The 72089-nt window shown below is 42.4% G+C and overlaps 1 protein-coding gene across 2 annotated transcripts; it reads right to left on the bottom strand.

The window, feature by feature from the left end:
• Nucleotides 1-16710: 16710 nt before the first annotated feature.
• Nucleotides 16711-70428, bottom strand: IQGAP1 (IQ motif containing GTPase activating protein 1). Of its 2 annotated transcripts, XM_058033469.1 has the most exons (38): nt 70348-70428; nt 68486-68585; nt 56480-56636; nt 56029-56106; nt 54311-54387; nt 52847-52914; nt 51949-52062; nt 51378-51556; nt 50629-50719; nt 49965-50128; nt 48176-48260; nt 46949-47112; nt 46418-46578; nt 45795-45919; nt 42460-42623; nt 39714-39804; nt 38580-38741; nt 38065-38207; nt 37544-37714; nt 36384-36467; nt 36214-36285; nt 36052-36121; nt 35079-35287; nt 33870-34025; nt 33490-33653; nt 32464-32688; nt 31098-31238; nt 30925-31009; nt 28533-28765; nt 27661-27793; nt 27179-27281; nt 25543-25678; nt 24130-24217; nt 23498-23710; nt 22286-22452; nt 20541-20663; nt 19555-19663; nt 16711-18072 (listed from the first exon to the last, which is right to left on the bottom strand). In XM_058033469.1, the coding sequence occupies exons 1-38, from the start codon at nt 70397-70399 to the stop codon at nt 17959-17961; spliced, it is 4971 nt and encodes a 1656-aa protein (XP_057889452.1). In that variant the 5' UTR covers nt 70400-70428; the 3' UTR covers nt 16711-17958. The 2 variants fall into 2 exon arrangements, with proteins under 2 accessions (XP_057889452.1, XP_057889453.1); XM_058033470.1 differs by lacking the exon at nt 16711-18072 and having other exon boundaries at nt 19562-19663; nt 20548-20663.
• Between the last annotated feature and the right edge of the window lie 1661 nt (nt 70429-72089).

Below are 72089 nucleotides of genomic sequence, written 5' to 3'. Positions count from 1 at the left end.
CACGGCGGGGAAGCACCTGAGGCAGCACCGCTCCTCCCCAATGCCCGCACTTTTTCCCTCCAACTCTTTTTACTTTTTTCACTCGGTTTTTTTTTTCACCACTTCCCTTCCTTCTTGCTCTCCTGCTTCCTTTCCTTTCCTTTCCTTTCCTTTCCTTTCCTTTCCTTTCCTTTCCTTTCCTTTCCTTTCCTTTCCTTTCCTTTCCTTTCCTTTCCTTTCCTTTCCTTTCCTTTCCTTTCCTTTCCTTTCCTTTCCTTTCCTTTCCCCTTCCCCTTCCCCTTCCCCTTCCCCTTCCCCTTCCCCTTCCCCTTCCCCTTTCTTGTATTTCTAATCTTGGTTTACCTTTCCACCTTTAGAATAAAAAAGCAGCAGTTCTGTGTCACGTACAGCAGTAGAAACTTTCAGGCTACCCGGGAGTAAAAAAAAAAACTCCAAAACGAAAATGATTTAAAGAAAACTATTTATTCCCTGGGAGCCTGAAATTTTCTACTGCTGCACGTGACACAGAGCTTTTATTCCTTCTTATAGATAGTTGATATTTTATATAAATTTATAGTTTATATTGATGCATTATATTAATAACTATATATATTATGCACCTTGTTCAAAAAATATACGGGAATTATTTTTTAAATTATTTACCATATCTACTGCTACAACTTATTTTTCCTTATATTTCTAATTTTTATATAAATCTTTAATGTGTTTATGATATATTTCTATGCTCGTATTTCTACCTTTATATTATTTGTATTTGTAATTTTTACACTAAAACCCCTGCTTTGGCAAAGAAAAAACAAAACCATCCATTATTTTAAACTACCTAAATTTTTTTTATATTTATATTTATCATAATATACAACACATGATAGATATAGATAGATAGATACATATATCACATCCATATTTATATCTATTTTATATCCATTTCCTATAATATATTTAATAAAATATATGCAGTATTACGTGTATTATATACTTTACAATTCATGTTATTTTACATTTACAATTTATTATTAATTTTTTATATATCTGCATATAGTTGCAATACATTTATATATTTGTATTTTTGTTTTGGTTGTATTTACATTTATATTCTCTATTCATATATCTATAAACATACACAATACTCTATTAAAATTAGAGTAACTTATTGTAACATATAATGACTTATGTTACATGTTAAATTTCAAAAATTGACCGAATATATAAAAATAAAATTGGCCCATTCCCATTGCTACACATCTATTTCTTTTGTTTCAATATAGTTAGAGTCATAATTGCATATTTAAAATCCAATTCCTAAATGAAATGACAGAACAAACAGCATCAAATTCCCACCAATATCTTCCAAAAACATCAAGATACCTCCAACAGCCAAACAAGTGTCAGCAAAAAAACAAAGAACACTCTTTTCAATAACAATTCTCATCACGACAGAAAAATGGAACCAAAATAAAAGAAAATCCTATAGAAACACACACAGCAAATTACAAAAAGTACTAAAAAAATGTCAAACTAATCTACTAAACTCAAGCCAGTGCCACTCACCCTGAACGACGTTACTAAAAACAAACAAAAAAAAAAAAACAAAATTCTACCTCTACACTAACTCAAAGAATAAACAATCCTCTGTAAAAATAACTTTAAAACCTGAACTAATTAACAAAATGGGAAAACATCTCAACCACTAAAAACTAAGAAATTAACTACCCAAATAAATAAATACCTTAAAAACCCACCATATAAATACCCATGTTCCCAAAAAAAACCCTGATAAACAATACGCAAATACATTAAAAGACAACAACAATAACAAAAAAGGAAAATAAAGAAACCAACAACAAGAATAACACCAAAAACCAGATAAATCTGCAACAAAAAAATTATTCCCCACTGAATAAACCCATAGTGCCTCAAGCTATCAAAATAAAAATACCACCTAGAAACAAACACAAAGACTAAAGACAAACGTAACCATAAACAATGTCCCCCAAATTACCCGTAACCATAAAACATACACTACAATCAAACAAACCAAACAAATAAAAGCCCTGGAAGACGATAAACACACATGCAATTATCGAGATTAAAAACCCGCTGCTATGAACGACACGACGCTACCCCAAGCACCCCAAAACAAACACTACAGACTCATGCTAATAAAAGCCACCGCAACAGAATTAAAATGCAAACCGCTGCTTCGCGCTACGACCCGTAAAAACCATTGCGCGCCCTTCTAAACATAACACCCCGCCAAAAAAATATATATCCGACTACAAAACCCAATCCGAAACGAACCTTTATCATCCCTACCGGCACCGAGAACCGTGCCGCTCAGGAAGAACACCATACCCCTTAGCGGACAGCCGCTGCAAACCGAACCCAGCGATGCCATCAACGCCTCCAAAGCGCCTCCGAGCCACGGCACCGCCGAACGTGGAGCGGCCGAACCCCGCGCTCGCTGCCGGCCCCGGACGGAGCGCGGCTCCCGGCAGGAAAGCGGCTCCTGCGGCGGCTGCTCCGGCACGCGGGGCCGGCGCCGTCCCGGGGAGCCCCGCCCGCTGCCCCTGCCCGGCGGGGCCGGCACCGGGCCCGGGGCTACCGGCGGCGCCCGAGCCCCGCGCCCGGAGCGGACGGAGCGGCCGGCACCGCCCGGGCCGGCGCAGCAGCGCCCCGCGCCGCCTCTGCCGCCCTTGGCCGGCCCGGCCCGGCTCCGCTTGGCTCCGCACGGCTCGCACCGGCGCGGCTCCGCCACTGCCGCCCTTGGCCGACCCGGCCGCGCCGAATCCCCCGTGCGCCCCGGCAGCTGCCCGGGCCGTGCCAGCAGCGCTCCTGAGCGGGAACGTTCCGGGCCGGGAACGTTCCGGGCCGGGCCGCGGCCACGAGGAGCGCCCTCCAATGCAGCGGCACAGCCCCATTGCAGCCCTGCAAACGCTGCCAGAGCTGCGGCTTCCCCCTACCCAACCCCGAAACTGATGCTGCAGGCGGGGCTCACCTCACTTCAACAAGGGCAAAGAAATGCCTTCTCCCCTCCAATTTCACCCCCTAGGAGAGCAGAAAAGAAGGGGCGCTCCCCAAATGGAAGCCTTCGACTGATGGGAAAGGGCGATTTCGACCTCCATGCAAACCCTTCAAAAGGAGGGACACCAGGGCTGCCCCCTCCATTTAAACCCGAGGGTGGTGCAAATGGGGTGGCTGCCTTCAAATCAAACCCATAATACCACAAGAATACTTTTCCCATTCCCCTTAGAATAGAACGCAGGGATTCCCTGTCACCCCCCGGATACCCCTAACAGCCTGGAAAAGGCAGCTTTTCCTGCCATCAACACCCTTAAAACCACAAGTCAAGAGGGATCCCCTCAGGTCAAACGCAGACAATAAAAGAAGAGGAGCTGCTTCCTTCTCCTTAATCCCTTTTGTCCTCACAAGCTCCATTTTTGTTCCTGGGGATCCAGGGAGGGACTGGCAAGATGAAATAGGAAAGGGGAAAGACAAAATTCCCCGCCCCAAACCCATACAGGCTCACCTGTTCGGCTGCTGCTCCTGGGCACAAAGATTCGTCCCTCAGCACCTCCTTTAAGCGATGCTCCACGTACCCAAGCACGGATCCAGGCGTTCTCCCCGACCCTGTGAGAAGCTCTCGCAGTCCTTCCATGAGACAGCGCCGGGAGCGGCCCATAAAGCCCTCCACTCAGCAGCTCCATGCAAAAGGGAGCTGAGGCAAAGCCTCCCCCTAAAACAGCCTCGCCCCGGCAGGAGCCGGCCCCTCATCATCCTCACACTCACACCTGGGCTGCTCCGAGACCCCGTCATCCTCACACTCACACCTGGGCTGCTCCAAGCCCCCATCATCCTCAAACTCACACCTGGGCTGCTCCAAGCCCCCATCATCCCCACACTCACACCTGGTGCTCATCTGACAACCCCATCAAATGCCTTTGCCATTTTCATTCAAATTGCCAGCCCCGCAGTCCACTTCCCAGCCCCACAGAGATTTCAGCCGCACCCCAAGAGGTGCCATCACAGGCGCAGGCAATATTCTAGCATCGACGGGGTTTTCAGGCGCGAGCTTGCCGCCCCCTTTCCCCACTCCACACATCCTGTTCTACTATTAGCGGCAATACCCAGCCCCTGCATCCACGTCACAGGCCTACAGTGATCTCGGCGCAAGAACAATACACTGCCTTTACCAGCCCTAAGGTTGCTGCCATGTGTTAAGCTGCAATGCCAGTCCCACAGTGATTAAGACCAGGCCCAGTGATTTCAGCTCTTGACCCACAAGCTTTATTTTACTGCCAGCTCTCTTCTTCCAGCTCCAGCTCTGTGTTTCTCCAGCTTCAAATGGCAGCATCTGGCTCTTGGCTCCAGCTGGGCAACAATTCAGCTCTGGCACGAGCCTCTGGAAGCCCACCCCACCATCCATATGCTAGCCCTGCAGTGATTTTAGCTCCCACCGAGCAGTCCCCAGTCACTTTGCACACCCCTGCATAAGTCGTCCTGGATGCCCACGGCCCCGTTCACAGGTCTAGTGCCTTTGCCATTTTCATTCAAATTGCCAGCCCCGCAGTCCACTTCCCAGCCTCACAGAGATTTCAGCCGCACCCCAAGAGGTGCCATCACAGGCGCAGGCAATATTCTAGCATCGACGGGGTTTTCAGGCGCGAGCTTGCCGCCCCCTTTCCCCACTCCACACATCCTGTTCTACTATTAGCGGCAATACCCAGCCCCTGCATCCACGTCACAGGCCTACAGTGATCTCGGCGCAAGAACAATACACTGCCTTTACCAGCCCTAAGGTTGCTGTCATGTGTTAAGCTGCAATGCCAGTCCCACAGTGATTAAGACCAGGCCCAGTGATTTCAGCTCTTGACCCACAAGCTTTATTTTACTGCCAGCTCTCTTCTTCCAGCTCCAGCTCTGTGTTTCTCCAGCTTCAAATGGCAGCATCTGGCTCTTGGCTCCAGCTGGGCAACAATTCAGCTCTGGCACGAGCCTCTGGAAGCCCACCCCACCATCCATATGCTAGCCCTGCAGTGATTTTAGCTCCCACCGAGCAGTCCCCAGTCACTTTGCACACCCCTGCATAAGTCGTCCTGGATGCCCACGGCCCCGTTCACAGGTCTAGTGCCTTTGCCATTTTCATTCAAATTGCCAGCCCCGCAGTCCACTTCCCAGCCCCACAGAGATTTCAGCCGCACCCCAAGAGGTGCCATCACAGGCGCAGGCAATATTCTAGCATCGACGGGGTTTTCAGGCGCGAGCTTGCCGCCCCCTTTCCCCACTCCACACATCCTGTTCTACTATTAGCGGCAATACCCAGCCCCTGCATCCACGTCACAGGCCTACAGTGATCTCGGCGCAAGAACAATACACTGCCTTTACCAGCCCTAAGGTTGCTGTCATGTGTTAAGCTGCAATGCCAGTCCCACAGTGATTAAGACCAGGCCCAGTGATTTCAGCTCTTGACCCACAAGCTTTATTTTACTGCCAGCTCTCTTCTTCCAGCTCCAGCTCTGTGTTTCTCCAGCTTCAAATGGCAGCATCTGGCTCTTGGCTCCAGCTGGGCAACAATTCAGCTCTGGCACGAGCCTCTGGAAGCCCACCCCACCATCCATATGCTAGCCCTGCAGTGATTTTAGCTCCCACCGAGCAGTCCCCAGTCACTTTGCACACCCCTGCATAAGTCGTCCTGGATGCCCACGGCCCCGTTCACAGGTCTAGTGCCTTTGCCATTTTCATTCAAATTGCCAGCCCCGCAGTCCACTTCCCAGCCCCACAGAGATTTCAGCCGCACCCCAAGAGGTGCCATCACAGGCGCAGGCAATATTCTAGCATCGACGGGGTTTTCAGGCGCGAGCTTGCCGCCCCCTTTCCCCACTCCACACATCCTGTTCTACTATTAGTGGCAATACCCAGCCCCTGCATCCATGTCCCAGGCCTACAGTGACCTCGGCGCAAGAACAATACACTGCCTTTACCAGCCCTAAGGTTGCTGTCATGTGTTAAGCTGCAATGCCAGTCCCACAGTGATTAAGACCAGGCCCAGTGATTTCAGCTCTTGACCCACAAGCTTTATTTTACTGCCAGCTCTCTTCTTCCAGCTCCAGCTCTGTGTTTCTCCAGCTTCAAATGGCAGCATCTGGCTCGTGGCTCCAGCTGGGCAACAATTCAGCTCTGGCACGAGCCTCTGGAAGCCCACCCCACCATCCATATGCTAGCCCTGCAGTGATTTTAGCTCCCACCGAGCAGTCCCCAGTCACTTTGCACACCCCTGCATAAGTCGTCCTGGATGCCCACGGCCCCGTTCACAGGTCTAGTGCCTTTGCCATTTTCATTCAAATTGCCAGCCCCGCAGTCCACTTCCCAGCCCCACAGAGATTTCAGCCGCACCCCAAGAGGTGCCATCACAGGCGCAGGCAATATTCTAGCATCGACGGGGTTTTCAGGCGCGAGCTTGCCGCCCCCTTTCCCCACTCCACACATCCTGTTCTACTATTAGCGGCAATACCCAGCCCCTGCATCCACGTCACAGGCCTACAGTGACCTCGGTGCAAGAACAATACACTGCCTTTACCAGCCCTAAGGTTGCTGTCATGTGTTAAGCTGCAATGCCAGTCCCACAGTGATTAAGACCAGGCCCAGTGATTTCAGCTCTTGACCCACAAGCTTTATTTTACTGCCAGCTCTCTTCTTCCAGCTCCAGCTCTGTGTTTCTCCAGCTTCAAATGGCAGCATCTGGCTCGTGGCTCCAGCTGGGCAACAATTCAGCTCTGGCACGAGCCTCTGGAAGCCCACCCCACCATCCATATGCTAGCCCTGCAGTGATTTTAGCTCCCACCGAGCAGTCCCCAGTCACTTTGCACACCCCTGCATAAGTCGTCCTGGATGCCCACGGCCCCGTTCACAGGTCTAGTGCCTTTGCCATTTTCATTCAAATTGCCAGCCCCGCAGTCCACTTCCCAGCCCCACAGAGATTTCAGCCGCACCCCAAGAGGTGCCATCACAGGCGCAGGCAATATTCTAGCATCGACGGGGTTTTCAGGCGCGAGCTTGCCGCCCCCTTTCCCCACTCCACACATCCTGTTCTACTATTAGCGGCAATACCCAGCCCCTGCATCCATGTCACAGGCCTACAGTGACCTTGGCGCAAGAACAATACACTGCCTTTACCAGCCCTAAGGTTGCTGTCATGTGTTAAGCTGCAATGCCAGTCCCACAGTGATTAAGACCAGGCCCAGTGATTTCAGCTCTTGACCCACAAGCTTTATTTTACTGCCAGCTCTCTTCTTCCAGCTCCAGCTCTGTGTTTCTCCAGCTTCAAATGGCAGCATCTGGCTCTTGGCTCCAGCTGGGCAACAATTCAGCTCTGGCACGAGCCTCTGGAAGCCCACCCCACCATCCATATGCTAGCCCTGCAGTGATTTTAGCTCCCACCGAGCAGTCCCCAGTCACTTTGCACACCCCTGCATAAGTCGTCCTGGATGCCCACGGCCCCGTTCACAGGTCTAGTGCCTTTGCCATTTTCATTCAAATTGCCAGCCCCGCAGTCCACTTCCCAGCCCCACAGAGATTTCAGCCGCACCCCAAGAGGTGCCATCACAGGCACAGGCAATATTCTAGCATCGACGGGGTTTTCAGGCGCGAGCTTGCCGCCCCCTTTCCCCACTCCACACATCCTGTTCTACTATTAGCGGCAATACCCAGCCCCTGCATCCACGTCACAGGCCTACAGTGACCTCGGCGCAAGAACAATACACTGCCTTTACCAGCCCTAAGGTTGCTGTCATGTGTTAAGCTGCAATGCCAGTCCCACAGTGATTAAGACCAGGCCCAGTGATTTCAGCTCTTGACCCACAAGCTTTATTTTACTGCCAGCTCTCTTCTTCCAGCTCCAGCTCTGTGTTTCTCCAGCTTCAAATGGCAGCATCTGGCTCGTGGCTCCAGCTGGGCAACAATTCAGCTCTGGCACGAGCCTCTGGAAGCCCACCCCACCATCCATATGCTAGCCCTGCAGTGATTTTAGCTCCCACCGAGCAGTCCCCAGTCACTTTGCACACCCCTGCATAAGTCGTCCTGGATGCCCACGGCCCCGTTCACAGGTCTAGTGCCTTTGCCATTTTCATTCAAATTGCCAGCCCCGCAGTCCACTTCCCAGCCCCACAGAGATTTCAGCCGCACCCCAAGAGGTGCCATCACAGGCACAGGCAATATTCTAGCATCGACGGGGTTTTCAGGCGCGAGCTTGCCGCCCCCTTTCCCCACTCCACACATCCTGTTCTACTATTAGCGGCAATACCCAGCCCCTGCATCCATGTCCCAGGCCTACAGTGACCTCGGCGCAAGAACAATACACTGCCTTTACCAGCCCTAAGGTTGCTGTCATGTGTTAAGCTGCAATGCCAGTCCCACAGTGATTAAGACCAGGCCCAGTGATTTCAGCTCTTGACCCACAAGCTTTATTTTACTGCCAGCTCTCTTCTTCCAGCTCCAGCTCTGTGTTTCTCCAGCTTCAAATGGCAGCATCTGGCTCGTGGCTCCAGCTGGGCAACAATTCAGCTCTGGCACGAGCCTCTGGAAGCCCACCCCACCATCCATATGCTAGCCCTGCAGTGATTTTAGCTCCCACCGAGCAGTCCCCAGTCACTTTGCACACCCCTGCATAAGTCGTCCTGGATGCCCACGGCCCCGTTCACAGGTCTAGTGCCTTTGCCATTTTCATTCAAATTGCCAGCCCCGCAGTCCACTTCCCAGCCCCACAGAGATTTCAGCCGCACCCCAAGAGGTGCCATCACAGGCGCAGGCAATATTCTAGCATCGACGGGGTTTTCAGGCGCGAGCTTGCCGCCCCCTTTCCCTACTCCACACATCCTGTTCTACTATTAGTGGCAATACCCAGCCCCTGCATCCATGTCACAGGCCTACAGTGGCCTCGGCGCAAAAACAATACACTGCCTTTACCAGCCCTAAGGTTGCTGTCATGTGTTAAGCTGCAATGCCAGTCCCACAGTGATTAAGACCAGGCCCAGTGATTTCAGCTCTTGACCCACAAGCTTTATTTTATCGTCTTTGTGCCAGCCCTATAGTTCCCGCGTTGTGTGCAGACCCGATCCCAGTCCCACAATGATAAGACCAGACCCAGTGATTCCAGCCCTTTCAGTTCTTGACCCACAAGCTTTATTTTACTGCCAGCTCTCTTCTTCCAGCTCTGTATCCCATTCCACGTTTAGTCCTGAGATCCACAGTGTGTATCCCTTGTAGCAATGACTGTTTCTGCAGCACTGCAGTCCCCACCCCGTCCCCAGTGATTTCAACTCCAGTCCCACAAGCTTTATTTAACTGCCAGCTCTTCTCTTGCACTTCCTGCTCAACATCTTCACAGTAGTGCCACACGATACTACTTGTGCTTCTCAGGACAGGATCTTTGTTTTAGCTCAGGTTCTTGAGCTCAGATCACAGCCCTCACAGCAATTTCAATTCCAACCATGCAGTTCACCTCCCCACTCCACAATCCCTATCCCAGCCCCACAGAGGTTTTACATCAAACCCTACCATATTTCTGTCTCCTCCAGCTCTGCTGCCTCAGCTCCAGCTCCTCAGCTTCCTACTGGCTGCAGCTAAAAGCTGCTCATGCTTCTCACTGCACCTTGGGGCTGTTGATAAGGCCACAAATCAGTTACTGCCATCATTACAATTTCAGTATCTCTAGAAGCTGTCCCATCCACCCACCCAGCCCTAAGTGGCAACCCTAAGTGGCATCCCAACTCTGGGGACACTGGAAGCCTGAAGCTCAACATCCACCCTCCCCCTCACCCTGGCTCTCAGCCCAGCACCTGCACAAAGGCCCCCTCACCTCCCCTCAGGCAGCTCCAGGGGCTGGGAACAGCCACTGGACTCCTGCCCCCCCATCCCAAAAGGCACTCTTGGGCTGGTTCTTGAGCCCTAGAACCCTCTGAGCCCCCACACCCTCAGCCCCTCGTTGGTACCATAGGGCAGGGGCTGGGAACCCCCAGGCATAACCTGCAGGCCCTGTGCTGCAGCTCCATGCCTTCCTCCCATGGCATTTATCTAGCCTCAGCATTTCCACCCCTCCACATTGTTTTGGGCCTGACTCATGCCAAAATCATTATTCCACACCCTGGGGTTTCATGTCCCCACTGCTCTCACAACTGGTGTTTCAGCCCCAGTCCCACAACCCTTACCGAATTAACATGAGATAGCTAGTAAAGAAAACAAATCAAACCAAAAAGATGTATTAAAACGGGCAATACTAAAATAACACAATTAAGAAAAAAAACATTACAAGTAAAAAGAAAATAAAGTAATAAAAATACAAAAAGCAAGCTTTATTCCTCGTATTCTGAACATTTCTTTAAATCCAGAAACCGCAAAGCAGCTACTTCCCAGCCCCCAGTGACAGCAGGCGGCGCCCCCCCCCCACCGCGCCACTCCAGGCCCCACACCAGCCGCCGGCTACCCGAGCCACGCAGGGCGCGGCAGAAAGAACTGGACACGGCCGGCCCCAGATACTGCCGCAGGCGTCGCGCCCGTGCTCACCGGCGCTCCCTGGATCAGCTGCCGCGGGGGTCCCGTCCTGGCGCAGCGCCGCTCCTCGGACCTCGCATCCGCAGCTCCCGTCGCTCACACCTTCACCGCCCAACTGACGCCGCTGCCGCCCCAACGCCCGCTATTTATGCCCCACGGGCGGACAGCCAGCCAATCACAACCCGAAGCAGCGCCTGCCGGCTCCACCAATCCCAGCCCGCCCATTCCCGCCGCGCTCGGATCCGCGACTCCCCGCGGTCCCCTCAAGCGCTGCTCCCGCCGCCGCCATTGCTGTGGCCGCGTCCGCCCGCTCCCCGCCGCCTGCCCGTTTCCGTGGACCAGAACCTGATCCCGACCAGGACCTGAACTGGAAGCTCCCGGCCGCCCTTCCCGTCCGCAACAGCGCCTGCCGAGGCAGCGGCAGCGGGGACGCTGCTCCGCCGGCTCCCAAAGCGGCGGTGGCGGGAGCGGCGCCTCAGGCGTACGGTCGAGCGGGGCCAGTCTGAGGCGGCGAGCCGCGACTGAGGGGGTTGAGATTGGCGGGACCGCTTCCGGTTTGAAAGGGCGGCTGTGATTGGACAGGGCGGACGGAGAAAGGCGGGCCGTGATTGGCAGGCTTAGGAGCCGTCAGGCTGCGGCCCGTGGGAGCGTGGGGCGGAGCTCGGGCTGCCCGAAGGGCTCGCAGGCGGGGGCGGCGGCGGCGGGGGTGGCGGCGGCGGCGGCGGCGGCGGCGGCGCTCCCGCTCGCGAAACCCCCGTCCCCTTCTCCGGCCCTCTCTCGTGCCCAGGTCCCGGCGAAAGGACCCCCGCAGAGCCCCTACCGGAGCGCCCCATCGGCACTCGGGGCAGGAGGCGGAGAGGAGTGTAGCCCGGGAGGGGTTCCGGGTCGTCTTTGCGACAGCAGGGCGGACTAGGGAGCGGCGGCGATTTGGTGAGGAGAGGGCTCGGGAGCGGGGAGGGCGTGCAGCGCCCGCTGCGGGCTCTGGGTGCCTCTTCTACCGCAGTGCTTCCGCTTCTGCGGGGACTTGGCCTGCCCCGACTGGCCGAGATCAGCACCCTGGCCAAAGTTAAGTGCCCGCGTCCCCCTGCCCGCCCTCCGCCTGCTGCGGGCCCGCTGCTCACCCTCGTCGTCGGATGTTATAGATGATAAAACAATACTGGCTTTCACATTCATAGATTAGCTTTTTGCATTACAAGTATTTTGATGTGGTAAAACTTATTCTTACTTTGAACTGCTTTGTATAGTGTAATATGCCAGTTTATGTATGCACTGTATATTTCATATGAATAGTAGCGTGATAAATATATGGTAGGCTTTAGCAAAATGTTAAAATAGAAACTAAAATACTTCTATGTAACTAACTCAGAAAATGGTGTAAAGCAATTATTCTGCTTCTTATAACTGCAGACTGCCCCTACCAAGTGATAAGATAATAGTGACACAAAGAGCTTAAGCATCCAGGAAGGATTTATCGACTCTTACCAGTGTTATCAGGGAGTGTGAAGCAACAGGATAAAACTACAGGAAGAAATAAAATATGTAGACCTAATTTACAGAACGTTCTGCAGACAAGTCAGAGGTTAAAACCAAACAAGAGAGTTCCTGGAACATCAAAAAGTCAAAGGAATGTTTGAATAATGTGTAAGTTAATGAATATGCCTGTAACCTCAGCAATGTAACAGTATATAGTGAACATGTTTTTAAGCTACCTCTGTGCTCTTTGGCTGTGTGCTAAAAGCATCCCAGTGCTGGATTATTTTGTCCTTTTATCCTTTATTAAAATTTTAAAAATTATAAAGAGTGAACTCTGTTTATCACATCAGTGAAGCTTAAGCTGATCTGCATCCAGGTGTTTTGGGACCTGCTGGGGCAGGCCATCGAGGTAAGTGTGGGGCTACTGCAGTGGAGGCCAAGTATTTCAACACAATAGCATAATCAGCAACATTAATTAATTTTGTGTTCTTCATGCAAGCCTCAGCCTTAAGAACTCTACCAGCCTCTAATAGGATTAATAATACGCATAGTAAGTGTTACTAGTATTAATATTTAGGTAAGGATTGTTAGTGTTAACACTGGCAGTCAGTGTGTTAGCTGGTGTTTACTGTGAAGCTCTGCTCTCCCACAGTATGACAAGGTCCTGAAGCTGTCCTCAGGTGCACAGTTAGGTGAGCACTGCTGTCCTTACCACGATCCCCCAATGGAGCCATGCTCCAGAGACGGGCAGCAATGAATCTGCAGATGCCTTCCCAAGGTGACAGAGCTCGCCCTCCTTCCCATCTGCAGTCAGGGGATGTGAAGGCAACCATTGCTGTCCTCGGCTTCATCATCTCCAGTGCAGCCAAGCACAGTATAGACAATGAGTCTCTGTCAAGTGAGCTGCAGCAGCTGGGACTGCCCAAAGGCAGGAGAAGCTCTCAGGGTGGCACCATCAGCCAGACCTGCTGGGATGTTGCTTAGTTCCCAGCCCTGCCTTCTTCACACCCAGATGGAGGGCAGGCTGCCTGCTGTGCTGTCCTCCATCACCTCCCTTCTGTACCATCAGTCCCTGGGGGCTCCTCAGGTGCTTTGGTGAGGTTTGGCAGCTGCAGGTCTGGTGTGAGCAGAGGGATTCTTCTCTTGTCTCCCCTCATGAGCAAAGCATGCCAGCCAGCTGTGCTGTTTTACATGTCACTGACCCACAAAATTGCAGGAGACTGAGGACTCGTAACAGGTGCAGGATAGGTTCAAAAGGAACTTGGGACAAAACCTCTGCCTTTGTCAGTCCAAAGGGACAACAGAGCTCACATCTGCTCACAATAATCCTCTGGAGAGTGGAGCAATGTTTGTATGGAAAGATGACTGGAGGTAAAATCAGTGGAAACCGAATTACATTTCTATCCTAACAGGAGCTATAATGGGACAGAAATTTTAGGGTAAAATACAGGTGCTGTTCCCAGGATGGAGCTGGGTTGGCATGCTCCACAATGACTCCCCATACAACCATAAGGACCTGCTAAGGGGGGTGGAGTGGAGTGGGGCACCACAACCAGGCTCTGCCAAAATCTTTGCAGGGGCAGCAACTCCATGGTACTTTGAAGCTTATTAACTGCATAACAAGGGCTATTTGGCATATGTAGGAACACTTTCCAACCTAGCATCTGAAGACCAATTTAGAGGAGGCGCCTCTAAGTCGAAAGCCAGCCAGACCTTATGTTCTCAGCACCATTCATTTAGAAGAAATCCTGTGACATTTGCAAATTTAAGAGGTGACACCCCCATCAGACCATGGCTCCTGGGTGCAAACAATAGCTCTTTTCAACAGCAAGGAAATCTGCATGCCCTAGTGTCTCAAGGTCACTTCACCTGAGAGTCCAGAGACCCAAATCCAGCCAGAGTCCTAGCTCCCAGAAAACTTCTGCTACAAGAAATTCTTCAAAGTGTGCAATTCTAGGAGTGGAAATCCTACAGGAAACACGAGGCTTCAGGCTCCAAATGGGATCTCTTTTCCACACAATGGAAAACTCAGCAAGCCCTTCTGGCAAGACCAGTTCACAGGAGGCCCACAATTCTCAAGGGCCAGGCTTGAGAGATCCGACTCCATGGAAGCTTTAATCTGAGAAAAATCCTGTGATGTTGGTACTTTTAAAAGGCAGAATGGCACATTTAGACCTTGGCTGATGCTTTGGAGAGTGATTCTTTTACACAGTAAATAATGATTTCATTCCAATGTCTGTAGGTCACTTTGGAAACAGCCTCTGAAACCCAAGACCAAGAAGAGCCATACTTCATGGCAGCTGCCATCTGGGAGGAATCCTATGACATTTGTGATTCAAGAAATTGAACCCAAAATTTCAACAGCTGATATGCAGATGCTGTTTTCCTGAGATAAGAAATACTTCAAACCTAACATTCTGGAGGAGTTCAGAATACACACCCGGGACTGCCACGGTCCCCAGAGTGCTACCTCCTGGCAGATTGTCTCTATGGTAAACCCTGTCACACTAGAAATGTTAGGAAGCAGAATCCAAACTACAGCACAAGCACCTGTAAGGAAAAGGTACCTCTGTTCATGAGATAGAATAACTTCCACCCCAATGTTTCAGAGTAAGTTGACATGAGGCCACCTACACCTCTACTTCCTAGAACTGCTGGTGTCAGAGGAATACTGCGATGTTTGCAGTTCTACAACTGGAAGGAAAACTGGCACTGGATTAGGGGGCGGCAGTACCGCTCTCTGACCACATTGCGGCAGCTGTGCCGCTGAGCTCAGGCCGGGGCTGCGACGAACATTGGGAGCAGGCAGAGAACTGAGGCAAAAGTTGCCAGAGAACCCTTTCTGTTCCCTTCAGCCCCTGCAGCTGTTCTCATGCTTTCTGGGCACTTGATTGGTTCATTCCTAGATAAAACTTATGTCTTTATTTTCAAAACTGTTACCCATCTCTAGTCCGAGTTTCCTACATTGCTGTATACAAATGAGTGGATAGAGAGAGGGTTTCTTTCCAAATGAATTTAGAGATAAATTCCTTTTCTTTGCCACTACCTATAAAATGAAAAGCTTGACAGGTTTTAGTATTCTACACCCACCCCTCCCTGTGAGATTTCTGGCAGTTTTGGGTCCCTCTGGGGGATGGCATCCAGCATGATCTCTCCTCATTCACCAGCCACCTGCTCCTCCACCACAGTATGGTTCCTTCTCCCAGGGACCTTGAGGTGCCTCAAATGACATGAGAGTCCCGAGTCTTCACCCGCTTTTCCTCACCCCTTAAGAAGGCACAGAATGAGTCAAACTGACCTGAACAGCAGCGTGGCACTTTAGTCGAGCCCTTTCCACATGTACATCCCCCCAGAAAGGGACTGCTCCACCAAGAAAGGAGGGCAGCCCCCAGAAGGGTTAAAGTTCCTCCCCAGCCTCGCTGTCACAGGCGAGAGGCAGAAATAGGGAGTGACAGAAGAGAGGACACAGGAAGAAAAGGAAGAATGGGGTACAGGATGAAATTGACCACACACCCCCCAAAAACCAAAGCAACAACAAAAACAACAAAAACTAACAAACAAAAAAACACATCAAAAAAAACAAACAAAAACCTCTAACAGAAAAAAGCCAAACAAAACACCCCTGGGATGGGTAGCATGACAGAGACAGATTAAAAAGGAGCAGGGACAGCAAATGGAACACAAGGATTCTGTGAGGAACAACGGCACAAGGAGACCACAGAGCCACAGAGAATAGAAAGGAACTCAAGTGAGGCATGGAGGAGGACAGAGAAAAAGACAGAGTGCTACACACATGGCAAGGACAGGGTTACAGAGACAAAGAGGGAAACAAGGACTGAGAGAGGAAGTGACCATGACACGGCAGGTGAGTGGGGGGAAGGCGGGCAAGGCGCAGCAGAGGAATGGAGAAAGAGCAGCATGGCCAGCAGGTCAGAGGCTTACCAAGAGAAGGGTACAATGAGGGAGAAGGGCTGGGCTGCAGCTGCAGACACGTACAGGACAAAAGGACAGTGAGAGGGACAAAGAAATACAGTCACATCCAGGACAAAGGAAAAAGGAGAGGAAGAAAGGAGAAATAAAGAGGGCAGGGAGGGAGAGAGACAAAAAGTAGAGGAGAGAGATTGAGTAATATTTACTAAATAAATATTGAATATTTGTTTCTTGAAAGAAAAACAAGAACAAGAGAGACTGAAGTAGTGAAAGGGAATGGGAGGGGGAAGCACACAGGACAAGAAATGAACACCAAAGACACACTGGACAGAGAGAAGGGATGGAAAGTTGGATATAAGGCTGAAAAAAAACAGGAACAAACCCCAGGACTTCAATTGGAGAGTGTGGATGATGAATGTGTCAATAAACCATGAACAGAACTGGTTACTGTCACAGTTCAGCCTGGAACTCATTAATTATCATCTGTCTCTCGGCAGGGCCATAAACTCCCTGATAAAACAGGAGGGAAAAGCTAAATGGTTGATGTGCTCCATCTTTCTTGGGCTTGGTAAGCAGTTTTTGTTATTGGGTTGGACCACACATACACCAAACACACTAGAGTATGTTTAAATACAGTATAAACACCAGCAAGTTTAATTATTTCCTTCCAAGAGAACTACAGAAAAGTTATACTCAGTGGCATGGACATTCCAAATACTAGGAGTGTCTTTCATGAGAAAAAAAAAGACATAAGCTGAAAGAACTTGCCTCGGAATAGATCAAAAAGTTCATTTAAACTCTGTACAGTAACCTGAATAAGCAGGCCAACTTGAAATTTGCAGGAGATGTGTCTGTTAAAAAAACACTGAAGGAAAAAACTGGGGAAACAGCTGAAGCAAATGAATTTAAAGGTCAATTATATTTTGTAAGAGTCTCTGCATTTTATTGGATATAACAGAACAACCACCACCACTGTGAAAAAGCACAGACGAACCCCCCATGAAATAATAAAAGATAAAGGAATTTGAGTGTAGCTAGAAAAAAATTAACTTTTTAAAAGCTAATCTATTTGAGACAGGCTCTACCTACAGACTTGTCCAAGGAAGAAAACTAACATTTATTGCATCAGACACAGATATATATATAACATTGCTCTAAACTGGGGAAAAAAAAGTGAATTTTACATTTCAAATGCTTTGCAAGCAACATTAAAAGTTAACGTGTCACAAGAAATTGTTTCAGCTACCCTCCCCTTCCACAAAAATCTTTTCATCTATAAGCCCTAGTAAATACATTCCATGGTCCCTCCATTAGGGGTGCACCTGTAAATTACTACAGTGTGATAAACAGAAGCAAATGGAGAAAAATGAGACACTTAAGCTGCTATATGTGGCTGTAGTACATCATCACAAATAGCTCAATAACTTTTTATGCTTACTGATTACCTGACCACAGTAGTTCTAATCTTGGCAACTGGCAACTGCCACCTCTACCAATGCAAGCTTGCAAACAAACGGATAACCTGAATCTTAACCATGTTTTCCATTGGTCATCTTTGCTTGAGAATAACTGGAGTCCAAATACCACCTGCAACCCTTTTTTAGTTCTCAGGAAGAGGCTAATAGACCTCCATATAGTGCCAGCTTTCTCTTTGCACAGGCAAAAAGAACTCAAGCCTCATAAAGCACACAGTAAGCAAACTAAGCATTCAGATGGCCTAAGTATACTCGAATATTAGTTGAATGGCCAAACCCATGTAAAAATACATTCTAAAATAACCTCTTTAAAGGGGATCTTCAAAGTTGGAAGACTATAAATAAACAAGAAACCAACTCCCTGCAGACTCAATCAGGGTTGTCAATTCCCAAGAGGTTCTTAGTCCTCCTTCATTATACATTTGACACAATTAGTACACGGTGCGAATATACTGATACATCACCACATTATTAAAAGTTGCATGTGCAGGTTTCTATCCATCTCCCCTTTCACAGACTTACTGGCAGAGGTCAGTTACTTCCCATAAAATTTCTTATTCAGAAGAAAGATCAGAAGATTGACGTTCACTTTTGCTCTGTCGAACAACTTCATGACAGCAACACCTTCATACTGCAGCTGCAAGAGATCCTGCAAAGAGAGTATCTTAATGAGTGAAGAATTGTCAAGAGCTGACAGAGAATATATAAGACCCTCTAGTACAGTAGATCTTAAGGAATATCAACAAAAAAAGTACACAGCATAACATAGAAAAGCAAGAGACTTATTAAAGAGCCACTTTTACTGTGAAAAAAATAGTCATTCTAAGACATTAAAGGTCTTGATTATTTTAAGCAATGGGTTTAAAAAAATTACAAAAGAGAACAGAAATAGAAGACCAGCCATCTCCAGCCTTGTCATTTGCACAGTAGCCATAAACATTTAGAACATTTAGGTTTCCTATGTGCCTAATTCTATCATGTACCCATGAAGCATTACAACATTCCACAGTGTCCCTTTCTGAAAGCTTTAGTGGCCACAGATCTCAGGGAAGTGGCTTACAGCGCTTCAATCTACGGCGCAAAAAGAAACGGCATCTCAGTCAGTATGCATATGATGTCGATTCAACCTCTCAGGTGTTTACGTGGGCGGTATTTCTAGTTATACTTTGCTTTGTCAGCAATGCACCTGCACTGATTTTATCTCACTGATTAAATTCTTTCCGCAATCCCACTCCTGCAAGTAACACAGTGGGTAGGTGTGGGCATATGGGTGGACGTGTGTGATGTTGTATCCCTTGTGCTGTCCTCTGACAACATCTGCTTTATCTGCAAGGCAGCGCTACAAAGGCATAGTGGTATAGTAAACCATGTGACCTTGGTGACCTTGGGTAGCCCCACAAACCAACAAGTTAATGACCAGCTCTGACAGATTAGGACCGGAACTTACTAGGGGAGCCCTCAAAGCAAACAAAAGGTGTGAGGCAGCTGTCCATCCCAGCAGCCAAGCTGGCATGGACTAACTGCAATGCACGGTGCTACTGCACAGAATCTGTTTTGAAAGGCCTGAAGCTTCCACAACTAACAAACCTAAAGAAGACCAAGATGCACAGGGAGTGGGGAAAGAAAGGGACAGAGACACCAGGTGTGAAAATACTGGCATGAGAAAAAGAACAGGGAACCGTGAAGTTGGCATGCCTGTTCTGGTGGCCTAAGTAGAGGCTGACACCTAAGGAGGACACTTAAGAACCGGAAACAAATGGGTAAGTGTAGAGTAGCAGAAAGAATACCAATACACAATGACTGGCTGAAGCCATCACACACAAGCCTAGGTGCCACAGACTCCAAAGCTCTCCGCTGTAGCAGCAAATTGTTGAAAATGCAAGTTTTTGTTTTGTGTGTGTATGTGTATACATAATTAAGAACACAGACCGACAACAGGCTTTCATTAGCAAATAAACAAAAAGCAGTTTGGATCCCCTGTATGTGTTGCATCTGTGTCATCTGCAATAAATGGGTTATTTTTGAGAGCATTATTCAGACCATTTAGGCAAAAAATGTGTCACTGCTATTTTGACAGAGAAGAGACTGGCATGGGAACTTACACGAGACTATTAAACAGGACAGTTCTTACCTGATAATGTAACATAAACGTTTCCATCTGTACACCCATGAATTTTGCTTTAACCTCAAAATCTCCCACTTCTTCTGTTGGACTGATTTCAAAAATCACGTTTTTAAACCTATGAAGTTGAGAAATGACAAATCACAGGGAGGGAATATATGAGATGAAACCTGAAGACAAATTTTTAAAAATTCTCTTCTTAACTCTTTATTCTATTAGCCCCATTTGAAATGAGCCCATACAAGCCAAAGAGACTCAATACAACAATGAACAGAAGCCTAACAGATTCTATGTCCGGTAAATCCTATCTTCACAGAAGCATAGCAGGAAACAGGGTCATTTAATTTAGTTTGCAAAATCTAAGCAGTCTACTTTAGTGCCACATATTTATGCCTCATTTAGTGCACCGAGTACAAAGTATGACTCAGAGGTGAAAAAATTCTAGTAACAGCCAGCTTCTCTATATTCCACACAAGACATGCCAGCTTCTCAAGGCTAGCAAACTACAGCTGGAAAAACTCAAGCTAGCATAAAGCTGACTTTTCAGCAATGGAAGCTGTTAGGCATAATAACAATTCACCCAAGGAGGTACCCTCCCATAACTGTGGAGGTGACAGAGAAGCGGTTGGGGGAAAGACGATGTCATGTTTAAATCACATTACACTTCTCAATCAAAGAATTGCTTTGCTCCAACCAGAAAAAGAGAACTGAAGAGTGATCACTATGCAAGGTGTCTTGGCCCTAGGGATGCCAGCCTAGGTCATCAAAGCAACTTTTCCAGCTTCAATAACTAAGTCTACCAATAACACTAAAATTCAAATAACAAAATTGCGAGACAATGTCGCACAGCCTCAAAGAGATCTCAAAATTTCTGGTCCTCAACTATCAGCACCTAGACTAGTTCTAAGAAAAAGACAGGAATTCAGCATATCTATTTTCCTTTTCCTCCAAAAAGGTTATTTAGCTGTAAAGAGTTTTAAATAATAGATACTCACTGGTTACCTTGCAGGTCCTCAATCTCTAAAAGCACTCCCTTCTCATGAAGTCGAGCTGCTGTGTATTTCAGAGAAATCTTTTTACTGTTTTTGCCTTTCATCTCTCGAGGTTTCTTGGAGACTCTGGGGAAAAAAGACAAACCAAACAAATTAGAAGGTCACAAGTAAAGACACTGCAGTAAATTTTCAATTCTATTTGAAAGAGGGCATAGAATCAGTACAGCTAAAGAACTGAAACTAATGATAGATAATTATGTACTTCTACTAGTCAGTTTACCCACAAAGCACTGGTAGCCCAGATCAGATCCTTAATTTTCTACTATTTACCACTAACATTTAAGCAGAATAATAATAATACCAAAGTAAACAAAAACCAATCAAAAAAACAAAACCAAAAAAATCCTACCCAAAACCTAAGGATATGGTACTTCATAAAAAGCAATACCATCTCTCATTAGGCAAAATGGGGTCTAATGACAACTGACATGGAGAAAAGCTGAGACTACTCAGAAACTTGCTTGTATTTTCATTCTGCAAACAAAAAGGGTTCACATTCTCACATATGACTGGAGAAGACAACAACTTTTTTTCCCCCCCAGAAAATCTAATGTGTCTAGCACTGTAACAGCTGACTTCATTTGGCATAGAAATGGGGACAATTTGTGATCAAGGGTTTCTTTGTAGGTAACTATGTTATTTTCATTCTAATAAGGATAAAAGGACAGACTGACTGAGCAGCAAGTGCCTATGTGGACAACAACGTTTGTACCACTGGACTCTCTGCACTATCTTCTCCCAAAGGGAACAAAAAATCTTTCAGGATTGTCTTTTTGACACCATTCATGGCAAGGGCCTCACCCTGTATTTTCTTACTGCTGCTGAGACCCTTTTGCTAAGACTATTGCTGTGGGAAAGAGCTTGGACAAGGAGCTTTGAGCAGATAGCATCATGGTTCTTCTTAGCAACACATGCTTTCTTGTAAGAAGCTCCTCTAGGGCCGTGGAACCACCTGCTGCAGGTCATGAGGTTCAAGACCATCTAAGGAATCTGAAGGTGTGGAAGTCCATGAACCCTGATGAGACAGGTCCTCGGGGAACCAGTGGAAGAAGTGGCTAAGCCACTATCCACCATGTATGAGAAAATGTGGCATTCCAGTCAAGCTCATATCAACTGGAGAAGGAAAATAAGGAAGATACAATCTTCTGTGACTGGCAAGGTCCTCCTAGAAACTGTGCTAAGATACAAAAAAACAAGGAGGTAATTGGTGACAGCCAATATACCTTCACTCAGGTGCCCGGCCCATTTGGTGATCTGCTACAACAGGGTTAATATACCATTTCTGGATGAGGTTTTCAACTTCTTCTCCATTTCTGACTGACAATCATCTACCTGTATTTGTGGAAAAGCATTCAACAATGTTCCACACAACATCCTTGTGTCTAAACTGAAGAAAAAGGGATTTGATAGATGGACCACTTGACGGATAAGGATCAACTGGATGGTCACACTCAAAGAATTGCAGTCAACAGCTTCCTGTGAGGGTGGTAAGGCCCCGGGACAAGTTGCCTGGGAAGCTGTGGCTACCCCATCCCAGAACTGTTCCAGCCCAGGCTGGAGAGGCCTTGGAGCAACCCGGTCTAGTGCAAGGTGTCCCTGCCCATGGCAGGGCGGTGGGAACCAGATTGTCTTTAAAGGTCCCCTCAAAACCAAACCATTTTATTGTTCTACAGTTCCAAGATACTTACTTGCCCTTGCTGGCCAAGTTATCCAAGCAGGTCTTTATGTAACTTTTGTAATAATCTACTTGTTCTCCATAAAAAGTAGCTTTGGAGTTCAAGGCACTGTATGTCTGCTGCAGCTTCACTAGCTCCGCCTTTCTTCTCTGACGGTATCTACGCTGATTTCTGATATCCTACAGCACAAAGAAAGGCAGAGACTTAACAGTGATTTGAGCTCTCCAGGTGCTCAGTCCCAGAGCCACTGAGTACTTGAAACACACAATTTGATTTTGCTTCAATGCAAGGCTTGAGCACTCACTTGCACTTGCCCCAGTTTAAGTGTCACAGCTTTTTCTCTGTTATGACTATTTGTGGAACTAAGTAACTCTACAAAGTTGCACCTTCTGTGACTTTCTCAAACTTCAGTTCTGTTCTAGTTGCAATGACTAGAGTGGGCACTGAAAACCCATGAGATAAAAGCAGTAATTCTGCCAGCACTGGAAAGTATCTTACAAATTGAGCGCAACAACCATAGCAGCACACAGACTTCATTATTTTTCTTTGTCAGTCAGCGTTTAAGTATCACTTGCCTTAATATCTCAACAAGAAAACACTACATTCATTGACTGATACTTTAATTTGTGACACGTATAATCTATAGTACAATTAATTCTTATCAAATCCCTAAAGGTGATTATTTAGTTGGTTTACTTACGTAACATTTCCCAAATAGTTTTTCAGTAAACAATGTGATGTAAAATATATTGTCACTGTAGCAATATACAACAGTACTGGATCTCTTTTGTAAGTTTTTCATAGCAACTCTCCTCATAATTTAGGGATTATTTAACAGGCACATTTAAATCAAAATAACAATTAGGATGTCTTAGAGTTATGAGCAAAACTTCTTTGAGTGACTAAGCTTGTAGAGGCACTACTTGAATTAGTGAAATAGAGCAGAAAAACACATCACACGTCAGGACCTCCCTTCCAAGCTATTAAGTTTTTTCTTAAAGTATCTGAGAACCAGGCAACGCAGTCTTTGAGAGAACAGAAACACTGTATAAAAGTAAAGGACTTTCCACATGCCAAGAGCTGGAAATGCTGCAACAAAAGGCATGATTGTTCTCTATAAATTAGCTACTAAAAACTTTACTCTCCCTCTGAAAACTCATGCCAGTTTCACAAAGCTGGAAACTGGGAAAACTATCATTACTAGGAAACCATCAAATGGTATACCTTCGCAATGTCATTAATTAGTTCCTGGTATTTATTTTTGGCATTCACTGGCCCCAGTTCTGTCAACTTCTTTAGGCCTGCCTTGATTTTTTCTTTTTTTTCTTGGAGATTCAAGTTGCCATCTTCCTTTACAGAGACAGATTTTTTCATCTTATCAGGAGTTTTAGCATCACGAATGGCCCGTTTCTGCATAGCTCTATGATGCTCTGCTTCCTAGAAGAAAACAAAAACCTGCAAGTTCATAAGCAGATCAATTACAAGAAGACAAAAAGAAGCAGAGACAGATCTTGTCTGATCTCTGGCATAACACAGGATAAAGAGTTTTGCTTGGCGATTCCCATACTGATTCGAATGAACAGATTTTGATGAACACATTCTACATATGGGGACCAGGAGATGCCTATCTATCATCTAAAGTGGTCTTCTACATAAACAGTTTCTAGCAACTGCTGCAGGAGTAAGATTCACACGTACAATTTACTTCCACTGTACACCCTCCTGATTATCTTAACACTCTGCTCCATCATCAGTGGAGACAGTGTCACTGCAATACTTAAATGGAGAATCTCACATATATCTAGATAGATTATGATTTCCAAGTCTAAAACCAGCACAGACAAACAGCATCATACTTGCTCTGAGGTAGCTGAAGTTTCCAAAATTTCAGTCAGCGTCTCCCCTGGCTGGAAGCGGATTACATCAACAATTAAACGTTTTGTGCTGTAAAGAGATCAAGGATAATAGAAGAAAAAAAAATTAAATAGAAAGACCTTTAATACTTTTCTGTTCTGCAACAATACCAATGCTACTGATTTATTTAAAGTCAGATTATTACTGGATAAGTACTCAGGTAGGCATAGGCTAAACTAGACCAGAACCCTGACAAGCACTTTACGTTTTGGACAGTGCGTTATTGGAAACTGGTTCCTCGAAAGGTTCCTCTCTGTAATATGCACAATTTGCTTCCCAAAACTTCTTCAAACAGCAAGGAGGCTACCCCATATAATAGAAGGTAGTCCCAGTACTGCCAGGTGGACCACAGAAACTGCATTCAAGGTGAATGATAACACAGGTAGCAGCCACAGCCCATCTGTGCAACCAGAAAAGCTCTATAATATTATCCATCCATAAGCATGCTTCAGTGATCTATAACAGGTATCAAAAAACTCACAAGGATTATTTTCTTATGTGGATGAGAGACAGGTAGATCTCAAGTGCAGCCTGGCAACAGACAGGGTCATTTCCTTGATTTGAGCTGAGATTTAATCACAGTCAGTGTCCACTGTGAAGCACTTCTGTCCTTAAGCCACACAATAAAACCAAATAGCATCTCTGTAGTCCAGCTGGAATTATTTTTGGAATCACACAAACTGCATCGCATACGCACCTTCCTCATCATCCACAACTTAAACGACTACCAGTGCAGCTGGTAAATCTTTACTTTTGAAATCAATGTTACCTTTGTCTGGTGGGTAGGAAAATACTGATGTATCATTTAAGAAGTCCAGTAAAAGTTATTTTTGGAGACAAAATCTTCTCATGGGAGATGATTTGTCTGCCTACACCTAGTACATGCTGAGCAAAGATTTTTCAAACTGCCATCTGAGCAGGAATGCATAAGAGGAGGTAAGCATGCATTTGAACATCAGGTCACTGCTTTGTACATCTCAGCAATAGGGATTTGCTTAAAACCAGCCAAGAGTCACTGCTAGTTACAGGTTTTCCAGAATAAATATTCTGGCAATAATAAAATTATTATTGCGGAGAGAATTTAATTGGTGAGATAAAATAACAGCCCATTGCTATCTTTCCTTTAGGTTATAAGACCTATGCTTCTCAAAAAGACTATAAGTCTTCATCAATTAAAAGTCATGCCACAGCATGGAAAAGGACATGACTACAATCTCAGTGTATTTGGAGTAACAGACCCCCCACATTTCCTTAAATTATGCCTCAATTCTCTCATTTTCACATGCTGATTAACTGGTAAAATTCCAGTTGCTCCTTCTTTTAAGTAACATACCAGGCAGTTATCTCCTACTTACTTCAAAAGAATTGTTCTCGCATCCATCTCTGCATTCTCATCACCAGGAACGTCAAATTTATTAGTGAGTGTGAGAGAAACCTCAGTCTTTGCTAGCATTTCCCTGTTGGGGTCATTAACATTGCCAGAACCTTCCCCTGCCAAGCAGAGAGAGTTTATAGATTAAATCACATTCTTTACCTTCTTGACTGTTAGGACTTCGTAATTGTTCCCATAACAGACACAGAGAAATTAGACTGCTTCCTATACTGTCCAAAGGACACTTCAAAACCCAAACCAAGTTTTAAAGACATCATCTTGAATATATCAGACTTTCTTGAATATATCAGACTGTATCTTGAATATCAGATTTTTTCATAATAAATCTGAGAGAACACACCAGCCAGAAAAGCACCACAAAGTCACCACTTTGAATGCCTTAAAGATTTACATGCATTCCACACTCTATCTCAGTATCTCACTTAGAAGAGTGGCTGAACTGCCAAAAGCAGAAAACAAAAATGTGATGATGCCCATATGTCCATGTCCTCATCAAAATGCATGTTTCAAGGTAAGAGCAAAGAGCTTGTTAGCAACTGAGCCTATCATCATCTCTTGAACTAAGTAAGCTATCCCATCAAAAAGAAATTTTCTTCCTCTAACTGCACATGATCTTTCACCAGAACAATAGTTGGTAGCTTTCCCCCCATTTTTTAAAGGGTTGCAGAAAGATCTGACATATTAGTCACAGTGAAACAATGCACACAGGAGAAATGAAATGGGGAAGGAGGGAGAGTTCTAGCTAAACCCATGGTCTCTGCTTGTTCAGATAATGCCTCTTACAGTTCTTTGCCAGTGCTTGGAAGAAAATGTGCTTGCAATTATTCCTTTAGAAGATTCTAACCTTTCTGATCAAGCAACTTCAAGGTTAGTGTTTGCTGTCAGAGCATCTTCTCCAAAAACTGTGCCTGGTTTGCCTCCCTCCCCTCTGCTAGACTAGAAACTTCAAATAACTGCAACACAGAAACCAATGAGGGAGAAAACTTGTGCATCCTTCCAGTATGTGTTACATCCTGAAGCAGTAAACTGTGTCTCAGGTTTCCAGAACAGTTTCACAGATTAGCAGTGTTAGTTCCTTCTTCCCCCAGCCAGAAGGGAATAAAATTCTATTTTCCTTATGGAAAGTAACTCTAAAGGAGGGGAAAAATGTTACCTGTCTGTTGGGGAAGATCACCTGTCCACATGCCAAAGACTCTTAAAGGAACACATGCTATTTAATACATTTATTACTGCACTCTGCAAGGAATACCTACAGGTCTCCAGTAAGGACGGATCCTTGCAAACAAACTGGAACAGGGACACAAGCACAGAGAAATGGCTCCAGTGTAATGGAACAAAGAAAATATGTCAATATCCATCTGTCTTCTGGAAACTTCTAGAGTGGGATGAGGCGAGGTGGGTGGGGAGAAGAGAAAGAACCCCTGTTTTTTTTTAGGGCAGTAAATTATGTAGAGAAAATACACTGCAACAAATCTGCAGCTGCTTTTTAGAGCATGTCCTCCCGAAGGACCTGTGATGATTTCTTACTGTTTCTTTACTGCACTTTAAGTCATTGCAGGTAATATCACATATCACTTTAGCAGAATAAACTAGACCACCTATTAAAGACTCAATTGTAGGAACCTCTCCGAGATCATCCAGCAGCTCGTGAATTGGATCATTGTGCTCAGGAGCAATTGCATCTTGATGGTCTAAGAGCAACTAGATGAATAGAAAAAAAACAATAATGTTTTAGCAATATATCCTTTTCTAGACAGTAGAATTTCATTACTTTAGGCTGGTATCTTTTAGAAAAAAATCACTGAACTCCAAAGCAGCAATGTCAATATTCAGAGCTGCGTCAATATCACAACATTGACAAAATCGTGACAATAATGTGAAAATACTCAAATGCTTTCCAAAGAAACTTAGTGAAGCTGTACCTAAACTACTATATTCGATAAACCAACCACAAGCTCTCACAAACTACAATCATTACAACTTTCGGCCTTGTATTTGGTACCTTTGTGTTTCAGACAGAAGCAGCATTTTCTTCACAAACACTGCTTATAAGGAGCAACTGTGACTAATGCATACTTACAGTGTGTGTATTGATGATTTCACCGATAGAAATATAAATTACTGGTTTAGTGAGAGTCACCAAGTCTGAATATTCATCAATATTAAATTTATCCTGCAATTCGGGAACCTCACAGGCAGCCTGAAAAAAACGTCTTCAGAATAAAGAAGGAGAGAACACTCAGTATGACTCTGAGATATGTCAAGAGTATTACCTCCCTGTGACAAGTTCAAGCATAGACTCTCCCCTTTAAACTATGGTACACTATGGCATACTACAGTTTGCAGCTTTAGTTTAGCACATCAGAAGCAAACTAGTAAATTCAATCATTGATACTGGCCATGTTGACATTTGCTCATTTTCAAAATTGACAGAACTGCCTTCAGTGATCTCATTCTCCTGCCTCCACTGCATTATCATCCTTTGCCCCCAACTACCTCTGGTTACCCTTTTTCCAAAAGACAGGAGATATGACAATTCTTAAACAAAACCTTACTTCAACTACATGAATAGCTAAATGCCAACCTGCTTTATTCCTGATCACCACTAGATTTTCATATGCAACCAGGGTTCACACAGGACAGAAGAATGTATGTCCTGTCCAAAGTACTGTAATAAGCACGTGCAAAAGCAACCTTTATTTTGGACACTTGAAACTCTTGACTTTGCAATCTCATGAAAATAGAATCCATTGTTCATAAATCCCAGGTATATATTTTATCTCCCATTGTCTCTGATGCTTGTGGCAGTCTGGACTGAAATCTTTTACTTTAAATAGACTGTATATTTGACAGAGACAGAATTTTTCATATTCTAAATTTACTGTTTTCCCTTTTTACTTGCAATGTTACCCTTCTACAAACTTCCCAACTTAATTATCTACGTTCTTCTACCTGAATTTCTGGTATGACTGCAACAGGTATTCATTAATGATGCTTAGATGAGCATTGTCTCCCATGAACATCTTATTGGATGCAGCATGCTGTAACATCTTTGCAATGGAACCGAGGTTTCTGCGTTGATCTGTCGTCAGCTGACCTCCAGCTGAAAGGTCGATGATGTCGAATGCATCTGGTGCAACAATAGCTGGATTCATGTAGCGATAATAGAGTAAGTTGCCCACAATCTGGGAAAGAAAGAAGAAATGTATCAATAAACAAAAGTACAGGACCCAACCAAATTTTATTGAAACTACTCTGTGTTTAGATAAATTATTTTCTTGTGAGCTTCTTTCCAACACAAAGGTTCTGCTGTACAGAAGCACACACCATCCCAAAAGATCTACAGTGTTAAAAAAAAACAATATCATAAAGATGCAATAGGAAAGTCAACACAGAGGAAAGCCTGAGCACCATCAGTCACAGGACAATACAGCAGCAGATATTCCTATGCGTAAAGATTTAGAACTGCAACTTAAAAAAATGTACGGATAGGAGATACTATAAGTTACCAATGAACTACTGATATGAGCATGAGAGAGTCTGTCAGGAGAATTAAATGCAACTGAATTAGCCTAACAGAGGGCAGAATGACCACAATATAGAGGAATCTGATAATGAAGTTTCAGTGTGGAACAAGAGCCGATTTTTAAAGAAGCATAAAGCACTGGCTGCCATCTCTGACAAAGAAAAAATAGGGAAGAAGAATGGCACACAAGAAGGTAAATTGAGGAAATGATTTTCCATTTCTTGTCCAAAGCGCCCTTCTCGCTTTCAGAATAAAAGCCTTCTTCTATAACCCAGCAAGATATTCTGGCACAGATCCCTAGTTAGTGAGAAGCCATTTAATCCAGAAGTAAGAAAATTAGAAGTACAGAAAACAAATGGCATTGGATGTTTTGAAAATCCAATTTACCTAGTCAAATGTGAGCAAAGAACTACAAATAAAGATTATCACATTATCCATATGCTCACAATATTCTTCTACCCTGTGCTGGATATTTTGCCAAAAGTAATTCTAGCAAGGAAAGGTATTAACTCACCGTGCTGATTTAAAGCAAAAGCTCTCTCACCACATGCTCATTTGCAGAAGGCCAGGTCACTGAACCTTGGCTTCACCTGCTTTTCATGTGACTAAAATGCATGGAAGAGATTGGGGTCTGAACAAACAGGTGAAAACACAGAGAAAAAACCTAGCCATTGGTAAGTCCCAGAAATTAATAACTGGTTTCAGTCAGGCCATGTTTGGACAAGTGTTTTATGCAAGCCTCTGCTGTACTCTCACAAATTATGCTGTGGGATGTTAACAGTCTGCTGACCATTAACAGTCTGCTTACTGCCAGTAAAAAGAAAAAAACAACCATGAAAGAAATTGAATTAATGACATTTGAACTTGTGGGGCAAAAAGAACAGTATATTATATGAGAATCTTCAGTTGCTAAAAAAATATCTACAGGTAGGTATTGCACGCAACTGCAGTTTTGACTTTCACGTGGACAGTTACATTATTTTCATGAGGATTAACAAAACCTGCAGTTTTCCACCTAAATTTACAGATGGAAGAAATTAATTCACCTGCATAGAAAGAACCGATGTCTCAGAATGGGAAAGCACAGAACTAGAAGAGAGAAGAAAACAGCATTCAGATTGGTAATTATTTTGTAATGAAGCAGAGGTAGAAAAGCTTAAAGAGACGTTGTCAAGTATTCTAATAACCAAACTATATATTGTATTAAAAAGTAAAGCATTCATGGGCATAAAGTCAGAATTTCCCAGAAGCCACAAAAATCAACGAAATTTCAACAAAAACCCTGATGCTGTAGTCATCTAAGAGCAACTAATATTAGGATCCTTTTAGTTCTCCAAACCAACTGAAATGCAAAATACAAAACTGACCAGGCATCATGGGAAGCAATTCTACATATTGCCGTCAAAATATCCCAGTGTGTTCCAGATGGGGCATTAAGAATTTGGCACACAGACTTTTTAACTTGTCTCTTTAAGGAAGGAGCAGCAGGCAGTGATCACACTAGTTAACCCAAGGTTTATTTTCTAGGAGCAACAGTAAACCCCAGGTCAAGAAACCTAAAGGTCCAAATGCCCAAGATACTAAAAACAAAACAGAAGCATCAGGATACTTCCTTCTAAACAATGTATTACATCTCAAGCGATGTGTATGAAGATGACGTCAATAGCCTGATGTGAAATATTTTCTATCTGTAGAGGTAAATGAATAGGTTTACATGCGCTCCTCTCCAAACATACACCTAACAAGAGAGAAGAATGAGATGAACTCGCCACAGTCAATTCGGCTGGCAATTACTTACAAAGGTGTATAGATCCTCACCTTCAGAAGCTCATCCTCACCAGCATCAGGAAACTTCTCATGCAGGGAGTCTTTTAGGACCTTGGCAATGAAACGCATTCCATATCTGAGAGAAAGAAAAGGTCAAATAAGACTGCTGCAAGCATGAAGACACCAGCAACTTCACAGGGATAACAGTGGTGCATCAGACTCACGGGATTTTGTCCACTGAACTAATAATGGCAGATAGGAACTTGTCTGTCACTGTCCTCATGTTTCTGATTGAGGCATCCAGGCGCGTCCTCACCTCTTCATGACTTAGGGCTTGCTCAGGAGTAACATCATATGGCAGTTTGCTATTTGAAAAAGTCAGACATATAAAGGAGAGTATTACTCAGGCTAGTACACTTCAAGGACCTATAGCCTGAAACATATTCACTGCCAAAACCAGAAACTTATATTCACTTCGCTGCAAAAAATTATGCACTGCTTTTAATTAACCTGTTTGGCACCATCAGAACTGAAATTCTTTTGCTTTTACTTCCTTTACTTTCCCTTGTGCTGGCCACTGAGAGAAAGACCCAGCTAACTCAAAATTGAATCTTTTTTACAGCATGCACACCAGGCAAAAAAAGCACCACTCATTATACATAGTGGTACTTCAGACTGCGAATTCGTGAAAATGAAAGCTACACATTTGAGTATTAAGATGATGAAAACTTGGACACAAGCAGAGCAGCATCCATAAAATCAATATAACATGCTGCTGAAGGAATGGTTATCCTTTTTTCAATCAGCTGAAACTACTGCATAGTATTCCAGTGAACACAGACAAATGATAATTCATAAAGGTGTATCCTAAATCTCATGTATAGAGAAGAATCTGAATACACATAATCACTTCCATTTTTACCATATCCAGAATTTTGCATAAAGTGTGCATAAACTGCTTTAGATATGGAGGAAGTCATTCATCTGTATGGCTTTTGCTTTTTTTTTTTTTAATACATTAAAAAATCCCAATAACACAACAAAATCCTCAAGTCCTAGCAAATCACAACCACCAAAGAAAAAGAAACCAGAATGACACAAAATCACATAGCTGAATATAAATTTGTCATCAATGGCTGATATTAATTAGAAAGATGTTAGGACCAAGGAGAATTAAACGCAATGTGATGGTTCCTGCCAGCAAGAGCGGCTTTGTGTGCTTGAGAACAGTACGTGTTTGCACAGGCCAAGCATGACATGAACAGGGACTGACATGGAAGCAATTCCCAAATACATTTTCTTACAATACACTATTTTACGTTAGAGGGCATCTCATAGCTAACTATCAAGTTAACATAGGAAAATACCAAAGAGTACTTCTTTTTCCATAATTTAATGACATTCCTGTTCAATACTCTCAGCACCATAACCAGAGTAAGAACTTTAGAACTCTCAGATGAAAGCTGTCTTGACAAGACAGTTGGCAGATGCATGCAGCGCAGCCAAGGAGGCAAGTTTTGAATGACTAACTGAGCAATGCAAAGCAGCTAAGCAATGTTTAGAAAAATACAGTATTAACAGGTCCCATACCTGGCCTCTCCAGTTTGAGATTCCATCTGGTTAACCCAAGACTTGTAAATATCCACAGGATCAGTTTTGATATTAAGTGACTTGTCATCGATGATTTCCTTCACAACTGGTGCAAGGATCTGCCTCAGGGCATTTTGACCACGGGCACCACGATTGAAACTTACCACCATTTTAATAACAGTAGGATTCCCAGTCACAATTTCATGTATCTGGTCTACTTTTGATCTGAAGAAGAAAGAATCCATAAGAAATTTTAGGTATGCATAACTCTGTCACTGCCTATGCTTCCCTGGACTACTGTTCCAAGCATAACTTTGGGGGTGGGGTGGTGGGGGGAGACACACGTTTTTTAGAAATTGTTATTTGTTTCAAGGCATCTTCATGCTTAAAAAGCATTCCCAAAAATGCTTGAGGGTAGTTCCTTAAAAAGTTCATTGCATATTCTTCCTCACAGCAAGTTGTGCCACTCTGCATTGTTAAGTCATGTAACTCAAACTCACACTTTGAGTTACAGTCATGTAAGTCATGTTACACTGAGCACCTAAGGCCTAAGCAATCCAACAAAACACGTCTGAGGACAGCCAGAGTTTCTAACACTGACAGGAAATAGAAGTGCCAAACAACAGAGATTTCAGACTCCTCATTAGTTTTTGCAAATCCAGACAGCTTAGATTTAGCTCTCTTCCTGGCTCCTAAAGCCTGAGTTTGCACTTTGTTGGACATATTTATAATCAGACACTGGAGAATTGAGATTAGACTGAATTTTAGAATGACTTTGCATCAGATCAGAAGTAGCTGCCATGTTGTGAAATCTTGATTGAAGTAAAAAGCCTTCATCTTCTATTGACATACTTGATTCTTCTTTGATAGACTACATTAATAGATATGAAATGGGAAAAGGACAGTGAAGGGACAGATTAGCATTATCTGCATATAAGCACTAGATGTCACATGAAAAGGTGCCTCATTTTCAGGAACTGCCAAAACTGATTCAACAGCAAGAATGTGCCGTATGCTACCACATACTTGATCTCTTCCTGCAGTGCTGTTTGGAAAAGTCGCAACAACAGGTATTCCTCTCTTTGATTGGATGCATAGTTATACAGCGTGAAGATGACAGAATCCATGAATTTTGTGGATTTGTTTTGAGGCATCTGAAAAATCAGCTTGGCCAAGTAGGTTGGGTTAGTCTACAACAACAAGAAAAATTACTTAGTGTACATGTCCCCACTGGTGTTGCTAAAAAACTAAGGTGGCTCAAAACAGTTGCTGGCTGGACTTGATTTTAAAGGTCTTTTTCAACCTTACTTACTTCTATGACAACTACAGCGCACAAGCAAAGACTCTGCTAAGACATATCACCTTCTATGACAAAAGGTTACCGAGCAGTGTAAGAAGTTGCTTACCTGAAGTAGGTAGAACAAATGCTGATAGGCTTCCAACTTTTCTCTCTTTTCTTTGCTCAATGCTTTCAACCCTCCCCTTTGCTTGTTCAGCATCATCATGTCAGAGAGCTGTTCCTTGTTCTTCTTGGTAAGTTTTTTGCTATGAGAAACAACATCCTGGAAAGAAAGAAAAGGTACAGATTTCACTCTGAGAAGTTTCAAACAAGAAATACTGGAAAACAGTTGCATCTGAGAGCTTGTTCTCTTGAATGTGGAAATGCAGGGTCAAGAAATGCCTGGGGCTATAAAAGTGAAGCATTGTTTGCTATGGCAGCAGTTTCTCCAACTAGAAGTATATGTTCTGCTTCGTTCCTGACTTTGTGAATTGGTCTGAAACCCTAGATGGGCTAGTCACTCTTGGCAGCAACGATCAGAGCTGGTAGCATTCTGGAGACACTTGTAAATGTTTTCCTTTTTTAAACTGGGCTTACAGTTTACAAATACTGTTCTATATTCACCTAGCTCACTACCTCCACATACTCTGACAGCAATAGCACTTTTCACTGCAATCATCAGCCCAACCACTGCAGCTTCCTTCTAAGATAAATTTCACTACACCAATTGAGATTTTGCGCTCAGAGAAGCCTAGTGTAATGAATTCAGGACCACATGAAAAGTTGACCAATACTTCAGCTTGAAGAAAAGACAATGCTGTATCAGCAAGAGCCCCTTTTTTTTTTTCTTTTTTGGAAATGAATCACACCAGCCAAGCTTAGATAGAGGGCACTTCCTTTAACCAACAAGCAACCAAGCCTCACAAGCATGTCTCCTGCCTCCAGAATTACAAAATCACCCCCTTGGCTGACAAAATTACAAAATCACCCCCCCTTGGCTGAAAGCTTGTGGCATGTGACTTGTTTAACCCCAAAGGAGCAACAAAACAGTCTCAAAGCCATTCAATACAAAACCTGTTGCATTTGTTAGCTCAAGATAGTCTTGCTGCCTTTTTTAGCTTCAGGACTTGTTTCTTCTCCTCCTACAGTTTTCTTTCTAGGGATACATACTAAATCAGTGGAATTAACTAAGAACATACTGGGAGTAAAAACTAAGTCAGGGGAAATGTTTTCCACTGGGTCTGAGCAACCAACATCTAAGGCCAGGAGCTCTCCATGCCAACTACCACTGGGCTCAATTCTACGTGTAGCTGGTCTCCCAACACACATTTCTTACCTGCAATGTAATTTTGTTTTTCACTAGCAAACCAATTTTGATGTCCATGAGATTGAGGTCATTTTCCAGTTGCTGATTGGATCGGATCAAGGTTACAACTTCTTCACGGAGTTTCATTAGCTCAAGCTCCTCCTGAAAATCTTGGTCACTCTGATCAAGCAAGTGGACAAATTTCCGAACCACAGCCATAGGTGGATTTTCAGCATTAACTAAAAACAGGAAAGAAAATAGACAACGCTAGGGGATGGCAAACAGAAGTAAATACATGCCTTATCTATGTTTAAACAGCACATCAAGGAGCACCCAGAGTCAAATTAGTACCATCTTGTCTAACCAGCTTCATACATTTTAATTCTCCTGTTTTGAGAAAATTGTAAGAGAACTAAATCAAGAACAAAGTATTAGCATAGGGTAGTACACACTGTCAGAGCTAACTGCAAAGCTACAGTTCTATTTTTCAGCAGGGAAAAAAAAAATAGGCAGCTAGAATCAACTTCTCCTTCAGCCTCAAGAACTACCTACACCCTGCACTTCCCTATCAACTTCATCCCGACTGCTCCTCAAAACTGTCTTGATGTTATAGATCACACAGCCAATATCATAATGGTTGACAAGAAGCTTGATGTGATCCAGCAATGTGCACTTGCAGCACAGAAAGCCAACTGCATCCTGGGCTGCATCAAAAGCAGTGTGGTCAGGAGGTCAAGGCAGGTGATTCTCCTCCTCTACTCTACTCTAATGAGACCCCACCTGAAGTGTTCAGCTGTGTTCAGCTCTGGGGCCCCCAATATAGTAAGAAGGATATGGAGCTGCAGGGCCGAGTCCAGAGGAGGACTACCAAGATTATCATGGGCTAAAGCATCTCTCCAATGGAGACAGGCAGAGAGAATTGGGGAATCTCTTCTATGAATCTATGATCCCTCACAAACAGAGATTCAAGCCACAGCAGCTTTATTTTCTTGGCAATACTTACTGAGGGTTTTGTAGTCTTCTCGGGCTTTGTTTGCTCGAATAAATGCTTGAATTTTTATGACATCATTTATCTAGGATTTAAGAAACAAAAAAGCACTTGACATCATTCTGGAAAGAGTACCAAAGTCAGATACAGAATATATTTAACAAGATAGCCTCTTACGTGGTTTCTGAAATACTGCAGACGATCTCTGTAACGTCTTCTGGCTTGATACATCCTGGTCATTGATTGAATCTATTGAAGGGTAACCAAAACACTCAGATCCAAAACTTATCTATGAAGTTCACTACCCCAAAGGCTTACCAAAACAGCAAGCAGAAAACCTGCACTACCTTTACTACTTGGTCCTTTTGTGCACGTAGGTAATCCAAACGGGTTTGATATGCCTTCCTTTGCTTGTAGCCACGCCATTGAGACTGAAAACAAAACAAAACAGGCACATTCACTTTATTTTTCTAATTGAACAGAAGTAATTGCAAATCTGAGCTTCTTTGGGTTCCTCAGCTTCCAATTGCCCTTTTGGCTAAATGAAACATGAAGCAGACGTGCTTGTCTTATCAAGAGACACTGTGTCAAGCATTAACTATTCTCCAAATGTAATCATGAGAGACTTGAAATTACACCATGAAGAGTCTGGGCCTTCTGAAGCACAATTAGGGGTCAAGTATACAGTGAAACAGTCAAGTTGATAGAAACTGTTCTACATAAGGATCATGTGTTAGCTGCTGCTGCTGCTGAGAACAATGGTGTAACAGTTTAAGCTTTCCCAGCAGACCCACTGCCATTCACACTTGGGAAGAGAAGTCAGGCAAGGGGTTGGACTACACTTAAAGGGAGAGTGTGTTATTTTAATGAGCTGGGAGTGGGTGTGGAGGTTTTGTTAAATATACAGCAGAGTATCTGCTACTTAGGCAGAAACAATTGGATATATACTGCTGAAAAAATAAAATGGTAATAGAGTGCAAAGCAACTGTTGCATTTGCACATAATTCAGTTACAACATCACAGAATAATTTTTTTGTGGCTGTCCTGTAAATGCACCTGATTTCATGCTGAATTATCCAGCTATGCTCCAAATCCCTGGACAAATTTGAAGAAAAGCAAGAATACTAAAGACTATGTTGTTTCTCCTTAATTCATAATGAATCACAGCAGCAACGCATCTCATGGTACTATCACCATCAACACATAGAACACACTTCATATTTCCTCACTCTCGAAACGTATAAAAAAATAACTGTTAAAGCTTCCTCAAGTAACTTTTTCTCTCTCTAATTCTATGTGATTACTGGATCGATTATATATGACACCTAAAAGCAAAAAATACACCAAAACTCACTGGAGAAGGAAATGTTTTTAGATAAGTTACAATATGAGGCAAAGACAATTGTGTGCTGTAATTACTTGAATTGAACAAAAACTGTTAATAAGCTTGTGTACAGAAAACAACTGCAGAGTACAAGTTCCAAACAGAATTAAAGGGTATCACTACCTGAATGCAAGTGATTGCTGGGACTTGCTTCTTCAAAAAATTCATTCTTGAGTTGAATTCCTGGCGAACAAGATACCCTCGACAGCAAGCCTGAAGTTTCATAATCAGGTTCTCATTTGCAAGCCACAACTGTTCTCGGTTGTATGCTGCAGTGACTCCAGATATGGTGCTCTGATTTAATGTTATGACAGGAAGAGAAGCCAGAAAAAGAAAATGGAAATACAAAAAAAAAGGATGTTACATCAGCTTTCCATACTGTGCTTACAAGAAGCTCCAAAGCTGTGTTTCAGAAAACAGTGACATCACAGTCCTGTACTCTCTTAGTGACAGGATAAATTTTCATGAAATAGGACGAGGTGTGACACACACAATCTGATGATGCCTAGCAAATCAAATGAATTACTAAGCGAGTTAACATGACTATGGCATTGAAGCATTCTATCTCAGAGCTGCATTAAGGGTGGGAATGGTGAGAACGTCAACTTTCGAGAGAAGGAGCATGTGTTAATCTATTACTCTACCTGTATCTCTTCCCGTGACAGCTGAGTGTCATTTTGCACAAATTCTGCTGGTTCATCCCATCCTCCCTCTTTGGTCCGCAGGTTATGATAATAATGATAGCCTCCTCTCACCCAGTGTTTCACCCACTCGCTGCCATTGCCCCCTAAGAGCAGAAACTGCAATTAGAAGTCTCAAACACACTGACAAGTGTCTTACCTTTCACACATACAAATTTTACAACCAGGAAATTTCCTTTACAGATTATTCTTTCTCCAAACAAGGAAAGGAAAGTTTCTGAATCCCTAATGACCTCATATGAGAGCTACCTAAACACAACGCATTGTATAAGTGGAGAACATTATAATACTCATTTTTTATTTTTTTTTTTAAAAAAACACCTTATTTCACAGAGCATCCACAGCTGCTATCTACAACACAGGATTTTTTTCCCAGGGGCTTTTTTACCTCTAGTTCCAATTCCAATAAACAATAATCTTGCGTTTATTTCACTAATAGTTAGCCACTTAAGGTGTACCTGCCACCTTTTTCTTAACTTCTGACAATTCTTGCTGGTACGTCTCAGCACATTCTGGAGTGACTCCGTACAGCCCAACATCAGGTGAACGCAAGGCACTCAGGGTCTGGCTAATGTCACCACGATCTACTGCTTCATTAATGGCTAGAATTCCTAAGGAGACTTGGATAAAACCAGAAAGCAAGTTAGCGCAGGGTCTCAGTAGCTCACAGCAAGCACAGAATGGCAGAACAGAGCAAGGCAACATGAACACACCCTCATAGCTGGGCTGTATGTAAATTTTACAAATTTTAAGTGTACATAAACATGAAACATAAATAAAAAACCAACTCGAGGACTTGCAGTATAGAGGCCTCTTCAGTACAGAGTATCCAGCCATGCGTGAAACTGCACCTGACAGCATGTAATGGTGTGCCCAAAGTCCCAGTATGGTGCTGATTTATCACCAGAACTTTTCAACATACACAGTTACAGCTCTCCTCTGATGTCTGTTTCAGTTAACACAGTTTCTTCTGGCAGAGCCAGCCACAACTCAGCAACCAGAGCAATAATTACTTAATTGTTTCTGCAGACAGAAACAAAATTGTTATAATGACTGGGAAGCAACAACGGGTGGACCAGCCCACCTGCCAACTGCGTTAAGGAGCAAAGGTGAGTATCACTGACGGGCAGTATTCTTTGTATCCAAAAACCATGAGTGTTTGTCTGGTAATATCTAAGAGAACCAAGACAAGACAACAGTACCTCACACAAATAAAAGGTAATGCTCACCAGAAAGCATCATTTCAATAGTGCATGTGAACACTCTCACTTCTAACCAATCACCCACAGACACACACAGTTAGTCGCAAATGACAAACAATTTGAAAAAGATTGGTCCAACAAGGTAACGTAGTCTAATGGTCACGTGCAAAACTGGAAAAAAATACATATCCCCCCACAACAGAAGAAATTTAGTATTTGAAGAATCTGACATTCACTCCTCAAAAAACCACACCTGCACCAGAAGCCTGTAGGCTCTTCTGGTTTCCTTTGCCACATGTATATGACATTTCTAGCCCCCAACTTTTCCTTAAATAAGTGGTATTTGGCTGGTAGTGGGGATTAATTGCAATACTGTGCGATAATACTTACATCTCTGGGACTCCTCAGTGTCCTTGTTAGCCTTATGAATCCCATCCTGAATTTCATCTAGCCAAAGTACAGCTGTTTCATCCTGTGTGTCCTGAAGAGAATACAACAAGAAAAATATACAATATCAGGAGAAAAGTATCACTATTTTTGCCAAGTTAGATAACCTATATTCAGAAACAGCCAATAGAGTAGTTTTCCATAACAGAGGGAAAAATAAGTATTTCAGTCTTCCTAACTAACTCCAGCACAAGGATATAATGTGGATTTGTGACTGGCAAAAACTACTATGGCATTACCAAACCCAACACTTTCCCTGGACAAAAGAAATTCGCAGGAAACAGAACAAACAAGAAATTCTATCAATAAGAATCACTCTAATAAGATGAGCAAACACAAGGCCAGGGACTTAGTGCCAGCTAGTCCTAAAGCCATACTAGCTAAGAGTATATGATTTTCCAGGAAGTTAGTCCTTCAACAGAAGGACTACCGAGAGCTGCTGATGCACATATGTGTGCAGAAACTAATAAACCTTTGGGTAAGGTCACATCAGGCTGCTCATTTCCCTGCCCACAAAACTTCACAAACCTGTACAAACTAACAAAGCAAAAAGCATTGTATGTGTTGTGGATGGGTGTACACACACAGCAGTCAAAGCCATGTTTTAAATCTTTATTTTAACAGATGGCCTGTCAAGGAACAGTGATCACACAGTATCCTGTATTTTGGCTGGGAAATCTAGCCAAATGAGCTAATGTTACACGCAGAATTTTGAGAGGAGGAAAGGGACAAGTGTTTTGCAAGTCCCAAAATATACATAGAGAACAATGACCCAGCAGTTGCCAAGCATAAGCTTCTCTCCACCCACTGGTCCTTCCTGTAGGTAACTACCAAAAGAAATGCTAAGATGCAACTACCATCCTTCTGACAACTTTTCTCATACAAGCAGAACATAGGAAACCTTTAGTTCTGGAAGGGAATAATAATCACAGTGTACAAAAGAACCGCTATTTACAACATTCAAGTGCTTTAAGGCCAGACTTAAAATGAACATTTCCTCATGTGCTTTCCATATTTTAACCATTGTTTTGGCAGATCTGAAACTAACTGGCTAAATGATACTTCATTCAAGAGCTTAACATGATCTTCATAGCCAGATTTCATCTGAAAGCCAGACAGTCCCACAGGAGTACCAGCAACAGCAAAATTCCTGTCCAGGATGTGGGGGAGAATCATCACTGTAACTCTACTGTACTATGTATCCACAGAAGTCAAAACCATGTTGTGGCTTCTCTACAGTTTTACTGCTGCAAGGCTTTCTGCAAGATACACACAGTGTAACATACTATGGAGTCTACTGTTTTTTCCCCCTCTCACCTCTCTCATCAGCATGATATAGCACTCCCCAATCAAGTAAGCAACTGAACAACATCTTCAGGTGAACATTAATCCTTCTCAGCCCTGAGGTATAGAAATCACTAGTTCATAACAGTTGACTTCAGATTGTGGTTATTTTCCCCACATAGTTACTGTATAATATGATCTTTCTATTTCTGGAATTATTCCCATGCTGCTGGGAGAAGCCCTTTATTTATCTTATGTCTAAATAAGGTAATTTCATACCAACCCAGAAGTTACCAGCACAGTCTGGCACAAGTTTAAGTACAGGATAAAAAGATTTCATTGTTTCATTCTGACTCAGCGAGAGGAAATGCTTCAGCACAAAATGGATCCTGAGGAACATTAACCCTGTCAAGACCCTTGGGAAAGGTGCTCAATGATTTCCATCAGAATAGCATACAGTTTTCTATTGTCATCATACTGGTTTACCTTTAGTCAAAAACAAAATGTTCAACAGAATCTAGACCTTAGCCTCTGTAAAAAATTGTGCATTGCTACTTGAACAATGAGCTCCACAGCAGAAAATAGAAAACAAAACACTCTCAAGTCACGGAAAGCAGACATCTGCTACTTCTCTGTAAATAGATACGGGAAAAAAACCCAGTGTCCCCTCCCTACTACCCAAAAATCACTTGCATACACACACCTGCACTTGTCATCCTTTCTTATACCTTGATGAAAGATGTAAGACGAAACTTGCTCTTCCTCTCTTCATCTTCACCTTTCAATTAGTGAAAACTGCAACTATGTACAAGTAGGTAGAAGTCCTTGGCTAATGACAACTTCAGCTCAAAAAAGCCATAAGCAATGGAAGTGTCATCAGGTGAACAACAGCATATATATTTTGCTGGTAGCATGTATGTATGTTGTTTCACATCTTTTTTCTAATTTATCACTTTACAGATTTTTCCACTTCCAGAAACTTTCTTTTTTGCCATATATATAACTATACTTCAGAGTACATTTAACACAGAACATGAGAATAAAGTACTTAAGCTTGCAGAAAACTTGCAAGCAGAAGTTCAGTACTCCTGGAATGAACATGGTCTCCTCACAAAACCAGATAATGAATATCATTTTTTTCCACAAAAAAGATACGTACCTCACCTGGGACCTGAGTTTAGCTATAGCAAGCCACCATGTGCTCTTAATATCCTTACACCCATCTCCACAGTTCACAGATTGACACTGCTAACTGAAATCTCTTTCTGATTGGTTAAGATCAGTTGAAGGTATGCAGAATGGCCACTTCTCCATTGCCAATTTTGATTCCAGACTTTCAAGACCAGTAACATTACAGCAACACTAATGCAAAGGTCTTTCAAAAGGTGCATTTAACTGCACTCACCTGCGCTTTCTCTCTCTTGGCTCGAAGTAGTGTATCTTGGTAATGCTGTGCTACCTTTGGGGCTACACCCTCCAATTTTGCTGCAGGAGTCTGTAAGGCTTGAAGAGTCTTCTTGGTGTCCCCTTCATCCAGAGCTTCATTAATAAGACCAATTGCCAAAATCCCTAGGGAGGAATGCAAAGGGGGAGGAGAAGGACAAAGTTCCATTCTTGGTTAACAATAATCACAAGCATTGCTTCAGAACAAAAGTGCAGTTAGTCCTTCCTAAATCAAGTAACAGCTCAGAACCACATTATTTTTTCAACAGAAAACATTATTTACTAGCAAAGAAACCAAAGCTATTTCTCCTCTCCAAAGTAGTTGTAATTCTTGAGCGCTGCAATCAAAAAAATAAAGTTGCAAAGGAAAAAAAAAAAAAGCACCTCAGGGAGACCACATGCAGAGACAAAACTGAATCCTCAGACACCCAGGTCAGAGCTTCTAGAAAGCCCAAATGGTCAGAGTTCACAATATTCCAAGGTTATGGCTTGGAAAGAAATCTTCACATGAAACTAAGGCCCTGCATGGAATACCATTTAAAAATACAGTAACCTTGCATTTTAGAAAACTCTTTTATTAAGGACATATGTAGTATCAGCTGTATTATCAGAAAAGTGGATGCTATTCAAGTACAGTAAAATTTACTGTTCAGCAAAATAAAGACCTTACAGTTATCTAAATGCAAACAGAATCTACATCTATAGCAACTGATCCTGAAAATCATGAAATAACTCAGGTTGAGATGAATCCCAGAGTTCATCTGATTCAATTCTCTACTTAAAGAGGGATCCAGCCATGGTTTGGTTCAGTGCAGAACAAAGAACTCTGTTAGATAAAAGAAAGGAGATCAGTGTGGGAATCTCCAACTCTGCTTGTATTCAAAGATTGTGACTCTTCAACACAAGACTTATAAAACAGAAGTTGATTTAAAAAGTAGAACACCTTGGGGAAGAGATTACATTTGGATAGAGTAGATATCAAGGAAAAATATATGCTAAGGACATTGCAAGAACTGCAACATAAAACAATGGCATGGTTTCCATCAAAAACCAGATACAGTAACTTAAGAAAGCACACAGAAAAAAAAATACACTCATACACACACACATACATTTATATACAATCACAAAGCTTGAGGACCTTCTCTGACTAATTCAAGTTATTCATAGAGAGAAGATAAACGTATCTTTCTATAAGGGCATATACGAAGCAGACCAAAGAATTAGGAAATTTCCCAGGAGAACAATTTATGTCATTATAGGACTTTCTGCAGATTTTCTTACAGGACAAGGAGCGTTAAAAGAAACAGGATGTTGGGACTACACAGACTTTTAGAATTCCACTGTAACCTCTTACACAGAAAGGAAAAGATACTATAAAGATACTATAAAACTAGCCCCGGTGTGCGCACCCCCAATGCGCGCCCTGTTTGTGTGGTTTTAACAGATCTACTTAGGTGACCCAAACAGGAAACATAGTGTCTATTTGGAGATGCAGAAAACAAGTTAACCAAGACAGCAGGCTTTTAATTTACAAGTTAACCCTCTCTAGAGTATAAGCTTTGCAAAGTGAAACACACCAAGTACAGAAACAAGGAGTGGCAGAAGACACCGGCTTGTCTCAGTGTACAACATAAATTTTATCATCACCTCCACACTTGTGACAAATCTCTCCCGCTTTATGATGCAAAGCTCCAAGCCTTGCTGAGATACTAAATATTATAAAATTATAAATATTACAAATATAGCTTCAAAGTTAGAGTCAAACTCAGGAGGTTTTCAGTATTGGTCATAAACAAAAATTAAGAACCCTTAATGAAAACAAGAAAAAAACCTAAAAAAATTAAACCATACGAAACAGAACATCACAAGGATCTAATGAAGAATAAGTTTGTTTAACTGTACTATTTTCAAGGACTCCTCTATCTTCACTCTGGATTTTACGTCAACTAATACTGTCTTAGTGCAAGAAGAATTACTCCAGTTTTCTCTTCTGATAAAGTCTTCATAATTACACTCACACCCAGTCTTTTACCACTGTTACAAGACCATTATTAACATAAATACTACTGAGAAACAGAAAGTAAAAAACTTGAAGGGCTACAAGCACAGAATTATATTAACACTCATTCACCATTTTCAGCTTGCAACAGTAATTTTTTTCTTTCATGAGTATATAATTTTCAGTATTCACACTTGCTGCATAGAGTGGTTTGGGTTGGAAGGGACATTAAAGATCACCTAGCTCCAAGGCCCCTTGCCAGGGGCAAGGCACACCTTCCACTAGTCCAAGAAGACTACAGACCAGGCCACTCCATGTCTCATTGAACCTCGCACTGTATATGCATGTATATACTACACCTCTCCCTTTCTCTTCAATATAGGACTACTGACCAATGCCTGTAAGTGAGTGCAATGCACTAGTGGTGATTCCTCGAGCACACCTTTTATATGAATGCAAAGAAACAGGCTTCCATGCTCCAGGTCAACAAGCCGCCTAGGCAAACACTGAGCAGTGCGATTGTAGGGTGTAAGACACAAGGTACAGTTGAAGGATTAACTTCAGAAGCATGGCCACTGTGAGAGCTCAAATATCATTTTCCCTGCACCCAGGGAGCAGGAGTATCACCAGTGATCTGTGTTACACACTTGCAACTTCAGAGAGTTTTTTGCACATCTTCTGATTACAGAGCTAAATCACTGGCAACTAAACCAGGGAATGAAATACTGGGAAGGTAAAAAGACCAGTGCAGATTAAAAAAAAAAAAAAAAAGGAAGAATAGGAAAACCTGAACAGGGAAAAAGTAGCCATCAAATAAAAGGATAAGACTTTAAGAAAAATCTCTTCTACTGAATGCAGCAAATTAGGAAGAAAGATGGAGCACTCCAAGACAAGGCTACAACTAATTGAGAGATTTTGGTAATACTAGCCTAAAATTGGGGGATTGAAGCAAAATGAGAAGATTCTAGACTAATCCTAGACGTTGACAGCAGGCAATGCATTTCCAACCCAAAAAGGGTAGAAATTTACACTGGAAGTATTAATAAACAGCTTTGAAATACTGACATCAATACCACAAACACAACAGACTGCCTGATCTCTCCATCAACAAAAAGTCCTGCAATCAAGACTTTCAGATTACAGAACACCAAGTCTTGTTCACAACTAAGATCTTCCTAGATATCTAATGCATAACACAACTACAAGTCAATCAATAACTTTTTGGATTGACATCTAATTTTAGCACTCCTTATAAGCTACAATCAGTCTACCATGAATTGAACAGAAAAACCTACTTTCATGTTCTTCATGCACAACTTTATTCACATGATCAACACATGATTGGATATCATTCCATGTGATAAATTCATTTCCTTCTGCACTTCTTTCAGCTTTCAGCTTCACCAAATCATCAATGTATCTGTCAGAAAACAAAACCCAAATCCAGTAAACATGACATTGCAACAAGCTGCTCAGGGAGCACACAACCCTGCACTGAGAACTGCACACTAAGTCGGAGAGGTAACATGAGAGTTGAAACTGAAAATGGGGAGAAAGAGAAATGATTGTGTGTGTGAAGGATATCAGCACAAATGTGAAGTAGGTTCAATCAGACAAAACTGCCAAACAGAAAAAAGCACTGAAACGCTGAGTAAGAGTCCAGGACAAACAAAATGGGTGAGCTGGCATAAGTACTAGTGACAACCTGCACGATTTTAATGTGAAATCCACAAGACAGCACAGGAATCAGACCAATAAGAAACAGTATTCGCAAAAACAAGATTCAAGAGATAGCAGAGATTAAATCCGTACTGCAAGAAAGAATGTAGAAATCATGTAAAATTTAAGAGAAGGAACAGAAAATTCATGAAGCCACAGAGCACCATCAAGGATAGCTACAATTCCTTGAATTACTCACCTCTGTGAGTTCTCATCCTCAATGTTTGTAAGGCCTGTGACAGGACTGCTCAGTTGTTTCCACACTGTGTTCATATCCCCTGAATCCAAAGCCCTGTTAATCAGGGCCACAGAAGACAGCATCTCTACAGCAACAGCCAGTTCTGGATGGGTGAGGTGACCCTGCATACAAAGAGGACAACAAATTAATTCTATTCACTCTATACAAACTATTGCTGCACACAGAGAACAGTGGAGTAGCTGTCAGAACAGACATGTAACAAGGCAAAGAGACATCCTTTAAGACAACAAAGTAGAAAGGTGAGTATCATAAACAAAGCTCGATCACTAAGTAAGAGACTGAGGTAAAGTCTTACAAGGCCGATCAGATCAAGATCAAAGGATTAAACCACATCAGAACAGACTGAACACCAAAGCAGTTCTGGGAAGACTCAAGACAGGTTTGTTCCAGAGAACGCATTCAGGAAAACAGACAAGGTGGACCCAGTGACCCATGTCAACCTTCAGAAATAACAGAGAAGTTGATACTTACTTCAGGGCTCTGTTGCTGTAAGGTGGCCAGCTCCCTTTGGTAAAGATCTGCAGCAAATGTATAAACCTCTGGTAACTGGGCCTCTGGATTCATCATTTCTGCCACAGTCTTCTCAGCATCACCCATTCGAATTGCTGAATTAATTTTGGCTACTGCTGCCAGTTCTAGAAATTCAAAGAGCATAAAAAAATGAGGAAGGCAGACAGCTGAGACTCCCATAATACTTACTAGCACTTTCATTTTACTCAAATACTTAACTAGAGAAAGAATAATACCCAAACTGCAGGGAAAGAGCCAAACTCTCAGATCCATACACCCCCTACACTAGTTAGCTAGTCTTCCATTACTGAAGACCATTAAAACACACAATGTTCCTATTTAATACTAGTTCACCTTTTTGTCTGGTTATCAAGGGACTGTTTTACCATTTCACTATTCTGATAGTAAGAAGCCTCACTGCAAATTTTTGGATGGGTGAATCATACCGATTTTCTCTTCCTTTCTACCTCTATCCTGCTCAAGGCAGTAACACAGGCACTCCATATTGGGTACATGCTGGCTAACTTAAAACACCACAAGAAGGTAAACAAATGTGGACGTCCATGCCTAAAAAATAAGGCACTTCAAAGGTAGTTGCCTACTTAATTCAGCATTCGCTATTTTCCTCTTGTATTCTAAATCCTCTCTCCTCCAACCTCTGTTACTCTCCTTTTTACCTATCACAAAGTAAATTGCTCCTGGACAGTAAGAGAGCTCTGTGCAGTCTCAGAAGCATCTGTCAAAAACCAATCAGCAAATTATCGGCATTTTATTTGCTACCTGATATTTGGAAACAGTAATGGTTCTATAGCTCAGTGTGAATGATCAGCAGATAAAACTATCTTTCACATCTCTTGGAGCAATCCAGATTTTCTTCACAGATCCACAGCATAAAAATTCATAAAAGTAATCTATAAAAAGAGGTTATTTAAGATGGATGCAAAAATTCAATGTTTCTTAATTCAAAATAATGTTCTAATGCTGTTATCTCCAGCCACATTGTAAGAGTTGGATAAAAGACACTGCAAATAATTAGGGCAACCAACTCTCTTACATGTTCTTAGCAGCTGTAAAATACTTAAAGAACATTCACAATGACCATTCATAATAAACCCAAATACTGTGCTGCTTCATTTTCTTGATCAAATCCACAGTGACTTTGCTACAGAAATTTCTGCTGATCCTTACTTTGCTGGTACTGCTGCGCTGCCCTGTTAGCAGCATCCACTCCCAACTGCAACTCTTCCTTCTGGAGAGGACCTGTAAGGCCAGCCTAAAGAAAAAACAGAAACTGTAAGGGTGAAACAACGTCAAGTTAATTTCAATTGCCTCAATAAAAATACTCCACTTGAACTTAAACCAAAAAGAATAGACGTAAGGAAATACGAAATTACTCACCAGATTCTGAGTTCAGGTGCTGAAAGATTGTATGTGTACAATCTGATCTTTTTTATATCAGAACTGCAGTCCCATGGACATAGCAATAAAAGGCAAGATTGCTTCCAAAGTGATAACATACTTAAGACAAAAGGCACAACTTTGAGGGGAAAGGCTCTCTGTACATGAGCTGGTTGCTGGAGTGAGATTAGCAATTGTGCAGTTTGGCATGAAACAATCCATTAAGTAATGTTGCGTTTTACCTCTGAGCAACTACAGAGTTAGCAGAACATCAAAATGGAGAACACGCAGCATTGGCTTATACATACACGCTTCTTGAACTATTATGATATTACACAAATACAAATAGAAAATAAGTAGGAGGACTTTAATAACTTGGGTAGCATCACAGAATCATTGAAGCTGAAAAAGACACTAAGGAGCACTGAGTCCAACCATACACCTAATACTGCCAAATCCACCACTAAACCATGTCCCTAAGCACCATGCCTTAGTCTATGTCTATGATAGTATTCTCCACAGTGAAAGTAGTTCAAGCTTATCTGATAGGTGTTTATAAAACACACGTATTCACATTATTTAGGCACTGACAATAGCAAAATGAGGGAGGACACACCTTAATTTTAATAGTTCTATACACACACAAGTTAGCAGTTTAAGGTTTGGTCTATTATATGTACACCTACATACATACAAAAATTATACTGGCCTTTCACATGCAGAGATAAAGCCTAAATAATAGGCTTACTCAATGCTTCCATCTCTTAACACTGACTTTTTCTAGACAACACTAAACCGTAATGCAGGTATATACCAAGTGATTAGTACACAGTTGTATGGTGAAAGGCAGGGAAAAAAAAACTCACAAATCAGGGTAATCTATACTTTTCCATACTGTAGGAGTGACGGGGGTCACGCACAGTAGGGACAGACGGAGATGAGATCTCTTTGAAGCCAAGTCATATAACTTGTAGTTTATTGCAAAGGGCGTGAGCTGCCAGCCGCAGCTCGGAGCAGGCCCGAGAGAAAAGGGGCTTAAAGTGTAAGAGAGTCAACGGCAAAGGTTTAAGAGCGGAGAGCATGTAGAAAGGAGGGGGTGAAGAAGTGCAGAGGGAAGACAAAGAGACAAAGAAAGAAAAGGGCGCAAAGAAGAGCGCGAGAGCGAGCAAAGAGATAAGGGAGAAGAGAGATAAGAAAGCGCGAAAAGAGAGCGAAGCTCCCGTTACAATACAATAAATCATCTTCAGTGTTGAATATGCAGATTCTCATTAACCAATCTACTACAGCATGCATATCTTATAACATTTCCACACAACCTATAAGAATCACTACATTACTATACTACATTTACGTGTTAAACCTTAAATCTTATTCTTTGGGCCCCGTCTGCCAAGCTGCAGGGCCTACTTGCAGAGGGAATTGTTTCCTCCAGTGGGGATTACATTCAACTGGTCACAACTAAGGTATCTCAAAGGTTGCTTTCATTTCAATCTCACTTATAGTTTCTATATTCTCAAGCTCTTTTGCCGGGCAGTCATATTTAAAAGGCTTTCTTGTTTCACCCTCCCCAACACCATACCTCCTGTTTCTGTTGTCTATCACTCAAGAACTGCTTGAAATACCAATCGCAATTTTCTTGTAGCAATCCTCGAAGTCCCAGGGCTGGTGTCGCCAAAGCTTCATACAGTGCTAACGCATCTCCTCGTTCCAAAGCCAGGTCAATCTTTGATATGGCTGCATGTGCTAGCAACAGTAAAACAGAGTCTTGAGAAAGTGCCATGGTTTACACAACCTACCACTCAGAAAGAAATACTCTTAGACCTGATAGACAACAAGTTAGGTATGTAATCCAAAAGGAACACTTCCAGAATCAATTATAAAGTCAATTATGAATTATTAGCCTGAAAAACAGGCTATTAATTGGCATGCACTATTCAGAATGAAGAATTGAAGGGCTCAGCAACATGGACAATCCATTTCCAAAAGCAAGGGTTACAGAAGTCATAGTGAATTAGGCTTACAACTATGTACTAATAATGACTAAAAAAAACCAAACCAAAACAAAACCAAAACCAGTTAACAACAAGAAAACCACACAACTGAAGAAAACCAAAACACCCCATCACTAAAACAACCCACAAAAACAAGGGAACTTCCTTGAAATTTTGTCAGCATTACAGAAAAAGAGGAGGACAGGTATCATTTTGATTTAATTAAGACTATTAGTATAACATTACACTTACTGTTCACTTTATTGATGTTTCCCTGAATCTCAGCTTGAGTCAGAAGTTCTTCATACACATCTCTCTCTCTCTCTGAACTTTCTGAGGCAATCTGAGGATGAAATAAAAACTAATCAGGGTTTCTACAGCTTCCTTCTCCCTTACAGACCTTCTAACTGAAAAGGTCAGGAAGGGTAAATGTTGACCCATATAGATCTGAGATAGGCCATACATACACTACCTCTACACATGCAAAAAGAAGCCCTAGACATAAATACATTTGGAGTAACTATAGTCAAACTCTGATACAGACAGTTTAGAACCACATCTTATTTCAATCTAATGGCTCTACTGAACACACAGTAGAGCTCCAGAACACAGAAAGCTGTACACAGAGTTAGGCATCTATTATATACTATTCTAAAGCAACATGGACCACTTCCAGCATCAGTCAGTTTTGCTCATCATTTCATTGTCAGAAAAACATATCTGTGAAAACAGAAGGAGGCACTCTCAACAATAAAACATTGACAGGAATTCTGTATCTATGTGGCCCGTATTTCAGACAGTTAAAACAGACTAATGCAGTTAACTCTTGCCTGTTTTCTGCAAGAAGATAAGTTACTGGAGAACGTAACAGAATGCCAGGAGGAGTAAATCCACCTAAGACCACATATACATGACCTTAACACACATTCAGCAAATTCCCCACAGTTTACACTGCAATACAACATAGCAACGCAAATGGTTTGAAAGAAGAACTGAGCTACCCTATTTTTAGCATTGTCCATCTTGTCTTGCTTTGCTCTGTAGAGTGTGGCTTGGTAAGTGGATTCCAGTTGATCATCCAGATTTATTAGCATAGCATTAGGGTTCTTCATTGCTGTAAGAGTGTCAGCTGGAACCTGACGGTCAATTGCTTCATTAATGGCAATGACAGCAGCATGCACTGAAAAACAAGCCACAGTCTGCCACTTAGTCCCAAATAAAACAGCACTGTTAAAAATCAAGAAATCCAGAATCCCTTATTTGAAAAGAGCAGAAAAATCATCTGAAAATTAACTGGAAAGCAAAAGAATTATCAAAGTATATCTAATTTCATCATGGCTTTGTGTTTTGAAAAAAATAGCAGCCTAATTCCTAATTACAATATTTTAAGTAGTCAAACCATCATGCTCCAGAAAAAAGAAAAATACACAAGGGAAAGAATAAAAACATCTTCGCAGTTTTCGAAAAGGCCTATCAGAAAGACTGTACTAGCCTTAAAACCTGCAGCATTAAAACCAACACTTAAATGATCTGCTGATTTGAAAAAGCAAACAAAATGCCTTTTTTCCTTACATGCAGCTTCATCCACAGAAAGTTCATTTGCAAGAATTCCTCCAATCTTGCTGAAGGCAGGCATCTGAATGCCATACTTCTCCAGTTCAAGCCTCATATTACTGATTTCCTCCTCTGAAACATGTTAAATTAGTGTTACATGGCATTATCATTAACAATCCATTAGCAATGTTGTACTAACTGCTGCTAAAAAAAAAAAATAGGACAGCTACAACAGACGACAATTATTATTTAAATAATACTTTGATTGTAACTCAGTAAGTGAAACAAAATAAATGAAAATGCTAAGACATTTTGCACACTCTTCTAAAATCTACATTTCTCCCAGAAACTCATACGGGAGTATTCTATAGTTTTTCTTATTAGAAAACAATGCAAGAACTCTCATGAGGAGCTGGAAACCGACTCCATTCTGAGGTACCTCAACTGTGGTTGCTAACAGGTCAGGAAAACACACAGGCAGTAGTTTAAGATTTTCTTTTTCCCCACAAACAGGCTACATTGAGAGAAGCGAATGCAGTGCGTAAACACATGCGGTTGCTAAATATCATACAACTCTAAAAGACGGATGCTAAATATCATACAACTCTAAAAGATGGATGCAAGGCTTAAGCATCTTACCACAGTGACAAAAGTGTTCAGACATTGTTATTTGTAAAATAAATGTTTACAGTACAATAAATGAACCAATGACTGTCTAACTGCCTGTCTCGGAAGCCGGCAAATTAAGTTCTTTTTCTTAAATTACTGAAACTCCTCACAGCCATTAATTTATAATTTTATTTACATTAAGAATATCACAGCAACAATCCTTTAATTGACTTAAACAAGCGTTCAATAACTGATCTAGAAGGGTATGAGATGAAGGCAGCATACGAAAGTGCTGGGGTTTTTTTACCTGTGAAGTCTACCTTGCCATACAAATCCTGAATCTGAGGGGCAAGACCCAGTTTAAAAAGGTACAGGCTAGAAAATAAAAGAAGCAAATAATTAGAACTAGGCATTTTTCCTTGTGGTTCTGGCAACGATACAGTTTTAGGAGATACAGATTCAAGGAGAGGTAAGCCAATATAATAGCTCATAATCAACAAGAGAGTGAGCTGACTTTCTCTTCCCCCCTTAATGGAACGTAACTATGCCCACCACTATGAAGTCTTCAAAGAATAACAGAATGGTTGAGGCTAGAAGGGCACTCTCAAGTTTGTCTTGTTAAAGCTCCCTTTTCAAACCAGGTCACATAGGATCAAGTTCCCCAGGATCATTTCAGATGGCTTTTGAGGATCAAAACAGTGGAGACTTCACATTTCAGAGCAACCTGTGCCACTCTTTGGTCAATCTCACAGATAAATGAAGCAGAATCTCACAGATAAATTTGCTGATGTTAAGAGGGACTCTCCTATGGTTCAGACTATGCCATTTGCCTCTTATCACATCATGGGTCATCACTGAGAAGAGCCTGGCTTCTCCTTAGCATCCTCCCTTCAGATAGCTGCACACATTGTTGAGATTCCCATGGCACTATATGTTATATAAGCTGAATAGGCCCAACTGTCTCAGCCTGTCCTGACAGGAGAGATCCTCTAGTCCATTAAGCATCTTAGTGACCTTTCCTTAAACTCTCTCCAGTTGGTTTGTGTCTCTCTAATGCTGGAGAGCCCAGAACTGGACACAGGACTGCAGGTGTGGCATTTCTAATAGTGAAGTATCCACTAGGCTGATTTGGCTCACTAAAATAGGGTTAATGTATTCACCTGCGGCCTGATGAGAAATAGAATCGCTACAAAGGAGGGATGTTCCCATACAGCTGCAGAAACATGGGTCTGGAAAATAAAACCAACTCCTACTTTCTGCCTGTCATGCCAGCTCAACACAGATCACAGAATCACAGAAAGGCGTGGCTTGGAAAGGATCTCAAAGATCATCTACTTTCAACTCATCCCACTGCCACAGGGAGGGACACCTTCCACTATCCCAGGCTGCTAAAGTCCAACCAGGACTTGAACACTTCCAGGGATGGGACAGCCAAAGCTTCTCTGAGTAATCTGTGCCAGTGCCTTACTATCTTCTTGGTTAAACAATGCCTAACTCTGCCTAGCTCAGACAGCAGAGAGGGTGGGAACCAGAACACCAGAATAAAAAGGTAGTAATATCAACATACTTAACTGGCTTTTTTCTTTCAGAATCTGATCTGGCCCCTGCCGTAGGCAAAATATTGGCTTAATTAATCTTTGCTGACCTGATGAGATTGTTCTGCTAGAAGACTTGCCGTCATCCAGCCTTCAGTTCAGCTGTCTTTCCTGTCACGTTTCAGCTTTGCAGAAAGATTTCAGAAGCAACCAGATTTCTGTCTAGTATTCCTTACCTGAGTGCATGAATACAATAGATACAGCGTGGCATGTTCTTGCGATCATAGATATCTGTTGTTTCTGGGTAGAATATCTAGAGACAAAACAAAGGTAGCTGTCTGAATTATATTCAATCTATATAGCCAAATCACATCAGCTCAATTCTTCCACATTACACTAGAGAAACAGCTCATGGAACACAACTCTTCAAGCTTCTCTGCCCTGGACCAGTGTTTCTCCTAATGAAGTGTCAATGCTTCCTTTTGTTTCCAATACACAAATCAGAACTGTCCTTTTCCTGCCAAGTTCTACATATGTGAATGGGCAGAATCTTTCTTTTGTGTGTACACCAAGATACTGACTGGGTCATGAGGTATTAGCAAGGACCTCTGTGAAAGCCAAAGGATGAAAAAAGACTCACAGGAGAAGAGAGAAAACACAATTTCGTTTGGATTAAATGTGGTTAAAAAACAAGAGGAGAGACAATTTCAAAGGGAAACTGGAAACCCAGACCAGCACAGAGGTGCTCTGCATACTATATTTTCAGTTAGCTGGACCCAAAAGCTTTCAAACACAAAGCCTTCCAAGTTTAACAAATGACATTTCAGCTATTTCAGAAGTCCTGATTTATTGTAACATAATAAAGTATGTTATTTTCCAACTATTTGAAGGTTCCTTGCTGTTGCCTATGAGAACAAAATAGCACTGCTCTTTCTGTAAAGGCAAGAGCAACTGAATGACCCCTAATTCCACAGCATCAGTTCGCTGGCTCTTCTGCATGGTAAAATACTTAAAGCACCAGTATCTCATGTAAATGTACTGAACTCCAACCTAGTTTCCTCAACATCTTCTCACACATTTACTTCCACCCAAAGCCTAATGCATCTGAAAAATCTTACCTCATACCTGGCACTTGATGCCTCTCCGTCTAAATCCCTCATTTCTTTTCACCTAACCACCCTAACAGCATATTTCAGTATTTTCTAATACCAAATGTGTTTCTGTAAGATCATCATAGATCCCAGGAAAGCTCAACTAGTAAATCACAGGAAGTTATTTAAAAATCTTTGCCAAAACCAAAGTGTTCAATTTGCAAGTACATATGCAAAGAAAACATGCATCAACTTAAACTACACAATGCCAGTTTTGATGAGACTATGCATAACATGGCTACAAATAAACTTGACTATCAGCCCAATGCTACCACAGTTCCATACACTGTTAGGCAACTGTGTTTATTAGCACTGAAAAGTTTATCTGGCCATTTCTCTAGTCAAGTCAATCATTTATACTTGATTAAGCCACACCAGGAACATTTTCAACTTGTCGTGAAAATTTAACAGGAAAGTCTGAAGAAACAGAGAACATAGTATTTTCTGTTGTGCTGCTAAGTTTAGCATTGATTTCTAAAAAAACTTTCACAATCAAACTGTCGCCTGGATACTGCTCAAAACAAGGCAAGAACGACATATTGCAGATATTATTCAAGATAAGTAATATCAGGGATATGGTACACAGGGATAAATTATTTTGCTCCTAGTCATTCTCACACATGTAGCAGAATGAAATCTTTCAGCAAGTTCTAGGAGAGAGTTTCTATAGGGACACAAATCTAGAAATTTAAGAATTAACTAGTGTAAGTGTGCTGATTCTTTTTGTAACAGCAAATGTTTCCACAGAATGCAAAGCTTTTCTGAGATTATTTATTTATTCATATGTACAAGACAGAAGTTACCTTGGGGAGACCAATCTCAGACATGGCATTCAGCCACTGGATCACATTATCTGTGTGTCGGAAGTGGAGACCAGTTGCCTGAAATAAAAACCGGCAGAAACAAGAGGGAGGGCACTTAGAAAAAAAATATCACAGCTGTCAAGAACAGCAATGAGTTTCATTAACCCAGATAGTGAAAACAACATTTTTGCAGGAAAGAAGTCCGAAGTCTTCTATAAACACTCATATTGACCATTTACAAGAAATTATTTTACCTAAATGCAAGCTTAGATATAAAGGTAAGAGTCCACCCACCCCCTAATTTAATCATTGTTCTAGAATGAAGGCAGAGTTTCTCAGGTAAGACTAATACAAATTAACTTTACGCTTATTTTCTCACAGTATTTCCATGAGTACATATTCCCATTTTAGATGTCTATCTAAAGAAGTATCCATGGTCAACAGTACTCACCTTATACCTAGTCTGTTCCCTGTCATAGATTTTCTTCACAGAAACCACTTTAGGGGAGAAAAAATTTCCAAGTTTTGCCAGGTAGACTCCATTTCTCAATCCTTCTTCCAGCTCTGTTGTGGCAGGAAGCTCCTCATTCAAACAAGCCTCCATCCATCTGGAAGTGCAAAAACAACAAAATTGGTCATATTAATACATTTCTAATTTGTGAACAAAATCCCATGCCAAACAAGTCTCATGCTGCTGCTGCTGTCATACTCAAGCATACTATTCACTTAGCACTAGGGGTTGAAAACAGATATAACACTAAGACAGAGTGGCGTCATTAAAATGCTAGTCAGTAATACTTCAGAGAAAATATTAAGGAGAAGAGTTCAGAGTTAATCAGCCAGAGTTTCAAAAGCAATTAAGACACCATCTCATCTTCATGTTTCTGCTTCAGCCCACGACCTAGGTTGCACTGGTCTACAGATAGTGTGGCCATCCTGTCCTTTTAACTAACTTAACTTAAATCTTCCCCTTGTACCGGTTTATCTCACAAGCATTTCTTTACTCTCATTAAGTATTTGCTAGTTATTTCAGGACTTTGTGTCGCTTACTCAAGCTCTTTTAAATCTCACAGAGAGGTCCTACAATGTTCACAGAATCATAGAACGGTTTGAGTCAGAAAGGACCTCAAGGCCTTTTTCATTCCAACCCTCTGCTATAAGCAGGGACACCTTCCACTAGACAAAGTTGCTCAGACCATCCAAGACTGGTCCTGAACACTTACAGGGATAGGGCAAGCCACAATTTCCTGGGCAAACTGCTTCAGGTGCCTCAACATCCACACAGTAAAGAATTTTTCCCCTTATATCAAATCTAAACCTACCCTCTTTCAGTTCAACGATGATGTTCTTAAGTCTATCTTCCTATATGTCTTCTCCCATCCTACTATTACGTTTCAAGAACAGGGGAAAAAACATGGAACAGGCATTCTTCTCCTCATAACTCATTTTCCCTTATATTGCTGCCTTCCATCTCATCAAATGATATCACAGATCTCATGACAAAAATAAAGACTACAGCAAAACATTTTGAAAAAAATCACTGTTCTCAAAACAAAGGTGCATCTTGATATTTTTTCTGTACAAGCTACTGGAGGCTGTAACCTGCAAGCTCAGCTACAATTTCACCTGAAGATGACCTGCCACCTGACTGCTCTAGTCTCTAAAAAAGGGACCTGCACAACCACAGGCCATTTTCTAAAGTGTCTTACTCAAACCATGCCTCACTTGCAGCTGAACTCTAAAGCTCTTACAGGACTTGGGCCAAATAAGATCACAGAAAGGCGACTTTCAAGACAACAGGGGTCCAAAAGAGCAACAGTCCATACTACAAAACAGAGCTGACAGTATAACGTAAACAAAGTTAATAATTTGGCTTACAGAGATTATAAACCCACGTTACTGGCACTAATCTGAAACACAAGCAAGTAGTTGATCCTGCTGCAACCCAGTGCACTTTAAATCCCAAATGAGACACCATTGCACTGTGGACTGCAGCCTGAGCCCAGGAAAAAGGTGGGGCTTGCAACCTAAAGCAGGACCTGGAAAGTAGTGTTTACCAGGAAGAAAAGGTTTCTGGAAACACCTGGAAAATATCTATACATAAAATACAGAAAGAAACTCAGTTCTTCTTAAAACTACCGTTTTTCCCGGTTTTGCCGCTTTCCTCTCAAAACTTAGTTGCTCTTGAATATTAAGTTCTAGAAAAATGCACATACTAACTGAATATGTGATAAACATGACATAAGTTTAAAAATTCTGGACTATTATCAAAAAGATACTGTCACTTGCATGCCACAGACCATTAGAACCAAAGATTCCTGAGAGGACACAGAGCTACTCAGATGCTGATAGAGTCCAAATCATAGCAACAGTTTTCACAACACCTTCCCAACTACCTTACCTGGAAAACAAAAAAAAAAAACACCAAAAAACATCCACTTTCTTCAGACTAGAAGACCTAAAGTAAGTAGAAGGGATATGTGACCAAACAATTTAATTATTACCATATGGAAGGGCACAGAGGCAGTGAGTTTTGTCTGTCTCCATAACGAAAGATAAATGGCCCATAATTAGAACATAAGCTATCTCAATGTACTCATACCTGTTTCAACAGGTTCTTAGGTGGGTGTTATTATAACTACAAAACTAGAGCAATTTACATACAGTAATGTTCCTGCTTGGTGTAGCATTCCTTAACCATTTGCTAAGCCAGAGGACAAAGCTATGTTTTCAGAAAATATCATTCAATACCTTTTATATTTAAAAGCTTACATACTTGTATTAAAATTAAAACCTGTCATCCTTAAAAGGCAGAAATACATGTGGAACTTCCAGATGAACAATACAAATACATTTCTCAATGAGCAGGGAACCCAGGTGGTGGGCAACAACCTCTACTCCTTTTCGACATTAGGCATTTGAACAATATGCCATCAACAAGGTTTTGCAGAAACTTTCAATTATTTTCTGCTACTTCTGCTACTTGTTTCCACTATGCTCCCTCCCTCTCACCAGTACAGAAAACAATATTTAACCCAGAATTGTTTTTTCAATCAAGTTTCATCACATGACTGCATAGACAATACTGGACTTACAATTTTACTGAAGCTAGCTCTAATTAAAGTAGTGCACCTTTTCAATCAGTTAGTCATACTGTTACAAAATCCCCCTGCTAGAAAAAAATTCTTGAATGCCTACATGCAGCTACTACCATCAACTGCAATTTAGAGCCAGGCTCTCCTGACAACACATGACAATAAAAAGTTAACATCAGGTATTGTTGGGCAGCCAGTCTCTCAAGTAACATTGTCTTCAAGCTTTCAAAGGAAACTCAGCTTCATTACCAAGGACTGGAAAAAAACAACATCATCATCTCAACTAGCAACTTTTTTATTCTCCCACAATATGGCATTATTGAGAGTTATGACAAATTTACACAAATGTGTCCTTATGTTTGAAAAGTATCGTAGGTGCAATTCAACCAGATCTGGAGTTTAGGCACAGCAAAAACTTAACACTGATCATATGGCATACCTTTTGCTCTTTCATTTGTGAAAATGTTGAGTCTGGCTAAACCTGAGACAATTTAAATAGTGTGGAAAATAAATAAAAAGCCGCTCTTTTCCTCTCAGACTGATTATAGACAAGCCTATAACTAGCAAACCATCTCTCCGGAAACTGTTGCAAATTGAATAAACAAAAATACTAGAGTAGAAAATTTTAAAAATTGAAAAAGCCTCTAAAGAAGGCTGCTCATTTCATGACAGGACTACCATGCAGTATGTTCCAGCACAAAAAGAAAACAGAGCAAGACATACAAAATACAGAAGGCATCAATAGTTGAAAAAAGTGATTTTATCCACCAATGAGGAAAGCTCACTTCTTGGTCATCATTAAGTAACAATAATTTCCAAGTAAAACTAATTATTTGAAGGGGCCAGAAATATAAATAACATTTTCTAACCTTCAATTCTCCTACCACTCCAAAACACAGACCTAGCCAGGGACATTTTTCAACTCTGAGATGACTCAGTGGCCCAACACACCATCTAAGTCTGCACCTGGTGGTCAGTTCCACTGTGCAGGCCTCAAGAGTGACATTATATCACTTCCAGCAAATAAGAACTCTAAGAAGATAAAGTATGTAACCTTGACACATCATGCTGAAGAATAACTGGTACGATCTGTATCAGTACCAACACTGTTGGTTAAAGCTCAGTTCCACATCACATTCTGCTTACTGAATACCTCACCAGTTGCATTAGCAGGAAAGCTGCAAACAGAACCTCCATGTAAACTTCTGAGTCACTAGTTTGAGAGCACTGGCCACAGAGCTCCTGATCACAGGTGAGAATCATGTGAGTCTTCTCTTTGTAAGCATGTCAGTGCCACAGCAGCGCTTCCTTGCTTCCAGTGTTCCCCTACCAACCACGTTTCAGAAGGTCGTTGTCTTCTTCTTCAAGAGGCGTATGCTCCATTTCCCCCTGAATGAGGAAACGGAGGGAGACTGGAGGGGCACAGAGCTTAACTCTCTTTCCAGGGCTATATTTGACTGCTGGTGTCCGATCTTCATAACACTGTCTGTATACCATACCAATATATTTTAATTAGGAAAACAAGCCTACCTAAGCTTGTGCTTTACCAACAGAGTTAGACTGCCTTAAACGTCTCCTTCTCACAACCATGAAATAGGCAGGCTATTTGCCCAAAATCACATTCTTCAAAGACATTTTCAACACGTGATTTCCATGCACGTGCTCAGACTGTGAGTACAAATTCTTGAAATTAGGTCATTTTTGTGCACTTTTGAAGTGCCTGGAGCATCAATAAAATCAATACTGGAAACCTTTGTGGTATAACTCTGCCAAATATCACAGTGCTAATGCAAAAGTTCCTAAAGTTGTCTAGTCAGAGCTAAAAAAAAAAACAAAAAAAAAATAGCATAAAACATATAACAACAGTTTTGCTCACAAGAAAATAAATGAAAAAATTGTTCTTGATCTGCCAAAGTTGGTATGAAAACCTGCAGCAGTAAAGACCCAAACATATTCACATACTTCAGTTTTTGGTAGTTACTTAGCTAGATTCACAATTTCAGGACAGCTACATTTTGAGCAAGAAGGACCTGTAACATGATCAACCTGTTCCTGTGTTGAAAACTACATTTATTTAGGTGGAAAGTAGTTTGTTTCACAGGATTTCTGACATACAGTAAATAATATAAACCTCCTTAAGTAATAGTTTGTGATAGCATCTTATTCTTCATGTGGCTGCTGTAACAGGAGAATTTGGCAAAAATCTTAAGAGATGGCAGAAAACACACAAGAGGACAGAACTCTGACAAATGGAGTTTCAGTGGTCACAGTACAACCATAAGTCAGAAGCTGGAAATGAGACAGTGAATAATGCTAGCCTGCCATTTAATTCCTACTACAAAAATGACAAATGATGACACACAATGACTTACAGCATACTAAGCATTCCATTCAGAACAACAAAACCTCAATAAAGAAAAACTGTCTCCCTTTCCCTAACTCCCCAATGGATTTGCTCACCCTCAGGGTCCATATTTGTATAATACATCAATTTTGTTTGCCTGCCTTGTCCAGCACCCAGCACTGACACCATTTAAAGCATTATCATCTTTTGCCTGAGAACTGATCCTACAGAAACAAGGCTCACAAAAGAAGACTAAGGGACACCAGCATGTTTCAGACAGCAGGTGTCCTATCTAAAGGAAGGTACCAACAATACTTATTTAGAATTCCACTCTTCAAAGATCATAATCACATCCCAGGGAAGGGTGGAGGGAAGAGAAGCACAGGAAGGCTTTCACAGCGGTGCAACAACAAACATCCTGGGAAACAAGATCATCATCAAGAGATACAATGTTCAAGATCAGTCCCTTAAAGACTTCCAAAGCATGGAAATCCAAAATCACACTTGTTAACTCAGAGGACTTTGCTCATATCAGTATGACACATTGTCAGGTACCTTTACAACCACTAAAATCACACCAGTAATTACTATAAAACTATCAGGATTGTAAATTGACTTATCCTATTGAGCAAGATGTGTTTACTAAAACACATTTCACTGCTGATTGGTCTATTTCTAACCCTCTATTTCTCTACCAAAAGCATAATTCTTAATTTCACTTTCAACTCAAATAGCTTTGAAAAATCTAACAAGCCAAAATAGAAATTTAGAGTTTTGTTACTTGCCCCAGAAAAGAAAAAGCTCTTGCTCAAGCAGGAAAAGGATGTTCAAGCTATCCACCCAGGAGAGGGCCATTACACCTGGCCCAACAAGGATCAGGAGGTCCAGGACCTGCTGCCCTGACACGGAGGGTGACCAGTCATCAAGTTCTCCTCACATCTTCTGCACACCTTCTCAGTTGGCAACCAGATGGAGAATTTACAGGTTACAGATAAGGATAAACCTTTCCATACCCTTTGACAGTAAACAGCGATGACTATCTCTGTCCAGTACCACCTCCACGATTCACCAGCATTTGTTCACTACGCTCTGCCTTCAAACGGGGTCTAGCGAAACCAAATGCAAACATGCTGGGATCTGGATGACTAGCAGCTAATCCAGGCATTGTTAAAGACAATTCATTCCAACTGTTGCACATCGTGCCTTCACATCTAGATGCTTCTGTTTGTGATCGTTCAGCCCTTCTTCTAATGCAATTCCCCAGAAATGTACCAAGGAAAAGATGCATGGCCGCTGTAGCACCACAGCAGAGGAAAAAGCAGTGAGAGCAAAAGGCAGCACCTTTTTTTTTCTTCCCAACAGTATCTGCACTAACCACCCAAAAGAATGTACAAAACTATGGCTTAAAAACTTTTTCACTGCTTACTACTGCAACACCACAGATATGGCATCTTTTTGACTAACCATACTATTCGTTTTATTGAAAAATGAGGATTCCCATACTCCAGCTGATCATTCATATGTAGAGGCAATCTCAAATATTTTTAGTGCAGTTACAAATGTACACTTGGCAGGCATTCTCACACATGGTTAAGAAGAGAAAATTTGGAAGACAGACTCAGCTCTCCATCCATTTCACCTGAACAAGGGCATTGGACAGTCATGGAAAAAATCCCCACAAAAACTTCTCCTCAAAATAACTCATTCTACCAGCTCTAAAAAAATCAAGGAATCACCTCAAAAGATGAAAGAAAGATCTCTCAGAGAGTTAACAATGGCAAAGTAAAATAAATTTATCACATCAGGAGTGTTATCCTCCAGAAAAGTAGGTGGATATTTCAATGCCTTTCAGTAAGGTTTGTACAGACAGAGAGCTAGGAAAATAAGTACTAGCCACAGCTAAAAGAACATTCTCATTATCCACACAGGCATTTTCAGTTCAAAGATACAAGAGAGCAAGAAATAATTGAGTAACATATGTCAGATTTTCCCCAGTGATTGATGTACTCTTCCTGGCAACATGCAGCTGAACCAAAGACAATACTGATACTCTGTCATTAAAATCTTTCCCTCTACTACTCCCTATCCCCTTAAAGGTAAATATGAGGTTCCTCTTTGCTTCCTTGCAACCACTGCCATAAACCTGTAAAAATTCTCTTAGCTGCTCTTGCTGATGAGGATACTGCTGCTCTTGCCATGTCTGCCAAAAAAGATTGATCATTTGTCCTGGAGAGCTGAGATGAGTACCAAGCCCACAGTCAAGAGGAACGTAATTATCAAACACACAGAAATCTTCTTCAAGATAATTGCCTTGATCATTTAGCATTAGAAACTAAATAGGCCTAAATGCCTGGAAGCTACAACATCACTGAAGTTATCACTCCTCAAGACCAACCTGATTTCTTGTAAATAAGGATTATTAAGAAGCAGTCCACAGTACTTAATAGCCAAGAACTGTTAGCAACATCTGTTTGCTTTGGTTATTTTGAGCTGCTTTCTCCTTACATTATACACAGTACTCCTTCAGAAAGCACCGTCCAAAAAGAAAAAACCTGGTCTCTGAACAAACAGCTGTTTCTTTCCTCCTGGCCTGCTGTTCATTACCATTTCCAGTGAGTCATAAAAGAAGTATCTGAAGTGAGGCAAAGATGGTGGTACTCCACCACTGTCCTTTCTGTACCTCTCTCCACCCACTTCTCAGAAAAAATAGTCGTGAATGTGCATTCCAAGTCATTTCCAGTCCAGACAGCCACTCCCTGCAACTGCATGAGGTCACACGAAACAGAACAGGATCTGTAGAGAAATACCTCAAGTCCAAACAGGACCCGATAAAAGCCCAAATAAAGCAGTAAGAGCTAAGTAGAAGTTACTTCAACTTATAACTAGTGATAATAAAATATTGTCTATGAATATTCCTGGATTACAATCTAACATGACACTTACATTGTGTCTGAGAGAAGCAGAAAACAAACAAAAAAACCCACCACAAAACAACACATATTGAAAACCAATTCAAACAACCAACCCAAAACCAGTATCTGACCCAATCTCCAAGTGGAAACATTGATGAAGGATATTATAGTAAAACACCCTGACTCTTAGAAAAGGACCACAAAAATCAGGTCTCAGGCTGCTTCTGTTCAAGACAAATATACCCTTACCCTTCTGTGAGAATGAGCTGGCAACAGAACAGAGTATATTTTTGCAGTTTTATCTGCACTGCCACAGCTTTTCTATTCGATTACTGTGATTTGGAGACAGGGAAAAACAAAAAAAAACCAAAACAAAACAAAAAAGTAAAGCAATCCAAACAAACAAGAGAACATGGAAAAGAAAATTTGAGGTATTAAACAACACTTATTAATAAAGCCATTTTTCTTCACATAGTACAGGAATCCCTCTATTCACAATCTTCATTTTAACTCCAAATTTCATTTCAGTCTTTCACAATCTTGAGCAACTTAGGGAAGCAGAGTGTAATTTTCTCCAACTAGCAAGAATTAATTCCTGTTTCGCAAGACTGTTGCACATTATTAACTGAAATTAAAAACTACAAAATAACAATAGAAAAACAGTGACAGTTGAAAAAGACCAATCAAACAACTCTAATAATGCTTCTGATGTATGCTCATTAGCAGACGGGTCTTGCAAACAGCTATAAATTGCCATAAATAGAGTACAGAAGTGCCCAAAGTTACATTGCACATGGGCCATCACATCAAACAGATCAGAAATTCAAACTTTTCTATATTTTTTACTTCAGTATGAAATTAGGTGCTAGCCAATTATTATCTTCCTGTCTTCTAACATTTAAAAAAAAACCACTTTGCTTCTAGATTCCATATCTGTTGCTCGGTTAAAGGGCTAGCAAGCCTCTAACAATGCTAATCAGCACGTTGTTAACCACATGATTTTACTTGTCTTTATGTTGTAGAAGAAAAAATAAATACAAACTACAGTGTTTGAATGCAATACTATACTGTAATAATATAACATGATTACAGGGAAGAGGAGAGGAGTCACCAGCTGCTGCTCTTCAGCTGCCTCTCACCCTGCCTTGGCTACCATCACCTTTACAACATCCACCTTTCCAGCTTCTGAGCGCAACACAGAGTACACCAGCTACCTTCCTGGGCTCTTAGGTCCTCCTCTTCTCCTTAGAGATATAATTTTCAATCTGACATTCTCTCACCATGAAGAAAGATTATTAGCCCTCTCACAGCTCAGAGGGACTGTAATCAATAGTACAAGAAAAAGCCACAGTATCTAATTCAGATGCTATGTCTCAGTTACACTACTGGCAAAGAACTCAAATATAGAAAATCTCAGATCAAGGGCATTAATTTCAAACACACTGATCTCTTATAGTTCTTGTTTAATTGCTTCTGCTAAATAAACTCCTTACCAACAAAGCAGCCAAAAGCCCTCTTCTAGACTGCACTAGTAGCAATAAATAAAACTCAAAGGGCAATTTACAAAATAACCTCTCAGGAAGGAAAAAAAATTCCTGGAAGTAGACAGTGAACTCAAGCCTTTTCTCTCCCTTGTATATCTTAATTATTAAACTCAGAAGTCTGCTCCCCTCCTGGAGCAGATTTAATCTTTAACTCTTATGTTAAGTGATATGGCCTTCTCTATAGGAATCAGGAACTCCCACTCACATATACATGAATAGCCCGTATGCCACTAAGCAAACATGAGTTATGGGTTGGATAAGGGTTGAGGCTCTCCACGCAGACCTTCCACTTGAAAAATATGTGCTCCTACTGCCAAGGTGGATACAAAGAAGGCTGTACACCACCACTTGCATTTGGAGCAGCACAGCTGTTTCTTCATTCTTTACAAAACATACTGGCTACCACTAGGCATTATTTGAAACATCTCAATGCTCACCCTGAGACAAGAGTGAACGCTTCTTTTTTCTGACAATGTGCGGCAAAAATCAAATGCCCAGCTGCTCAATCTCATCAACATCAAGACAACACTCAGAAGCAGAGACAAGATCACTAAGAACTTCGGAGTCAAAGCTGATTTATTTAAAGAGTAAGTACCCACGATTAAGCAAGAGCTAGACGAAAATATTAAAGCTGTTACTGTAAAATGTATTTTTGCCTGAGGTGGTTTTTGGGTTTTTTGTAGACCTGAGCATGGAATTCAAGTGAGAATCAGCACCTCCTCTAGCATTTACTCCAAGGTTGAACGCAGGAAGAACCCACAAGTGAAGGATCTGGGGCTCCTTCAAGCTTGGACAGTTACTACAGTGCAACTCATCTCTTCCTGTTTGCCCCGCATTTGCTGGTAGACTTTGGATTCAAAGGGAAGGAGTTATTTTGAAACACAGTCAGATCTTGCTTACTACTTCAAACTTCATTCAAGTCTGTATGGAAGGAAAATTGTCTACTAGTAACTAAGCAGTCTCTGCGAATTTACAACAGTGATAACTCTCATAAAGTGCCTAAAGGACTACAGCATAAACTGCGTGCTCCCTGTCCCTTCAAAAATATACTATAAATTCGTAGTAAAAGTCCTGGAATTCAATCCTTTATATTCTGCCAGTAGAACTGAGTTTGAACTTGTACAAATTCAGTACTTCCTCCTCAGTAAAGTCACTACAGCTGAACATGCCTGCCGTGCTAACACAGATTTACACAAAATTCAGCACCCAGACAGGGAAAATAAGAATAAGAATAAAAGTTATTTCAATATTTTAAACAAAAATCAGAAAAAATCTAATTCAGCAGGATTGAGTAAAGGGTAACACTCAGGAAAACACAACAGACCATATAAATAAAAGATGAGAAACAAATGTCAGCAGCACAACTTCAAGGTGACAACTCAGCAAAACTCTACTATACCATAACATCAAGAAAAAGCAGATACCATGCAATAATGTATGATACTACCAAATCCATTGGAGTATACAAAATAATCATTGCACTTTTTCTAAGTATGCCCACTAAGGCCCTGTTGGAAAAGTTTTCTCTCTTTTGGCAGTGAACTTCCAGAAAGGCACTGAGTGCCCAGAAAGCAGTCTGAGCAACCCAGGGAAAAGTACTACAGATCTATTAAATATATGGATGCATGGAGAAACATGCAAGAATTGAGGTCTCAGTGTGCAAGGAATATACACTGTTACAATTTAAATTTGTAAAAGGTTTCAGTTAAGAGGAAGGGAATAACTGGTTTTCATGTGCACTGCTAAGCCAGGAAGCAATAGTGCACCAGACATATACAAGTTAGACAACGGGACACGATGCCTTTGGCTTTAGAATTAAGAGTTAGACAGGGTTAAGGGATAAAGGGCTTTTTATCTCAGTATCTAATAAGGATTTTTATGGTGCAATAATTCACCAAGGTGGAATAGACCAAAATGTACACACACAGTAGATCACGTATACAGTATTATGGACTTTGTAAATTAGTATATTTAAAAATTATACTCCACTGAGAGGTTTAAATGAACAGTGTGACATTTTCTTATCTCCAAGTATTTTCCCCCAGATGGACTTAATTTTAGTTTACAGGACATGTTTGAGAGGGAGTCTTGGTTTTTCAAGATACCATAAGGTTTTTTGGCCTCCAAGTGCAAGGCCTTCAGGATGTTTGGTCTTCTGGCTTAACAGAATACCAGGACTATGCTAAGACATTAGGCTTAAAGAATTACAAGTATGCATGTTAAGAGTATTGAGAATATATAAGTGATATATAAAAAGAAAAGGTAAAAAATCATCATAGCATCAGGAGAATGCATCCAGTGCTAGGAATAAGAGAACAAACAGCTACAGAGCCCTTGTCATGAAGTCTTTGAGAACCTTAGAAATACACATCAGAGGTCAGTTAGTTTTTTTGGAGAGGAAGGCAGTTTCTTTGATTTTTTTTGATTGGTTGTTCTTTCTAGCAAAACTATATAGCCACTAAGAAACCGAGACAAGAGGTAAGATGCATCCAAATTATTCCCTGTACCAAAGGTCACATCGTCTTTTAGAGCACCAGCAGTTTCAAAATCAATTATTCTCACCTCTTTGCTTCCTCCAGATGACAAAGGTATTCATAGGCTACATTCTGGCGTCGCCTTTCATCCATTTCCTCCGCTGTTAACCTCTCATTATCCAAGACGGCTGAAAATAAACAAAACACAGCCCTCAGATGGTTGAAGATTGAATGTAATGGAACAGGCACATCAAAAATCAGATGCAACCTCTCCCACAGAAACTCATCACAGTTGTTCTTCTTTAATTCAGAAAACTAAGGATCTAATTACTTGTTCTTTACGAGCAACAGAAAACTCTCCATTTCCTTATCCTTGTCACATAAATTTGCCAGATTCCTTCTTCCTGATTTCTCAAATTGACTGCATTCCTCTCACAATTTCTTAGAAACAATCCTTTATTTTCTTATTTTCTTCTAGATTTGCCTTTGTCTTCCTCGAAAGCCCATCAGCGACCACTTGTCTCCTCACCTATCCTCCAATTTTGATAGCAAAAGATTAATGAAGGACAGAAATACGTATTCACATCATATAATCCCTTCTATATCTTTATAGTCCACCTCTAAAACAAGGTGGAAATGCTACTCACACTCCCTATAAGGGAATCATTCAGATTCCCAACCTGCATGCCATCCTCAGATCATGCTGAAGATCTAGATAGGGGTAATATGCCTGAATCTTCTAGATTCTGTGTGTTCAAAGCCTCAGTGAAAAAGTCTTCTCTTCCCATACTTACATCTCATGTCAAAAAAAGAAGAAAAACCTACAGATTTTAGGTTTTATGAACCAATTTGACAAATAAGAAATATCTCATACTGTTATTCAGCAAAGGTTAGCTTATACCTAAAATAACTTCAACAACAATCTCCACTGCACTTGTGAGACCCCAGCAAGAACACTGCATCCAGGTCTGGTGTCCTCAGCACAAAACCTGCTACAGCACGTCCAGAGAGCAACAAAGATGTTATGGGGGCTGGAACCCCTTTCCCAAAACGGCAGGCTGAGACAGCAGGGTTTGCTCAGCCTGGAGAAGGCTCCAGGGATACTTCACTGTGGCCTTTCAGTACTTAAAAGGAGGCTTATAAAAGGAAGAGGGCGATACTGATGGGACAAGGGGGAACAGTTTTAAACTAGAAGTGGAGAGATTTAGACCAGATGATAGGGAGAAATTCTTGAACCAAGAAAATAGTGAGGCATTGGCACGGGCTGCTCACAGCTGTGGCGACCCCATCCCTAGAAGTGTTAAAAGACCAGGTCCGACTGACTACCGCCTACAACATCGCCCCTCCACAGCACCACGTTTTCCTCCGCCGTTGATCATTTTTGACGCAGTATCGTAGCACAGGCGAGCCCACGCGTCGGACGCCACGATGCCCCCTCTCCACAGCAAGCCCACGACAAGGCAGTCGTGGGACAGGGCGAGTCCGACGGGAGCGGCGCTCCGCCCGGCAAATGGGGTGCGGTCGCCAGAATCGGCGGGAAGGCGGAAGGCAGGGCCGCCCCCGCCCCGCCCGCGGCGGACATCTTGGGCGCGGCGCAGGGCTCGCCCGCGGCAGACGACGGCGGCACAGCCGCGGGACGCCCCGTCGCTGCTCATCCCCTGCCTTCTCCCAGCACTCCTCGCCAGCACTCAGGAGGACCGTCGAGCTTTGGCGAGCTCCCGCGCGGCACAGCGCCCATCTCGCGGAAGGCGCAGCTCGCCGGGGCCCGCGAGGAGAGCCGGCGGGGCGCACCGCGCCCGCGGGGCAGTCCCGGGGCCCGGACCCCGCGGCTGCCCCCATGCCTGCGGTGACCAAGCCTCCCGTCCCAGCGCTAGACGGCACGGACAGCTCGGGCGGGGCGTCGCTTGGCGGTCACGCGGATTCCCAGACCCCCGGGGTCCCGGTACTCACAGCCATAGTGGGGCCGAGACACGGCCAGCCCGTCCACGTCCTCCGCCGCCATGGCGCTGCGCTGGGCCGGGGCTAGCGGGAGCAGGGCGCGGCTGTTCCTCTTCCTGTGCTCCGGGTGTGGCGGGGGAGGAGTCGCCCCTCCGCGCTCTCTCTCCCTCTCCCCGCCCCGGCCGCACCCTAGACGCCCCCGCCACCTTCGGCCGCCGCTGCAGAGAAACGACGAGTTGCGCAGTCCCCCTCCGGCCGGACCCAACCCCCAGTCTAGCTCGGCCCATCCCGTAAACCTGAAGGACCCGGCTCGGGCGCCTTGTCCCTCCCTCTCACAGGGCCAGCGCCCTGGCCCTGAATCTTCCTGTTAGCCTCATTTCTAACACCCAGCTAAGCTCTCAAACTCCGCCGGCATATGCGGCACAACCCAGGTCAACCTGGTCATGACCCACGTCTTACGCTCTCAGCCCTCCCAGCCCAGCCATGAGCGCCCAGCCCATGTGAGCCCCACTGTGTGCGGTGCAGCCTCATCAGCTCAGCCTCCACGGCCCGGCTGCCTCCCACAGGCTGCTTTGCCTAAGCCCTCTTGTCCTGCCAGGTTCCCCAGCTGCATTGCCCTTCACAGTAGCAAAACCTGGCCTCGCTGGAAGCAGCCATGCCTTTCCATATAAACATCTCTACTGACCAAACCGTGGTAGCTCACCTCAGCCATAAGTGGAAGCAGGGTGCCCAAAAATAATAGCAATCTCCAGAAGCACTGCCAGAAGAGAATCATGCCCTGAAAATTTCCTTCCCCTCAGTACATATTACTGTTGCTTTGCCTATTTCTTGTTCAAGGTCAGAGCACTGACAATGCCAGCCACCATGTATCCATTTTAATTAGTTCCATGAATTTCAGTGCCAGGGCATACATTTACTACCTAAGCCCATATTAAGTAATTTAGAAGACCAATAGCCTCTGTTAGGAAAAGCATCACCAGCAGGTAAGGGAGACATCTTTCTGGCTGTGGATTCAGTTTCAGCCTCCCCAGTACAAGGAAGACATGGACATAATAGAACAAGTACAGTCAAATTGATTAAGGGTTTGGAGCATCTGACATATGAGGAGAGCACAAGAGAACATGCCAAGAATCAGTGGGCGATGGACTGAAAAACATAAAAAGTCCCATTTCAACAAAATAAAAAATGTTTGTATTCTGAAGGTGATCCAACACTGGAACGAGTTACCTGGAGAAGTTGTGGAGTCTCTGCCCCTGGAGACAGTTGAAGCCTAACTAGGCATAGTCCTGGACAAACCCACTCGAGTTCACCTGGTATTGAGGAAACAAGGTGGGACTAGAGACTTCTAGAGGTCACTTCCAAACTCAATGATTCCATGAGCCCATCAAAAAGTACATTTACTTACTATATATACTTAGGCAACAAGCAATAGGACAAGAAGACACAGTCTAAAGGTGTGCCAGGGCAGGTTTAGGTTGGACATTATGAAGCATTTCTTCACAGGAAGGGAGATTGGAATGGGCTGCCAAGGAACGTGGTAGAGACATCATCCCTGGAAGTGTTAGAAGAAAGACTGGACATGGCACTTAGTGCCTCAGTCTAGTTGATGAGGTGGTGTTCGATCATTGGTTGGACTCAACAATCTTAGAGAACCTAATTGATTAAAGAAAGACATAATTCAATGGTTACAGAAATAACTACATCAGGGAATGCCAGACATAAATTACAAAACAAAAGGTTTCATAATACAGTTA

The sequence above is a fragment of the Melospiza georgiana genome, chromosome 13, assembly GCF_028018845.1.
Source record: "Melospiza georgiana isolate bMelGeo1 chromosome 13, bMelGeo1.pri, whole genome shotgun sequence".
NCBI classification, from domain to species: domain Eukaryota; kingdom Metazoa; phylum Chordata; class Aves; order Passeriformes; family Passerellidae; genus Melospiza; species Melospiza georgiana.
The sequence above is the reverse complement of the archived record's forward strand: the minus strand, read 5'-3'. Positions and strand labels throughout refer to the sequence as shown.

Excerpts from the sequence above, each read along its gene's own strand:
- IQGAP1 (XM_058033469.1), bottom strand. The coding sequence starts at position 70,399 with ATGGCGGCGGAGGACGTGGACGGGCTGGCCGTGTCTCGGCCCCACTAT. Across the intron at positions 38,742-39,713 it reads CACTGAGGAGTCCCAGAGAT|TCTCCTTAGGAATTCTAGCC; the intron begins GTAAGTATTATC and ends GTTTTATCCAAG. Across the intron at positions 36,286-36,383 it reads AAAAGGACCAAGTAGTAAAG|ATTCAATCAATGACCAGGAT; the intron begins GTAGTGCAGGTT and ends ACCCTTCAATAG.